We start from the raw sequence: 72,089 nt of genomic DNA on the forward strand, positions 1-72,089 counted from the left end.
CTCATTCTGTTACAGATTGAATGCCAAATGGACAGACAGCACCATTGAAAGAACTCATCAGGACGGTTTATAATACTTTAAAAACTTAAATTGGATTGTTGTGAATTATTTTCAATAAGCCTAACCTTAATATTTTTGCCAAGCATAACACTTTGTACTTAGTAACATTTATTTTTTTAATGGGGAATAATGAATCTCCACAAAGCTCAATTAAAATTGGGATAGGGAACTAATATAATTAAACTAATGGAATATATACTGTATCCAGTCATTAATAAATGCCGCAAAAGATTCTTTTGTTATTACTATTTTGAAAAATGCTTTAAAAATGTATAGGAGAATTTGTGTAAAGTCAGATTTCCATAAGTCAGGTCATCTGTAATCTGGGGAGCTCCTGTACAGTGTTTGGGAAAAGGATGCAGAGAATATCACTTGCAAAACATCAAAAGCCTTCAAAGAATGAAGGAAGGACTTACTAAACATTCACAGCAAAGGCTCTTCACTTAAAGAATTAGAAAACCTAGTTCTTGAGTGCATGGTAGCATAGTCACATAAAGGAAATTCTAGTTCCAGCTTGACATCTTTTGTTGAGGCAGTTATCAGATTCAAAATGAAATCTGCTGATGGAAAGGCAAGCTATCCATAAAAACTGTTCATAAATTTAAAGACCCCCAATCGGTCATGTCTCAGTTTTCTTGATAGAGACCTAATCTGTTCACAGAAATAAAAAAAAATCCAAATGCTGGAAATATTCAGCAGGTCAGGTAGAGTTTGTTGAAAGAGAAACAGAGTTAATGTTTCAGGTCAAAGATCCTTCATCAGGATTTGTTTTTTTCTCAGTCTATTCATTCTTTCCTGTTATCAATACTCTTGCATGCCTGGTATCATCCTTGCAAATCTTTTTTACACCCTCTCCATCGCCTCTATATCCTTTCTATAATATGGTGATGAGCTGTATGCAGTAAATCAGAGGCGCAAGAGATTCTGCAGTTGCTAGAATCTGGAGCAACACACACAAAATGCTGGAGGAACTCAGCAGGTCAGGCAGCCTCTATGGGAGAGAAATAGACAGTCGACGTTTCGGCCTCAACCCAAAATGTCGACTGTTTATTTCTCTCCATAGATGCTGCCTGACCTGCTGACTTCCTCCAGCATTTTGTGTATGTATGCAGTAAATATTACCTAACTGAGGTTCAATACAGGTTAATCATAACTTCCCTAGTTGTCAAATCTATTCCTTTCAAAATAAATCATGATGCTTGGTTTGCTTTTTTGGAAGACCTACTTGTGGCACTTTCGATGATTCGCCTACTTGTACTCCAAGATCATTTTCTTTCTCTGCTCAATCTAAACTTGCACCTTCCATGTAATAAGTGACCTTCTTACCCTTCTTAGCAAAATGTACTACCTTGTATTTACATGAGTTGAATGTCATCTGCCAATTATTTGCCCATTCTGCAGGATAATTAACTTCTTCCTGTAATTTGTACAGTCCTCCTTAGCACTGATCACACTCTCTCAACTTTGTATTATCTACAAATTTAGAAATGTTTTGATTCCGAAGTCTATATATCAATGCAAACTGTCAACAGCAGTGGTGCCTGCACTGATCCTTGTGGAACACATCTGCAAATAGCTACCCTTTACTCCCAATGCAAATGAAAATCAAAAATCTACAGATACTGCAAATCTGAAATAAAAACAAAAAGTACTGGAAAAGTTCAGCAGAAAAACAGAAACAGAGTTAACATTTCAGGTCAAAAACCTTCGAAAGAATGCTGTATTCTAACCTGAATCATTAACTGTGTTTCTCTTTCTACAGATGCTGCCTTTACTCCCACTGACTTCTTTCTGTCCTGAAGTCATCCAGCAATCCATCCTTCCACATGTCCCCTGACTCCAGTTTCTTTGATTTTATTCATTAATTTATAATGCACTACCTCATCAAAGACCTCAGAAACCCTAGATAAATTACATCTACTGCATTATCATTGTCTACTATCTCCATTGCCTTTGCAATATATTTAATAGTTTTAGTCAAACAAAATTTTTCCTTTTGAAATCCATGCTGACTATTCACTATTACTCCTTTCATCTCTAGATGTTCTTCTATTCCCTCCCTTAGCAGGGATCCCACTACTGTTTCAACCACTGATGTTAAGCTGACTGGTTAATCTTTCCCAGTTTCATTCTTTTGCTTAAGTATCTGCCTTAAATACTTCAAATGTATGAACAACATAAAGAGATTTAATTTGAGATCGCCAGCCTTCTACAGTAATTGGTAAAATCCATGAGGCGTACGGGAGATGAGAAATTGCTGCACTATTTATATTCATTGACAACAGTCAAGGAAAGGCTGGGCACACAGTTATGTCTGACCTAGAAATTGTGGAGTCTTGTAATGACAGAGTCATTGATCCAGAAATTACTCAATCGTTTTGGGAAGAAAAGGCGGTTGGATGGTGTGTATCTTTGCAGAGCTCTATGAGCTATGTGAAGAAACCGTGACATGACTTATAAAAGGTCAAGATGGAGCTCAAAGTCTCTCTGATCTATAACCTTCTCAATTTACTTGCTGATGTTTTTGGGTTAGCTTTAAATCATTTGATATGATCAAAAGTACTGCTGATTCCATTGTTTGCTCTAGCACTTTGTTTAAGTGTGTTCAGGATTTAAAAACAAATGGCTTTGCTATTAATGAGAATTCATTTATGGGACGCTATCTTTGGCTCAATGCTGACTGTACTCAGCTTCCGAAACTGTTGAAATGATGTTTACATTATGGTGACCCCTATGTCATTTATGCTTATAGATGAAGGTACTTGGGCCTAAGAGGATAAGAAATAGGAGCAAGAATAGGCCAAACGGTGCCTTAAGTTTGCTCCAGCATTTGACAAGGTCAAGGTTTATCTGATGCACCTGAAGTCTTGTGCAAGCTAGTTAGGTTGTCAGTCACCATTTCCTGCAGAACCAGTCTAGTCCTGTGAAACTCCTATTATCGAACTGGTTTGACATGAGCTTAGGATTTACACAATCTTGAAGACAGTCCTCAGATGCCTAAAACTGTTTATTATTCAATACAGAGGATTTGAAAATCTCATTGAAATATCTTCTTTCTAAATAGAAAGAAAGGTGGTTATTATGATGGCTTTGAACCTAATTTTAGTTTGCCCTAAGAATGAAAACAAAATTTCACTTGATTTAAGAAAAAATAACATCACAGTCATGATGTCAATAACTTTCCGGTTATTGCCACCCAGATTTGAACACCGGAAAATAAAAATATTGCTGGGATTGGTCATGAAAAGTCAGAACCAGTTGGAACTGTAATGATAGACAGGTTTACATAGGCTAAACCCTGGTTGGATTTGGAAGGACATTTCAGGATGGTATTCTGTAGCTATTTTATTTAACTCAGGCCAATGACACAATGATTCAGGCCAATTATGTACCATATAATGGGAGTCCTGTCTAACACTTAAGGGACATGAACTTTAATTAGATAGGCAAATAATAACACTGAACCTGAAAAGATGACTACGGTGTCTTTACATTTGCACATTGGTGGCAGCTTCATTTAAGTCTTAGAATAGATTCAGATTAACCACAGCATGATGGTCAGAAGTTCAGGGATTCAGCTTAACATTTTATAGGAAAGATCACACTTCTGATAACATTGCACTCACTCATATTAGATTTAAAATGACCAATGGGGATAAGTTTTAAGGCATCCCAATTATAGCATCTGTTACAAGATGGAAAAAGGAAGAGGGATTATATTTTGGGAACACCTCTTAGTGAAGACAGACGTCAGTGATGAAATCCACCAGTGGCACCAGTGCACAACATAGTGTTCAACCAACTGAGGAAAAACATCTTTGTAGATCAAAACCTCAAACCCAGCACAAAACCCATGGGGTAAGGGGGAGCTGTGATCCCTGCACTCCTTCAAAAAAATGCATAAGCACAGCATGCAAAACAGCATCCCCTCCTTTGACTCTGTCTACACTTCCTGCTGCCTCAGGAAAACAGCCAACATAATCAAGGATCCCTCCCACCCCAGTCATTCTCTCTTCTCCCCTGTTCAATCAGGCAGAAGGTACAAAAGCTTGAGAACACATACCACCAAGCTCAAGGTCAGTTTCTATCCCACTACTATAAGACTCTTGAAGGGACCTCTTATATGATAAAGATAAATTCTTGATCTCTCGTTCTACCTCGTCATGGCCTTTGCACATTACTTGTCTACCTGCGCTGCATGTTCTCTGTAAATGTAACACTTTTTTTTCCTTTTGTACTACCTTAATGTACTTATGTATGGAATGACCTGTCTGGATGACATACAAACAAAAGCTTTTCATTGTATCTTGGTACATGTGACAATAATAAACCAATCACCATTTACCAGGCACCTCAGTTCCTTGGAGAGGTGCCACCAATGCGACCTCCACAAAAGCCTCCAAATCTACCAGCGGGATAAGTGAGCCAAAGCCCACATTGAAGCCCAGGCCAATATCCCCAGAAGTGAGGCTCCAATTAATTCAGCCATCTCCAATAGGCAGGATGCCCAATCCAGACTCTCAGAAAAGTTATTCTGCTCTGAGTTGCATCACAGCAAGAGATTAGAAGGTGACAAGGGAAATCCTTCAATGATGTTCCCAAAGCCTTCTGGAAAAGCTGTAATGCCCACACTAACTCATGGGAATGTCTGGCCTCTTAATTCTCATAATAACGAAGAAGAATCCAGGAAGGCACACAGAACCTTGAGTCTCTTCATTGGAAATCCACTGAAGTTCAAAAAAAGTAGTAAACGCAACACTCCATCCCCTGCATTTTGTGAAGAACCTCCAGCCTCATTTGTAGCAGAGTCTATGTATCTCACATCAGCCTCATCAGGCACCTCCAAGTCTGCAAAGCAGGAGTGCAAGTAACTCATCCTTGACCCTGAGGGACTGCCTGAGAAGAAAATATTAACAGGCATTTAAACAAGGCAGAGAAATGCAGGATATAATTCACATGCAGGCAGAGGTGCAGTTTAAATTGGAGTCATGGTTGACACAGGCATTGTGGCCCAAAGGGCCTGTTTCTGTGCTGTACTGTTCTATGTTCTATGTTCCTAACTTGCACCATTGAAAGACTATTCAAACTTACCAGTATTCCACCAACCAACCCTGCAGCAGCTGGTTTTTATACAAGCTAGAGTTCTCCATGATTCATCCAAGTTCTGCAGATTCTGGACAACAAAAGACAGTTGCATAGCTATGCCAAATCACCACTCCTTCCATGATTATGGATCGATTGATATATTAGGTAATATGCTGAACACATTTATCAATAGATGTAAGCATGTCAGCACTTATACTTTTCTTACTGAAACAGATAACCAATACATTGCAATTACCAAGTGTCGCAACACAGCCACACACTACAGCCGTGGAGCCCATGGAGTAATGATCTTTGCTTCTCCTCACTTGATCCTCCCTCCCTGTACATTCACCCTTGCTACTTTTCTAAGTTTACCAGCTAGGGTATGTATAACTGTGTGATTTGCTGCAGAGATTAGTGAGTGGGTTTCAGGGTGCTGGGAGTTGTGTCTTTGCCCCCCAGTAGACCATTGGTCATACTGTCAATTTGCTTTTACTGGCAGATAGTGACAGAAAAGTAACAAATATTTAACTCCCTGCTTGCACTGGCAGGGTTGACATGGCTGGGCTGTGAATAACTCCTTGATTTTACTGGTGCAAACCAATTTTGCCCTTCAATGTACACCTACATATTTTTTCAGAGGGTGGTTATATTTTGCTTTCAATAGAAAATTTAGAAGAAAAATTCATTTGCTATCTAATTAAGAAGCAGAAATATGTTGCGTTGATTAATACTTTCTCCTCTTCTATAATATCAAGTTTCAATTCTTGTGCAATGCAATTTTAACAAAACTTGCCAAGAACAATATCATATGCTATTTATCATAGCACTGCTACTAAGGCATGCTACTATTTTAATACTGCTTCCAGGTTCTAATCCTTGTAGAGTAGAATTCTTTCTTAAGTTGCCAGCATTGCAGTATATCCCAGACAGAAGAGGCATTGTCATTGCTGGTTTACAAATGGATTAATAGCCAGCATTGAAATGATGGCTGCCAATGGGGAAGTGACATTTACTCTGGTATTCCAGATACTGATGTGAAAGTGCAGATCCTTTGTAAGCTCAATAAATAACAGATATGTGATGCTGAATGTTTTCATCCATTTCCGGTTGGTAAGAACTGTACCTACAACAAGTTAAATGATCATCTGCGCTGGTGCATTGCAAATTCTTCATTAAATTTTAGCAAATTAAATTGATTATTACCTGCTGTACCAGAGCAATGATAAAAACTTTTCTAAATGTCAAAGGCATAACCAATACCAGATGCCATTGCCTTCTTAAACATTGGTAACTGGCTGATTTTCATTATGACAACTCAGGCATATAGTGAAGCAGCTGAAGAATATGAAAAATTAATTTAATATGGTACAGCATAAATGACAAAATATATTAAATCTGTAATAACATGACTATGGGCTAGGGAAAGACTCTGGGCTCCTGTATTCGATTCTTCAGACACTATAATCGCTGCTGTGTTTTAGATTCCACTAAATGACAGAGCTGTTTGGATTTGATCAAAAATATCAGATAAAGCAAACTCATGCAAAGTAAGAGATTACAAGTGATGTAATTCATGTACCAACCATTCTTTGTGTCACTCTCAACCTCTGTTTTGAATTATCTGTCAATCTTTGTTTTCCAAATTTCTCTTGCTAATTTTTCTCTCTGTCTTCAAGTCCTCTCTCTCTTCTACCATTCCCCTCTCTTTCTGGGTAGTGGTAGAATGGATGAATGCTAAATTCAGTGAGAAGACGTTAATCATGTACAATGCTCTATCTTGAATGGTGTTAAGTTTGAGTGTTACTGAGGTTGAACTCAGGAGTGTTGTGGTGTTCCAACATAACCCTGAGTTCAGGCTTGAAATTACAAGATGTGAAGTTTAGGGGTTGAGAAGTTCACCCAAAAGGATGCTGCTTATGCCTCCCAGTCATAGTATTCACGTGGCTTCATGTCAGTGGTAACTTCTAAAGTACAGTTGATTAGAACCGGAATTTGGCACAGAATCCTCCAGATGCTGTAGATGACAGAAATCAGAAATGAAACAGAAAATGCTGCAAACACTCAGCAGATTAGACAGGAACTGTGGAATGAGATACAGAGTTAATGCTTCAGGCTGAGATCAACCTGGAACTTTAACTCCCTTTCTCTTTCCGTAGATGCTGCCTGATGAGCTGGTTATTTCAAACAATTTCTGTTTTATTTCTGCTAAGATTCTGTTCTGTATTGAGAGAGCAGATGCAGCCTAGATTCTGTTCTATGTGGAGAGGGGTGTCAACCTTGGCTCAGTGGCTGCATACCTTTCTCTGAATGAGAAGGCAGTTCAAGTCTCAATCCAGCAACAAGCACAGAATCCAAGCAAACACTTCTGCGCAGTTTACAGGGAGTGTTGCAGTACTAACTTAGTGATTTTTCAAATGTGACAGTAAATCAAAGTTTGCTCTGTCTTCTCAGAAAATGTAAGAGACCTCATGGTTCTAATTCAACAGAGAGGTGGTAAATTTTCCACAGCCTCCAGCTGGTATCTATCCCTTGACCAACATTACTGAAAAGAACTGATTGTCCAGTCATTATCACATTGCTATTTGTGTGACCTTTAGTGTACAATTTGGCTGCAGTTCTTATACTGTTACAATGACGATGAAAAAAGGACTTCATCGGCTCTAAAGAATATTGGACATCCAGGATGTGGAAAAAGTGTTTTATAAATGCAAAATGTATTTTGTTTTTCTTCCCATTCCCTTCCCTGTAACAAGAACAGCTTCTGCCTTTATGTTTTGAAGGATGTGGCCCTCTGTGGCCCTGAGTAATTGCCATCTTTTGTTACCCTGACAAGCTTGTGATAACCTATCTCTTTGAACCACTGCAGTCCATCTGCTGAATCTGCTAACTAAAACACTCTGAAGTCTATCGAGCTTTACTTCTTATTTAATAGCATTGAGTGACTTGCTAGACCACTTGCGAGAACTGTCACAAGTCACAACAAGGATAGAGAAGGCTAAAGGCTGGTTTCCTTCCCTCAATGATATTACTCAGTCACTTAGGTTTTCACAATTTCACAGCCAATTTTGTTTTTAACTTGTACCAACTACCTGATTTCAAGTTCTCAGATTCCCATGTTGGGATATGAACTAACGTGTACCAACCCTCTGAATAATTAATCCCGTAACACCCTCTAGCATCCCTACTACTGTCTTTCTGTCCTTTTCCACCCTTTCAAGACCAGTATGGAACTTTTGCCGGAGGAGAACTAAGCACTACACCTCAAACCCATGGTGGCCAAAGGTAATTGATCCCTAAGATAATGTACATTATTATTTGGATAATCCCTGGTCTCCTGTTTTGTCTTCACAGTCTCCTCAGATTTGACAGGATTATGTCAGGGTGCATGATGCTAATAGATGCTGGGACAGAGCCTAACTCAGCCATACAGACATGTTTGGTTAGGCTCGGTTTTTCACCTGGCATTGGAACAGTTATAAAGGAGTTCTTGAAATCTAATAGTACGACATTAAAAGGGCAAAATAAATACTATTGGTATTATATTAGTACAGAAAAGTATATTCATAAACCAAATATCATAATTGTAAAATACTTACTTGTATACAAAAGGAGTTTGCACTTTACCTTTTTAAATTGCTTTATGATGCTTTTATTCTGGTTTGAAATAGAGTAAATTTTCTGTTTTTGCCTTTCCAGGGTCTATTGCAAGAGATAATTCATTATGAAGGCTTGGTTTTCCATCCACGTTTATGACGCTTTGAGATGTGTTTCTGCAGTGCACTGCTCTATTCTGGGAACAGAAAGGCAGACGATCACCCCTGCTACTTAAGGAGAATATATTGAACAATGGGAAGTAATTACAAAGCACAAGACAGTAAACCAATTAAATGGTTCATAACCAACATCATTAACTGCACCAGTAACATTTGATCTGTTCATAAATGGCAACTAAATTCAAGGTTAAATTGCTGCTTTGAATTGATCCCTAGGCATCTGTTATTTTTTGATGATCCATACACTCTTCATGGGATGATTTCAGTACATTTTGTAGCAATAGCAACTGTCAGTGTAGACTAAGATGATGAAGTCATTATTGAATCTTATTGCAAAATAAAATACAGTACGTCCTTGGGAGTTCCATGTGCAGTCAGCATTATGACAGTGATAAAGACATTCCCACTCTTCCTCTATATTAACCGCTGTGGAGGGTCAGCAGATGTATTCCCAGAGGGTTCCTTTAAAAGTCCACTTGTATGGATCAGGTGGCATCAAATTATTGCACACTAGGCACAAGCATATTTTCATGGGATTCCTCTGTCTCATAGTAATTATATAGTTGATTCCCGGACTATGAGTTCCTGATGAGAGAAAGAATGTGTTGGTCAGGAGATCACAGGCTTTGAATTCATAAATAAACAGAATATAATGTACCATAAAAACTTTATTTATACAGCACGGTAACAGGCCCTTCCAGCCCAATGAGTCCATGCCGCCCATTTAAACCCATGTTAACCTACCTGTACGTCTTTGGAATGTGGGAGGAAACCGAATCACCCGGAGGAAGCCCACGCAGATACGGGGAGAACATACAAACTCCTTACAGGAATTGAACCCCAATCGCTGGTGCTGTAATAGCATCACGCTAACTGCTACGCTACCGTGCTTACCATGGAACCTCAATTTCCTGATCAGTACTCCATGCAAACATCTTTCCTTGCTGGGAACACCTGAACAGGGAATCAGGTGTAACCTGAGCCTACAACTTTACATTTGAGCCCAAGAGGCTTCTATGCACATTCATTTCCTTACTATGAGGATTAGCATCCAAAATAGGGCTTCCTTTTGAAAGGTAATAGATATGAACTAATTTCCTGTATGAGTCAAAGGTCAAAACCCAACAGAAACATTTTGTGATGGAATTTATTCAATAGCCATTTAGCTTTTTCCAACAATGCCCAAAAGGTTAGAGAAATGATGGAGCAATAACAATTTGCTGAAGGCTATCTGTGAATCTGCAAACTCAGCTCAATATTAGTAAGTCTCATAAGCAACCATGTTATTTGGATTTATAAGTGGAAGAACAGAGCTGTCCCCTGAAACTGAGTTCCATTTTTCTCGAGAACCCTGATTATTTTGTTTTGTTATTCCAAATTTGTTAGACTCATGCAAAGCAACCATTTCCATTCTGTTTTAAGTGGGCCAATCTATTTTGGTTAGAGAATACAAAATGACTGAAAGGGATAAGTGCGTATTCTGTCACAACTAAACATATTTTCTGTATGCAGGTTTTAACTAAAATATCAGTCTGTGGTCAAATGCTATTGGCTCCAGGTGCCTTATTTCTTTCTGACTGGCTGAAGTTTGTCAGAGTCATACAGAATGGAAGCAGGCCATTTAGCCCACTGCATCCACACTGATCAATGGTCACCCTTCTGTATTAATTTGCTCTTCCAGTTTTTGGCCCATATCCTTCTTTGCCTAGGCGATTCAAGTGCTTGTTCAGACACTTCTGAAATGCTGTCCATGACTCTGCTTCCACTACTCTTTCAGGCAGTACATTCCAGGTACTCACCACTTTTTAGGTGAATAAAGGCCCATCAGATCCCTTTTAAATCTTGTACCTCTTACCCTGAATCTATTTATCTACATCTGATATGGGGAAAGGTTTCCTGCAGTATACCCTCTTCCTTCCTTCCCATAACAGCCTGGGATAAATTTCATCTGGTCCTGGAGGTTTATCTACCTTTGTGGCAGTAATAAAACCCCTCTCCTTTTGTGCAGTTCTCAAGCCATTTCTGGCAAATATCAGGGAATGGGCTCAAACCATAGCAACCTCATGTCAGATCCATTTCATTGTTGTGAAGCAGCCACGATCTGCTTGTATCAATTCACCACAATGCTTGAATGGCTCCCCTCCTTTCCATGTTTTATCTCCCACACAGACTTGAACATGTGAAGCAGAGCTGAGAAAAAGGGAAGACAAAGAAAGGAGAAGAATAGAGAGACAACAAGAGGTAAAGAAATACAAATGGGAGAGATAAATGGAAAGGAGCTAATACAGAAGAGTTCGTTTGACTTTATAAGCAAACAGCATTGGTGAATTTAAACTGTCTATAGATTATTTAAAGCATTTAGTGAACTAAATTAGGGAAGGAAGAAAACATAACCACTGTATTTTTCAGGAAGTGTAGATCTTTATTTGGGTGATAAAGATCTAAATGCAAAGGCTTTGAAATTGTGATGAGAAATAATGGTAAGGGTATCAACTTTCACTTTTCCAATAGAGGAAATATGACACCAATTTCTAGAGTATGCAGTTATGCTAAGATCCTGAAGTTGCTGTCAGTTTCTGTACTCCTCTGCTGTGGGTTGTGTTTTGCAAAGTTCTTCAGCCTCATTTTCAGAAATCAGGAACTAGTAAAAACTTTAGAATTTTGGAAAGCATTCTGGCAATAAAGACATCATGCTTTGTTCAATGCAGTGTCAGTGAGGTTTAATGCCTTAACAAGCCATAACTACTGACCCTAATAACATAAGTTTACAAGTACCAATTGTAAGATAAATACTTCAAAATCCCATGGATTTTAAAATAATGAAACTTTAGTTGTTTTATTTTATTTTGAAAGTTTTTTTAATGGTTTTTCAGTTTATACTTGATCTCATTTAAATGTTTCAATCTTTAATCTGCCTTGTCTAAAATAATTTTAAACAATGCTTAAAACCTGTGAAAGGCATCTGATTCTCTGGTTGTGGAGAATTCTTCAAACTGGTTGACCAACTTGGCTATATCACAGTAGTTGACACTGAGCATTCCTTGGTTCTGGCAGCTGGCAGCAATTTGGCTCAGACAAGGTGAAATTCACACCATAGGACCATATGATTTTTGTCAGCAGTTTTCTTTGAGATCTGAATTGACCATGCCAAGAATATCATTTTCTTTTTGCACACTCTGTCTCATTCAGAATGAGTATATGATGCACTTCCTGTCCATTAATATTCAGCTGAAAATGTATTCTGTTTATCTATAGACCAAAACTTTGTGACTTAAACATATGATAGTTACCAGTAAATTGGCTTCAGTGGAGTGCCATGTGAGTGCTGTACTATTAGAGGTGTCATGTTTGGAATGAAGTGAGGCCATGTCATTTTCTTATATGGAATTCGTTATGTCATCACAAATGCATTGAGGCACAGCATATTTACTCAATGAACTATTGGGTTTATTTTTCAAGGTAGAGCACTTAAACTATTTACATGATAAGTCTTTAATTTGTTGGTGCAGACTAAATTTTCCTGATTAAGTGTGACATTGTGATATTATTGAGGACAAAGTACACCACATGATTCTCCTATCCAATCAGGATCTAAGTATGTACACACACATAGATGTACAAAAACATGACTATGCATAAAAAATATAAAGAATCTCATGGCACTATCTTGAAGAAATCTCTTTACATCAATCAACATCACAAAACAAAACTATCTGATTATTATCACATTACAGTTGATGGAACCTAGTCTACAGATTGGCTGTTGAGTTATGTTGGGTTCGACTGTTTTAAGTAGTTTTTAACATGTATAGTGTTTAATACACTTCAAGTGGCTGCACAGGGATGGCCACTTCCTAGCTTATTGGTTTGTCCTTCAGGTGATTATGTGTTTTCTCATTGGTTGGTTTTGCCACAGGTATCTAATAGGTTTTCTGATTGGACTATTGTTAGCTAAGGTGTACCTCTTATCTCAGGCATAAAAGGTGTCATATTTTGTTAATCACTTGCTTGCTCTCTCCCCGCAACCTCCCCCCCCCCCCCCCCCCCCCCCCCCCCCGCCACCTGGGCCTAGCTCATTTTTAGTTCCTTTGTCTCGGCTCATCTCCTAGTAGTAAAGCTAGTGCCATGTGCTCTGTGACTGTTTCTTTGTTTTAAACTTTTCCAATAAAACTTTGTGAAGCACCAAGTTGTTTTCAACTCATTCTTGGACCCCTGAAAGAACCTGCGGATTCAAAAATAACCAGATCTGACAGTTACTTCAATACAATAGTCATTTACACATCCAAAGTATTATATAGATTTTAATGACTCTGGTGTAACTAGAGGATGCAACAAATTACATTAGAGAAACGCACACCTTTATTTTCAATGGAAAATTCAGGGCAAACATGCTTAACCAGTGAGTGACGAACTTGTGGAAATTGTTACTGTAGTGATTAGTTGAGGAAGAAACTAAAGACCGGTTTAAGAGGAAGCTTGAACAGGTGAGAGTGAAAGAAATAGTTTATGCTGATAAGATTGGATGCAGAGAGGTAGGAGGATGAGCATATGCATTAAAACACAGTTGAGCCATACAGTCTTGTTTCTGTTCTGTACCTTCTATGTGATTTTATGAAAGATATATTCTGTTTTCTAAATTAATTAATAATAGATCCATCTCTGTAAGCAAAAGTCAGTTTTCTATTATAATAACATTATTTGCAGACCACTTCAAAATTGATTGGTGAAAAGCTTGACATTAAGCCAGAGTTTGCTTTTCAGAAATGAAGAAATGGATTTAATCCTCCAGTGAGAGGAAGTTTTAAATTAAATCCAATAAAATGCAAACCAGTTTGTTTTTTTTTGCTTACTGAGCTGACACATTCACTGAGAGACAGATGAATGGAATGATCGATCAAAATAGTTTTCTCTGCTCTGGTGCGTAGATTGTTCAAATCAATGGAGGCAGGTGAGTCAATGACTGAAGCCAAAAGATTTCCATCCACATAATATTTTGGAGATAATAGTCAATTACTTGAAGTGGAAATCTAAAATTCATCTCATTGAAGATAGAGTAGTGAAGAACAACTAACAAGTATGTGGAGTCGACACAGAATAAGGAAAAAGCCACAATGGACATGTGGGCATGAAATAATAAATGAACATTATCTCATTATTAATTTTGCTTACAGCTGCAGATTGTGCAAACAGATTAACAAACCATTTAAGATTTACTGGTTAAATGGGCTACCAGTTATTTGACAAATATTATGGTATCCTCATTCTAGGTGACTGATGACCAAATGAACAGAAGATGGGTGGAAGGAGCACAAGAGATCATGAAATTCACTGATAATCATTACAGTTAGAGATTCTTCAGCTCTGTCAAGACCATCTAAAGCCCAGCCTTAGATAAAGTCCACCCAGCTGAAAGTCAAGAACAAAGGAGAGCGAGGCAATCAATGCCCAAAGGAAGGAGCACTTCAAAGAATTTCTTCACCATGACCCTGTCCTTGATGCAAGTGTCCATGACTTCAATCCACAGTAAGCGATCTAGTCCAATCTCACCACCATCCTAGATGACGAGAAGTTGTTAAGGATCATGTGCTAGCTGTAAAATGACAAAGCCTTGGGCATGGATGGATCCCTGCCGGAGTTCTAAAACATGATGAAGAGGGGCCTCAGTCACAAATTCACAACCTCATTTTCCACATCTGGGAAGAGGAGCACGTGCCAGGGGATCCCAGAGATGCTGTATTTGTAAGCATTCTTCAAGAATGGAGACAAAGATTGATTTAAATTACATTACCCTTTTAGCAATAGACAAAATGTGCCTGTGGCTTTTCTGTCTCTGTAAACACCTCTGTGTCCACAACCCTCTGAAATCTCTCTGCTCTTCCAATTCTGGACTCCTATGCATCCTCGGTTTTATTGCTCCACTATCGGTGCCTGTGTTTTTGATTACTAATACTGCCAGTCCTGTTCCTATTCCCTAAATATCTAATGCTCTTTCCTCTATTAAGGTAGTATTTAAATCCTACTATTTTGACCAGGCTTTTGATCATCTGCTCTGATATCTCCAACATGGTTCAGTGTTAAAGTTTGTTTTATAATATTCCTCTGAAATACTTTGGCATGCTTAACTATGTTAAATAACATGTTATATTAACAAAGAAGTTAATGTTGTTGTCCTGGACGATTTACTTTTGCCTGACGGAATATTCCCCAGGCTGCTCCGCGAGGTGAGGGAGGAGATTGCTGAGCCTTTGGCTAGGATCTTTGAGTCCTCGTTGTCCATGGGAATGGTACTGGAGGATTGGAGGGTGGCAAATGTTGTCCCCTTATTCAAAAAAGGTAGTAGGGATAGTCCAGGGAATTATAGACCAGTGAGCCTTACGTCTGTGGTGGGCAAGCTGTTGGAAAGGATTCTTAGAGATAGGATCTATGGGCATTTGGAGAATCATGGTCTGATCAGGGACAGACAGCATGGCTTTATGAAGGGCAGATCATGTCTCATAAGCCTGATAGTGTTCTTTGAGGAGGTGACCAGACAGATTGATGAGGGTAGTGCAGTAGATGTGGTCTACATGGATTTTCGTAAGGCATTTGACAAGGTTCCACATGGTAAGCTTCTTCAGAAGGTCAGAGGGCATGGGATCCAGGAAAGCTTGGCCATGTGGATTCAGAATTGGCTTGCCTGTAGAAAGCAGAAGGTTGTGGTGGAGGGAGTGCATTCAGATTGGAGGGCTGTGACTAGTGGTGTCACACAAGGATCAGTTCTGGGACCTCTGCTTTTTGTGATTTTTATTAATGACTTGGATGAGGGGGTAGAAGGGTGGGTTGGCAAGTTTGCAGATGACACAAAGGTTGGTGGTGTTGTGGATAGTGTAGAGGATTGTCGAAGATTGCAGAGGGACATTGATAGGATACAGAGCTTGGCTAAAGAGTGGCAGATAGAGTTCAGTCCTGAGAAGTGTGAGGTGGTACACTTTGGAAGGACAAACTCCAAGGCAGAGTACAAAGCTAATGGCAGGGTTTTTGGTAGTGTGGAGGAGCAGAGGGATCGGGGGGTCTATATCCATAGATCGCTGAAAGTTGCCTCACAGGTGGATAGGGTAGTTAAGAAAGCTTATGGGGTGTTAGCTTTCTTAAGTTGACGGATCAAGTTTAAGAGCCGCGAGGTAATGATGCAGCTCTACAAAACTCTGGTTAGAGCACGCTTAGAGTACTGTGTCCAGTTCTGGTTGCCTCATTATAGAAAGGATGTGGAAGCACTGGAAAGGGTGCAGAGGAGATCTACCAGGATGCTGCCTGGTTTAGAGAGTATGCATTATGAGGAGAGATTAAGGGAGCTAGGGCTTTCCTCTTTGGAGAGAAGGAGGATGACAGGAGACATGATAGAGGTATACAAAATATTAAGAGGAATAGATAGAGTGGACAGCCAGCACATCTTTCCCAATGCTCAATACAAGAGGGCATGGCTTTAAAGTAATGGGTGGGAAGTTCAAGGGAGATATCAGAGGAAGATTTCTTACCCAGAGAGTGGTTGGAATGCACTGCCTGGGGTGGTGGTGGAGGCAGGTACATTGGTCACATTCAAGATATTACTAGATAGGCATATGGAGGAATTTAAAATAGAGGGATATGTGGGAGGAAGGGGTTAGATAGTCTTAGGTGAGGTTTGAAGGTTGGCACAACATGGTGGGCTGAAGGGCCTGTATCGTGCTGTACTGTGCTATACTGTTCTACGTTCTATGTTTAGATAAACACTGGTATTAGATTACTGACCACACTATTTAAATAAAAATGTATCAATTGAAGTTAAACTTGACCATGGTCTGGACAGTCGTTGGTTGTGCCTATTGTAATTTAGATTTTTAAATTTCTTTCCACTTCCTTGTTTGTTGACTCACATATAACTTAATGCTTATTGTTGCAACTTCTATTGAACTTTAAAGGCTCCAGTTGAGTATGTAACTCATGTATAAACATTAACTCAATAGTCACCTTTTTCAGGGTTTGTAATGTTATGGGTTTGAATCCCTCTCCGAAGAAGTGAGCATAAAAACAGAGGTCTCTCTATTGTGGTACTGTCAAAGATATTACCTTTAAAATTATGTATTAAAAGCAGTCCCTATCTGCACTCTCAAATATATAAAAAAGAGATACCATTTAGAAAACTAAGCAGAGAGTTTTTCAAGTCTCCTGGCCTAGCCAATCAGCACCGAACGACATATTCACTTAATAAGAATGTCATTATCACAATTCTTTTTTCAGTGACTTGTGATCAGAATGGTAGCCATATTTTGTACACTCAAAGCTACACACACTTCATTAACTTTGACATGTTTTATGAAGTCTGAAAGTCATAACAGGGCAAAATATCCTGTTGTGGTCTAGACCAATGTGGTTTTTCCTTCTTTATTAAGTATGAGTGGCAAAGACCAACCTTGTTGCCCATTGGCATTTGTGACTGGATCCCCTTAACCAAAAAGCTGTGATCAGTTGTACCCACTCCTCCGGCTTTGTTTCCTATTTTTCATGTATTTAAGCATTAACTTCTCCTTTGAAAGCCATCTTCACCCTTCTATCAAACCTTCAGCATTGTGGGAGTACAGCAGTTCAAGGAGGAGGCTCATGACTTACTTCTCAAGGGCAATTAGGGAATGGCAATAATACTGGCTTTGCAAGCAACATTCAGAACCAAACAAAATTAAAGAAGTAAATTCCTCCTCTTGTCATAATCTGGCAGAGTATTATTCACCAAAGTGATTGCTTGCCAACTCTGCACTGTCCTCAGGTAGTTATGTGTAGTTAATTTGTTCTCAATAGCTAGCCTGTCTGTGCTGCTGACTTTACACCTCTTCTCTCAATATTCACAAGCTAGATACTTCAATGTCAATCACATCTGACCAGTAGTCTGCTCAGGTAGGATCAAAACACCCTGAGGTGTGATTGGCTCCTGTATCCCCATCCCATTTGAAAATTCTTTCAAAGATATGGTCTGGAAGTCAAAGTGCTTCAATCCAATCCACTCCTAGAATTATCAGTATCTGTTCATTGACTGTGGTAAGCAGAAGACCAGCAGTTCAAGAACAGACCCAAGTCACAGACCCAAAAAGTTGACTGTATCTCTTTCTGAAGGTGCTACCCGCCTTGCTGAGTTTTTCCAGTAATTTCTGTTTTTGTTTCAAGTTTCCAGCATCTGAAGTGTGTTTTGATTTCCAACAGTTCAATTACTTTGTGACTGGGAGGGGGGCTCCCCATAGATGCATGACATACCTTACTGTGCATCAGTGGAAGGATTTCAAATAAACATTGTAGCCTACATGTAAATAACTCACAGCAGTATTTATCTGTGCATTGACCTCTGCTTATCTATTAGCATGATAGTCCTCAATGTCTTGTCCCTAATATCATTTCTAAGTGTTCAATAAATGCCATTTAACATTCCTGTTCCAACCACCTCATCTTCCAGCTCAGTTATATGAGGGGTACCCTGGCATATCTGTTTCATGGATTTACTTTCCTGCTTCTGAGTCAGAATAGAATCAGTATCTTTATTCTCCACTGACCTGTAGTCCTCAGCAATGTGCCCTACCTTATGACAATTGTAGCAAATGAGCATCTTAAATGGGCATTCTTGGTATCAATGGCATCTTTCTCTGCCATGAGATTCTCAGCCTTCCTGCCTTTCAAACTCTTGATTAGCTGGTTTCCTGCCAAACCCAATTGTGGTATCACACAAAAAGCTGGAGGAACTCAATGGGTCAGGCAGCATCTATGGAGGGTAACAGACAATCAATGTTTTAGGTTGAGACCCTTCATTAGCTCTGCACTTGTGGGATTCGTGTGGTGAGGAAGACCATGCTGGCAGTTCCATCTCTGTGTGGTTCCTCCATGCTCACACTTCATAATTGTACCATGGGTGAATTTGCCTTATATTCTCGGAAAATATCTCCATGATCCCTTGGGTCTACTGTGTTAACTAATTTTGCCTTAATTCTCTTGACAGTCAATCCAGACACTAACTTATTCCACAAACTCTAAACTAAGAATGTCTGAAAGTTTGCACCCTGTTAGCAACTTCTTTAATCTGCCTATCTACTTGACAAGTTGTCTCCAGTCTCTGGATGTATGTGACAAACCTTTCAAAGATTACAATGTAACTTTCAAAGATAGATATGTCTCCTAACTCCACCCCTTCCCCTCCCCTACCTGGCTTGATCTGCCCATCGTCCTTCAACACCACTCCTCCCCTCAGTCCATCAATCACCTCTGGCCTCTGTCTCACCACTACCTTTCTCCTCTTTATACTGGCTACTTCCCCTCTCCACTCAGTCCTGATGCAGGATTTTGACCCGAAACGTCGACAATTCCTTTCCCCCACAGATGCTGCTTGACCCATTGATTTCCACCAGCAGATAGTTTGCTTCTCTAGATTCCAGCATCTGCAGTCTCTTATGTCTCAGTTTAGGCTGAGTCTGAGGATCAGGGCATAAGTTGTTAAGGTGGTGTGGAGGAGGACCTTTTGATGCAGAGTCTACCAGCATCATCACTCCAGTACTGCCTCCTAGTGTTGACCAGTGGGGGGGTTGGAGGAAAGAGCCTGGAGAAACTGCTGCTTGTGATCAGGCGTCAGGGAGATCCACTCGGTATTTGGCAGAGATAAAGAGGAAAAAGGTAGTGGTGAGACAGAGGCCAGAGGTGAGTGATGGACTGAGGGGATATTAAGGAGACCAGCATGTTCTGCAAGGGAGATCAATGGGGCAGCAAATTTCATGATGATTGGACTGTTACTATCATGGGATCAGGAACAGCATAGTGGGTGGGAGTTATTTTAGTGCTGGTATGTGGAGTAATCCAAGAATTTGGATACTTGCATGCCTCTCCTCATCAAGTGATGGGTGCTCCAGAATAATCTGGTTTAAGAAGTTCCTCTGCAACACTGCAATGCTCCAGGTGTTGCATGGAGAATGATATCATTGCATATATTCCTGTTGACAAAGTCATATTGGTTTCTAAAGGATTACGCATGAGAAGAAGTGCCCAGTTAAGTTCATCAAACAGCGTGACACAATCCAGTTTCTAGGCAGTTGGATTTTATTGCAAAACCACCACCTTCAACATTACCCTTTGATATACATTTCTGTTAGTGAAGGCACATCATCCATCCTACACTATTTCAGTCACGTCAATGCCATAAGAAGAAAACATTGGATTTTGGTGCAATATTTGAAGATCTGAGAAAGTTTCAGTAAGAGTGCTCCTCCATTCAACATCAGGGTTATTGGCAAATTTGTAACTGAATCAAACAATAGACTTTTCCTAACAAACAACTTACTGAACCATGTTTCAGAATTATTGGAAACAACCCAGTCTGACAGCCTCATCAGCATTCCCTCAGCTGCTTTTACTTCTGCTGGGTTATTCTTTGCAGCTTAATAGGGATTGTTGCCCGGGAAATTACCATGTAAGCAATGTAAACAGAGCAGTCTGTGGAGATTAAAGAGGATGCACATACCATTGTCATTAGTTTATCTCCAAAGTTTTCAATAAGGTAGCAAAGACCAATGAATCAATGAAAGTGTTCCAAAAATACAAACCTAATTCAATATCCAATAAGACTAATGAATCTGGTATGACTTCAAAGTTATTCCACCAATATAGTTTATGATGGCATTCAGGCCATGTTTCTATTTTATCAAAAACAGGATCAAAAGATTTGTATTCTTCCCTAAAAATTAACAGTTATCAACATTATAAGAAAGCACATTTTTGAAAATGTGATTTCATTTATAGGAATGATAAATGAGTTTCTTTGTCTCGTCTTGGAGGCTTCTTGGGATTGAGGATAATTTGCCACTAGTGGGTTTGAGGTGTCCAGTGAGGCCAATGTGGAACCCACAGATTCTGCTACACATGGGGCAGGATGTGCTGGATGATGCACTCCTTCCAATATTTACTCTGGACTTCTAAGTGCTCCCCACAAAATGACTCAAAGGTTCTCAGTGCCTGAATGCTCCCTCTCCATCCTGAATTATCACAGTCCAGGAATTCCTGCAAGTCTGTGGGGAGACTTTGAGAACATCCTTGAATCATTTCCTCAGTCCTCCTGGGAATCCCTTGCCAAGACTGAGTTCAAAGCCATTTGTTTGAAGGGACTGGCGTCAGCCATACAGGTGATATGACTTGCCCATAGATTGAGTGTAATTAAAGCCTTGATATTGGGGATGTGGGCCTGGGAGATTTCCACACAAATGTGGAATCCCATTTCCTCAAAAGATAATTAGCAGTTAAACTTTAAAAAAAGATTTTACCTTTGCAGTTTGTCCTTTCAATCTCTCTTATTTGTGTCTCTCTCTGTATTTTCCAAACATTATTTCACATGTTGCTCATCAATTTATACCTCCTGCTTTATATTTCCTGGTTTAGACTGTTTGGCTTAGTGGAGTTTCTTCAATCATTGAAGGGCAATGCCCTTAAGGCATGCTACAGATGCCCTTCACTTGGCTGGCAGTTTGATGAAAGGAAGGTTCTGATCCAAAGCCAATTAAGTCTTTGTGGATCCAGTTGTGGTGGTAAATGTTGATTGCTGTCCTTCACCACTGTTTTCCAGGCTAATAAAATGATTCCAATGGGATTGATACCTTTTGAAATTTGTCAGCTTCTTTTCTGCTCCTTATCAAACATTGCAAAGCTAACTTCAGATTTCAAGGATTGAAAGTAACCCCATTAGTACATATAAAAAAATCCAACATTACTGAGTATTTCCAGCATTCGTCCTTGATCTCAGACCCAGTATCTGCTGTACTATGCTTTTGTCGTGAACAACTTCAACCTTGGTACATGGCATTCATCGACCTCACCAAAGCCTTTGACTACGTATCAAGGGAACTCCTATGGGATGTCCTATCAACCTATGGATGCCCTGAAAAGTACATTCGAGTCCTGAGACTCCTCCACGATGGCATGCTTGCCACAGTCATGGTTAGCAACAGTAACTGTGAGCCTTTTCAAGTCAAATCAGGAGTAAAACAGGGATGCCGTGATTGCCCCAACTTTGTTCACCATCTTCATTGCGACGATCATCCGCATCATCAAGGACGATCTACCCCTAGGAATCAAAATTGTCTACAGAACAGATGGCAGACTTTTCAATCTTGCCTGTCTCAAGTCCAAAAACAAGACATCCATGGGTTCCCTCCTCAAATTCCAATACGCAGATGACAATTGTCTTGCAGCTCTCTCAGAAAACCACCTACAACAGATTCTGACTGCCTTCAACTGTGCGTACACGAAACTTGGACTTACCATCAATTCCAAGAAGACTCAGATCATCTACCAACCGTCACCAACTGAGACAAATTGGATAGAACCATCAATCCAACTTGACGAAACAACCCTGGAAAATGTGGACCACTTTCCATATCTTGGAAGTCACCTCTCCTCCAATGTTGACCTTAATGACGAGATCCAACATCGTCTTAAATGGGCTGGAACAACTTTTGGACGTCTCCAAACAAGAGTCTTTCATGATCGTGACATCCGAACAGACACTAAAATGTTAGTTTACAAAGCAGTGGTGATCCCAACACTCCTGTATGCATCAGAAACTTGGACAACATACCGACGACACCTGAAGGCACTTGAAAAGTTCCATCAACGCTGTCTTTGAAATATCTTGAATGTCAGCTGGGAAGATAGAAGAATCCACGTCAGTGTGCTAAATGAAGCAAAAACAACAAGCATTGAAGCCTACGTTATCAAAAACCAACTAAGATGGAGCGGTCATGTTGTACGGATGAAATACGAATGTCTACCGAAACAAATCTTCTGCTCCCAGCTTAAAGTAGGCAAATGTAAAAGAGGCGGACAACAGAAGAGATTCAAAGTTGTCTTAAAAGCCAACATGACGAAATATAACATCAACATCAACAATTGAGAAACCAATGCCAAGGACAGGAAACTCTGGCAAACCATCATCTGAGAAGGAACAGCAACTTTTGAAGCCAACAGATGTGCAGAATTAGAGGAAAAGAGAAGAAAATGGAAAGAGAGGCAGCAGCAACCAAAGCCCAATCTGCCATCTGGAACTACCTGTCCTGAATGCGGAAGAACTTTCAGAGCCAAGATTGGACTCATAAGCCACTTGAGAGCCCATAAATAGATCAACGGAGCGAAGACCATCATCCTCGACCTCGAGGGATAGCCACGACGACGGCTTTTGTGCCAAGGATGTTGTAGTTGGTTTCTCCGCTGACAGTAATTGCCTCCCAAAGTTAAAACTTCTCTGAATGGTATGTTGCACTGAAGCAATAACAATAAAAAAAGATGAATCTCCCTCTGGTGTTTTTCAGCAGTAGAATGACAGAAGCCTTGTTTGTACACTTTCAGGATTTATGCAGCTCTTCTCACGTTATCATAGGTAGATTGATGAATCCCTTGTATGAATTTACCCATGTGGTATTTGAGATTGAATCACTTACCTGATAATGTTTTAAATTTTGGCAAGTAAATGTGCTCACATTTTGTCAAAGTGAGCTTTGCCGCTGTTGTGCCATTATAAGAAGTGTTATCTGCTGGTGAACTGCAGAGGGATTTTGACATGGCTTTCCTTGGTCTGTTGATATGGATTCCCTTTGGTGCAATGCTTAATACAACAGCCATGTGCAATGGGTGCAGGCAGAGGAACTATGCTTTTCCTCTTTTACCTCACTAACTAATGTCTTATTGCATGTCTCAATTTTTCATGTCCTACTTTTATAGATTTTTGATTTCATGTACCATTTTAACCAAAGAAGAACAGGTCAGGGCCTCAAGCAGAAGGAAAATGCAATAATTTCCTTTCCACATCTTTAAACCTTCCTCAAAGAGATATAAACTGTAAAATATGGAGTCATTAAGCAGCAACGAATGTACTTTCCTGGGGAGTACTTATTGCCAGCTCCTCATCCCTGAATTATCCTGTGGTGCCCCAACAAGTTCAATGACTTGATGAGAGCCAGCAAGATAACAAATAGTGCAGGCATATTGTTTTTCTTTCTCATACCGCACTTTAATTACCTCTTTATACCTCCCCACCATTTGCTACCTGATACACACTCCTCATCATCCTTTTGTAAGAACACAAGAAATAGAAGCAGGAGTAGGGCATTTGGCTTCTTGTGCTTGCTCCAATACCCAATAAGATCATCTCATTGCTACTTTCCCACACTAACCTTAAATCATTAATATATTGATGTCTGTTTTCAATATACTCAAATACTGACCCTCTGCACTCTTTCTGGGCAGTGAATTCCAAAGATTTACGACCACCTACATGAAAAAATTCTCTCACCTCAGTCCTGGATGGCTGATGCTTGAGATGATGACCCCCCCCCCCCCCCCCGGGTTCTAGACACCTCAATCAGTGGAAACATCCTCTCTGTATCTAACCAGCAAAGCTATTTTAGAATTTTGTATTCTTCAATGAGTTCATCCCTTATTCTTCTATATTCTAGAGAGTAGAGGCCTAGTCTGAATAATCTTTCATCAGACGATCCTCCCTACCCATCCCTCATCTCAAGAGTTCTGCACTCTCTCTATCACAAGCATATTCATCTTAGATGGGGAGATCAGACTTTACACAATAGTCCAGGTGGCGTCACATCAGGGCCCTAATAAAGGTGAACATACCATTGGCCTTCCTAATTGCTTGCTTCACCTGCATGTTAACTTTTAGTTATTTGTGTAGCAAAAAAACAAACTGCTGGAGGAACCCAGTGGGATAAGGAGTATCTGTGGAGGCAAAGGGATAATCGATGTTTCAGGTCATGACTCTGCATCAGTGTCCCTTTGCCTCCATAATGCTGCTTGACCCACTGAGTTACTCCAACAGCTTATTCCTTCTCCAGATTCCAGCATCTGTAGTCTCCAGTGTCTTCAATTATTTGTGTACATGGACACACAGGTTCTTCTGAATAGCTTTCAATCTTTCATCACTTAAAAAAAAACTCAGTAAAGTGGATAATCTCATATTTTCCAACATTATATTCCAACTGCTATGCCCTCGCTCATTTGCATGGTCAGCCCATCTCTCCCTAAAACTTTTTGCATCCTCCTCTCAACTCACACTGTCACTTAGCATTGTATCACCAGAAAATGTGGGTATTAATATAGATGGTTCCTTATCCAAACCATTCAATGAAATCTTCTTAGAGGACAAATTGATGGACATATTCACCAAAGAGACATTTTCACCTCTTTTAAGGAGAAGATGTTTTTGGATCTGCTAATCACTCAGTCTTTTCCTTCTATGACATCAATAATGTCTTTTCAATATTAAGTTAATAGTTAAGTCCTTAGCACTATAAGATACCTGTATCTTCATAATCCAAAACTGCAAAAATCAATGGCTGGAAATTCACCATTGGTCAGCAGCTCTAAATCAGCAATATTGTAATGGCCATGCATTGTACTCTGGTTCTGATATATAGTTCCATTGAGGTCAGCTGCTAAAATATTGTGTGTTTATTGCTACCAACTGGAAATCAATCTCTTATCACAAATATTTTGATTTTTTCGGTTCCATAAGCTCCTCTTCCCACTCAGATCAGGAGCTGAACCTGAAGTATCTCTTTTCTATTTACCCGAGCTGAATTAACAATGTGAACCCAGGCAACTCAAAGCAACAAAGAAAATGATTGAAAAGCCAAAACCTGTAGAAGCTGGAAATCTGGACACACAAAAGATTCTGCAGATGCTAAGATGTAGAGCAACACACGCAAAATACTGGAGAGAAGGCTTCTGCCCTCTTCCTTTCCAGTCCTGATGAAGGGTCTCGACCCAGAACGTCGACTGTTTATTTCTCTCCATGGATGCCGCCTGACCTGCTGAGTTCCTCCAGCATTTTGTGTGTGAAGCTTGAAATCTGAACTGTAAACAGAAAATGTTGGAAACACTCAACAGGTCGGGCAACAGCTGAAGAGAAAGAAACAGATAAAATTTCAATGACCCTTCATCGAGACTTGGAAAAGATAGAAATCAAATGTTTTAAATGGCAGAGAAGGAGAAGGGATGGTTAGAACAAAAGTAATGCCTCGGTATGACACAAATGTTGACAGTGCCAGCTGAAATAGGGTTCTGAAGGGTTGTTAATCACAAGTTTATCTCTCTGAAGGAGACATAAATAAGACATAAAAAAGAAGATGAATAAGAAAAGAGGAGAGAGAGAAGATAACAATGCTGGCCTCTGAGATGCAGAACACTGCAGTTGCTGCAAATCTGAAATAATAGAGCATGCTGGAAATACAGAAGGTTGGCAGCAGTGAGGCAGACAGAAAGAGATAGAGAGAGGGAGGGAGTGAGAGTGAGTGACAGAAAGAGAGAGGTGGAGAGGAAGAGATAGAGAAAACTGAGTACAGATGACAGGTTGATGACATAGCATCAGGCAATGCTGAAAATATTGAAAAAACTCAGCAGGTCAGACAACATCTGTCGAAAGGAAACAAATTAATATTTAAGGACTGTGACCTTTCACCAGAACTGGGAAAGAGAGAAAAAAATTAGCCTAGATAGCTGAGAAGATGGAGAAGCATGAAAGGCGGAACAAGGGGAATTTCTCTGATAGGCTGAAATAGTGGGAGTAGTTAAAATAAGATTAAGCTTCTTCGCCTGTGTAATGCATCGCTAAGATTGTATAACCCAGTTCAACCCAGATAAGTGTGAAATGGTTCATTTTTGTAGGTCAACTATGATGGCAGAATATAGTATTAATGGTAAGACTCTTGGCAGTGTGGAGGATCAGAGGGATCTTGGGGTCTGAGTCCATAGGATGCTCAAAGCAGCTGCACAGGTTGACTCTGTGGTGAAGAAGGCAGACGGTGTATTGTGCTTCATAAATCATGGACTTGAATTTAGGAGCCGAGAGGTAATGTTGCAGCAATATAGGACCCTGGTCAGACTCCACTTGGAGTACTGTGCTCATTTCTGGTCACCTCACTACAGGAAGGATATGGAAGCCATAGAAAGTGTGCAGAAGAGATTTACAAGGATGTTGCCTGGATTAGGGAGCATGCCTTATGAAATCAGGTTGAGTGAACTTGGCCTTTTCTCCTTGGAGCGACGGAGGATGAGGGGTGACCTAATAGAGGTGTATAAGATGATGAGAGGCATTGATCGTGTGGATAGTCAGAGTCTTTTCCCCAGGGCTGAAATGGTTGCCACTAGAGGACACAGGTTTAAGGTGCTGGGGAGTAGGTACAGAGGAGATGTCAGGGGTAAGTTTTTTACTCAGGGAGTGGTGAGTGCGTGGAATGGGCTGCCGGCAACGGTGGTGGAGGCGGATACGATAAGGTCTTTTAAGAGACTTTTGGATAGGTATGTGGAGCTGAGAAAAATAGAGGGCTATGGGTAAGCCTAGTAATTTCTAAGGTAGGGACATGTTCAGCACAACTTTGTGGGCCAAAGGGCCTCTATTGTGCTGTAGGTTTTCTATGCTTCTATGTTTCTAACCTGTGTAATGTTGTATAGTCTGAATATACAGAAAAATCTTTTAATCTTCTAAATTCTGGAGAGTATAAATTGAAATGAAGAGATCTGGAATGAAAACGTTAGTTGTTTCTCTTTCCACAGATACTGCCTGACCAGTTGAGTTTTTCCAGCATTTTCTGTTTTTACTTCAGATTTCCAGCATTTGAAATTAATTTTGATTTTCAAATTCTGATACAAACTGGAAAGTTGGCTTACGTGAGATTGTTGAATTCAATGTTGAATTCTAAAACTGTAATGGGTCAAGTCCGAAGATGAGAAGCGATTCCTCAGGCTTACATTGGGCTTTATTGGAACAAAACAAGAACAAAGTCAGTGAGTAAATGGGATGGATAATTAAAACACGGCCCCCATTATGGACTGAATGGAGATGTTCTGCGATGCAGTCACCCAATCTGCATATGATTTCTTTCAAGGTCTAATGTAATTAAAGTGCTCCTACTAAAGACATTCCTTAAACTGGTTCCCTACTGCTGCTTCAGGGTCTAACAGAAACATCGACAACAGCAATGACAAACATAATTTCTATCTGTATAACACCATAGGAGCTTTATGAAATACAAATTTACCACTCAGCCACATAAAGAGATGATAGTGAAGAAAGTAAAAGCTTGATCAAATGGGCAGGTTTCTGCAACAAGGAAGAGATAGAGATTTATACAGTAAAATCCAAAGCTTAAGTCACTGGCATCTGATAACATCAGGTTGGATCATGCATGATCCAATTCAGGTCTTGTTCTTCCCTCTCATGGCATGCCTATGATTGCACTTATCTTATGTGGCCAAGTGGTCCCAAGACCTTTGAGGCCTCGTTGCTGTGGCTGGTCTGTGAAGTGGGGCTATCCACAAGTGGTGAGGAGGTCTCACAGAGTGGAACCTGCCCTGGATCACCCTGAGGGCCTTCTGACAGCCTGCGCTGGCAAAATCCTTTTCCACTGTTTCTAAATCTCTGATGATCAGAATCATTTATGCACAATTGAAGTCCATTCAAATGTTTTACTTAAGATACTAAAATAAAGAATGCTGATGGGCAACTTATGAACTGCTTATGAATTGCTTCTGGAGAAGTATTCCTGGGCATAAGGAACATGCCAACACATGCACTATAGCAAGTGATGGTTCTCTAAAAGATCACTGGATAGCCATCAGCACCATCAGACTGTTCATTTCTTATAGGTACCCATTGGCAATGGTGGTGTCAATAGAAGGTGGTGAAATCAGGTCGTTTGTGAGGCTTCACTTCTCTGTTTATTGAAACAGCTAAGTGGCATTCCTTCCCCGAACATCTCTTACTCCACATGTGGCTCCTCCTTTAACCTGCTCCTCAAATGCTTTCTCTTTGATAAAGTTGTTTGGACAAATGTTTTTTTATTTCACTGACAGCATATCTGATTTGGGAACTTTATGTAAACCAAATGTTCTTTTTCCCTCATCTTTTCCCAAGATTGTGGCGTGGATGGTGGTGAATGGCTTAATTTATCACCATTTCTTCCACCGATGATGTTCACATTTTTTGCCTTCAGTGAAAGTGTTATTTATCATGCTAGTGCCATCTGTTTCTGAAGCATGGGCTTTGCCGACTTCAAGCAAAATGCAATACTGCCTAAACTCATTAACACTGGCTGCTTGTAACAGAGGAACACCATCAGACAAATATTCCAGGCATGCGCAAGATAGAAAGTATAACACATGAACATTTCCCTCTCTACTTATGGTATGAATAATAGGTTGTCTTGCTCCCCTTTATGACTGAATACTGCACAGATCAACCTCCGTGACCCTGAAAATAATGAGAACAGCTCATTGCGGGTGCACTCCTGTCATCATTTTGTTTCCAATCCTGTGAACACTGTCTGTTTCCTGAAGAAAGATGGGAGATTATGATTTAACCCTTTCGGCTTTTAAATGAAGCACAGCGCTTGTCCACACTGCCTGAAGAAAGGCAGGGCATCTGGGCCCGTCATCTGCTTGCAAAGGCAAAGATGTTAAAATAGATGGCATCATGGGTTACTGTTGGTTAACTTTCAGTGACTTGTCACTAAACAGCATTAACGCAAGACTGGGAGCCAGTCCAGTGCATCTCAGCTGGTGGATTAACCATGATGCAAATGGAAGAGCTTCATAAGCAAATAAAGGTCAGAAAGAGCTTTATGAATTAAAACAATTCACTTGAATTATCTCCCTACAAGACTAAATCAGAGGCCAGGGATTCTATGGTGAGTGATTCCTGTCATGACATCCGAAAAGCTTTCCAACATCTACAAGCCACAAGTCAAAAATGTGATGGAATACAATTAACTTGCCTGGCTTAACACTATTCAAGAAAATAGGGACCATTTAGTTGGCACCCCATACATCCCCCTGAAATTACACAACCAGAGGCACATTGTGAATACAATGTACACTAATTACTAACTATACCTACCAGCCTCTAGAACCTAGAAGGACAGGAGAACTAGGTGCCTGGGAACACCACTGCCTACCACTGAGAAGATGATGATGAGGTTCCTTGATTTGCTGCAAGCTCTGTGATGAAAATACTTCACAAATGCTATGATAAAAACACTTCCAAGATTTGGATTCCCCCACTGTCCCCAGGATTTATTAATTTCAGTCTTGAGCTTACTCTGAACGACTGATAGGGAAAGGCTTGAGGTCCTACAGGAAGAGTTTTAAGAATTAAACAAAATAAAGAATATATCCTCAAAGATGGTAATCTCCAGGTGATCCTGGGTGACTGCCAGTGCCACATGTTGGTGGACACAGAAGTAAGGCGATTGTGGAGGTAAATCTGAGAGTTGAAATGGTGCAAGAGGGAGTTCTCTAGATTCCCTGAGCATTGGTATCAAACCAAAAACAGACGGGGTCAGGTGGTTACAACCAGGCAGGTTTGGGACCAGTCTCCTCTTGGGGAATTGTAACCAGGAGGAAGACCCAAGGCATTGTGCGTCTTGGAATAGGCTTCTCCCATGACTTCCTGTCAGTGTGGAGAGTTGAGATGACAGAGGAAGCAAGTGTGATAGAAGATTGCATTGGGAATTCATATCAGGCAAGTGATGGGTGGGGATGTGCTAAAAATGTGTGATAGTTGATAGGTCATGACAGACAGGTAAAAGAAACATATGTCAGCAGGACTGTAGACACCTTGGAGTCTTTGGTGGCAGCAGAGGGTCTCAACTGTTGCACTGTACCCCCCTCGCTGTCACTGTGGAAGCCTAGTGATCTCTCTGTATTTGCATGTCATATGCACCGAAGTGCTTGCGACAGTGTTAATCTCTGGCCTTATTCTCCAAGCTTTACTCTTTGTTCATAGTCACAACTGGACTTTACATATCCATCTGAAAGGATGCTGCATTCGTGGTACTTAAAACATAGTTTGACTTTATTTTTAACCTGCTAATTCCTTTACAGCAACCTTGACTTCAGAGAGCTTATGGTCTATTATTTAATGCAAAACAACCTTAGCTGTCTTTATCTTCAGAATAAAAATCAAGTATATTATCACTGATTTATATGTCATGAAACTTGTCAGTCTTAAAGCTAGCTACACTAAATTAAAAAAAAATTAGCTTTGCTTGGGTATGTTACAGCTGGCCTGGTTTTCTGCAAATAGAACAGAATTAAGCACACTGTAAAGGTCCAGCAGTCAATAAACATTTGATTAAATACCATCCATTTGTGCTATTTTTCATGTTGTCTAATGTTGTGATAAGTTAAAATACATTTCATTGTAGATTTTAAAGGAATTAGTCAAGGACATGATACCCATTCTAAACTGTTTTCGTGCTGTTCTTAGGTTCTGAATCAGTGGTGACACAGGCACGCATCTGAAATTAAGCCATCTAAATAAGCTCTCAGACAAGGAATGTTGTGTGGTATGAGAGACCTAAAGAGGCAAACAAAGGGGATACATTAAAAATTACAATGAAGGGACCATTATTCCATGAAAGGTTAGTGTCTAATTCAGTATACAGTAATATTCTGTTGATCTAGCACATTTAGGATGCTGATGGTGCTGGATTAACAGATATTCTAGACTATCCAGTGTCATTCCTATTAATGCTCCAACACATTAATGGTCACTTTTTTAGACCTTACACAGTAGAATAATACATTTTCTAGTAAACCCAGCAAATTTAGAGGGAGCACAGGAAACAGAAGCAGATGAGCTTAAAGGGAATGCAGGAATTGCAGCCCTGGTGAGTGAAAGCATGCATGAAAACTGAGGATCCAGTACGTGAAATGGAGTACAGGAATCAGCATCTGATGAACCAGATGCCGAATCATCTGGATTTTTGAATAGTCAGTTAACAGATTATTGGAATTTTACTGTACGTATAAATCTTGACAGGGATATTAGATCCAGTCATCTGTCAAATGTTTAATGGAATGGAAATTAAAATCTAAACTTGTTCTCTTTTATTATTCTGAGACAATTTTAACACCTGTTTTCTTGAGTGTTTCAGGTGGCGTTCTGACTCGAGTAAAAGCCCTGGAAGTACAAATGAATTGATTTCATTTGGATCTTGCTGCAATTTTAATGAGCCCGAGCGCTGACTATAAACTCTCAGCTCAGTCAAACTGTGCAGTGAGCACTGTACATTTGAGGGCCTGCTCACTGCACAGAGTGTGGATAGAACTAGTGCTCCTTGAAGGGATTAGTGGAAGCAGTGATGAAAAGATCAAATATAACATTTTAACTTTTGTTTGACATCAGGATGTTCTTTCAGACTTCTTTACAAATACTCCCAAATGTCAAATCTGATATACAGATAGGGAAATCAGAGTAATACGATATAAAATAATGTTAATAATCAGAGGTTTAAAATTTCACTGACTGTTGAGTTGATTATTTCATATCCATTTTTATGGTGAATATATATACCAAAAATACCAGTAATACCCTAAAATCATGGTTACAATTGTTATTTTGCTGAACTATTAATCTGAAGGCCTGGCTTAATAATCTAAAGACATGTCCAAATCTCACCGTAACAGCAATTAAGTTCAGTGAATTAAATAAACATTGAGTAAAAAAAAGTGAACAGTGACCATAAAACCACAAGATTGATGTAAAAACACAACTGATTCACTGAGGTCTATTTGAGAAAGAATTCTTTCATTATCACATGGCCTGGCCTATTTACAATTTCATACACACTGCAGTGAGATTGACTCTAAACTACCCTTTGAAACAGCCTAACCTGCCATTCATTTGTCATTGCTGCTCTCTGGGATAGGAAACGAATGTTGGCCTCGGCAACAATAGTCACATCCTGCACAAAAGTTAAAAAATGATCAAAATGAGGAACCTTGGATTTGTTATTATTATTATTATTCAGAAAAATACAGAATTTAGCATTGACAGATATCCAAGATATGATGGACTCATACAATCATAGAAATTTATATCGTGGTTTATTCAGTCCAATGTTCAAGAAAGAGCTATTCAAATTAACCTTACTCCCTAGAACTCAGTCTGTAGCTTTGTAGGACATCCAGTTGATATTTTATGTGTTGAATTCCAGACCTCTGACATATTCTGACTGAAAAAGATTCTGATTTCCCCTTCTACTAATTCCTTTAATTCTGTGTCTCCTAGTTGTTGACCTTTCCGCTAAGAGAACCAAGTCCTTCCTCTTCAGGTGATGTTCTCCAGAAATATGTGTTGAGGCCTCAGCTTTTCATCATTTGTATCAATGACTTTGTTGAAGACACAGTGAGTTGCAACAACCAGTCTGCAGATGATAATATTATAAGGCATTGTAAGCAGTGTTGATGGAAGCAGATAATTGCAAAGTGATTGAGCCAGACTGAGTGAATTAGAAAAACTATGGCAAATGCATGATGGTTGATATATGTTGATGAATGATAGTATCCACTTTGGATCCTAGAAATCTGAATATGAGGAACTATGCAAAACTAAAATTATATAAAATATATATGAATATAGTGCAGAGACAAATAATAGCTACAAATACCAGATAGAATATAGAAAAAAAATTCTGTATGGTGATCACTTGACAATACAGAGTTAAATTATGAGATCAGGATACATAAGCATAGTTTGCACTTCTTTCACAGATATTATCAGGTATTCACATGGTTTATCTAATTGAGATGTTGAAGTGATAAAGGGATCATTACATAGCTGTTATTTCCTCTGCTTGGGGAATCCAGAGCGTGAGGTTTAATTGTCCAGATTTTGTGGTAGAGATGACAGTAAAACAATCAGCATTCAGCATCATTACTTTATGAAGCTGACAGCTACTTTGAAATTTCTTCACAGAAATCCCCAAGTTGCTGTCAGTGATTCAGTGCTCCTCCCTGGCTCAATGTTTGCAGCTTTTTGGCAATGGAAATTCATGAATTCACTTGAACTGACATGAATTTAAGCTATTTATAAACTAGTCCCACTGTAAAATACCCAAAAAATCTTACTTTTCATTTTGAGGTCTATGAGTTTGTAATGGCATGCTACTTCATAATTACTGATGAACAAACCATCTACTCTAAGAAAAGCAAATTTATATATTTGCATAATAAATCTTTCAAATAAATATTTCAATATATAACAGATTTTTCTTTTAACTTCTTAATATTATTTATTTGTGAAACGAGGAGTAAGATTAAGCTGAAATATTTAGAATATTTATGCGTGCACCTTCTTTGTTCAATATCCCATATAATGTTTAAAGGGTGAATGGAACATTAATCTTTCTCTTTCTTGGTGTGCTACCTGTGTGAATTCTTTTAATGTAATTGGCTGTTCAGCCAGTTTGATGACATCACAACTGCTGGACACAACGTTTCCCTTTGAACAGATGGCTGCCAGCAACATGGATTGTAAAGGGGAATTCTTGCCTCAGGTTTCCAGTTCTTTGAAGGAAGCTTGCTTTGTAGTCTGCGGTGGGTACCATTGTTTTGTTGTTAACTGCAGAAATCCCACACCAATGTTAAAACTAGAAATAGGCCATTTAAGAGTAAGCTGATTCACAATTCTTCATACAAACCCCAGTGGAAATCAAGAATTCCCTCAAAAGACTGTGCTTGTAGGGTCAATTGCCAATTTTAAGACACTTTTATTGAGTAAGAATATCAAAGGTTACAGAAAAAAGACAGATAAATGTACCTGCTATAATTGAATTGAAGAACAGCTCAGGGGGTAGTTTCTTATTTACCTATGGTCCAATGTAATTTTTGAAAAAAGCAATAAAACTGAAGAAAAATGTTTCCTACATCATATGATGCAGAGATATTCTGCTTTGCTTTCCTTCCCAAGAAATAAAATGTTTAATTTAATTTTCTAGATGGAAATAATTCCTGTACCTGTTGGAAAGCCTTTTTCACTCTAAGTACAACTGATGATTAGTGACATTTAGGAACAGCTGAATATGATTTACATAATTTAAAATTATATAATGCTAATCAAATATTTAAACAATAACACATCATAAATTCATTTAGAACCACCTTCAACATATATATATATCAATTGAAAATATTAATATTGATTAAAATGAAGTTAAAAAAACTTCACTTAATGAAGGTTGGTTATCTCATTCAAAATCAGAATCAGAATCAGATTTATCATCATTGACATTTGACATGAAATTTGTTGTTTTGCAGCAGCATGGAGTGCAAAGACATAAAAATCTATAAACTACAAAAATAAATAAATAATGCAAAATAAAGGGGATAATGAGGTGGTGTTCACAGGTTCATGGATCGTTCAGAAATCTGATGGTGGATAGGAAAAAGCTGTTCCAGAATCATTAAGTTTGGGTCTTCGGGCTCCTGTATCTCCTCCCTGATGGTAGTAGCGAGAAGGGACCATGTCCCGGATGGTGAGGGTCCTTAATGATAGAGGCACCGCCTCTTGAAGATATCCTCGACGGTGGGGAGGAATGTGCCCATGATGGAGCTGGCTGAGTCTATAGGCCTCTGCAACCTCTTGTGATTGTGTGCGTTAGAGACTCCATACCAGTAACAGTGTCATGCTAGATAGATGACGTAAAGCTCAGAGACGAAATATGAAGGGTATCTCCCCCTTAATTCAGTACATTATGGAACCAACTCTGGTCTCTGCACTAGGTCCAATGACAGAGCAGGAGGTGAAATGTGCCACTCTCGGACATCCAGTGCATTTCAGTATTTTGTGGAACCACTGGCTGGCTGTTAACATGGTTTGGCGTGTTAAATTGGAAAAGACAAAATGGAATTTTCTTGCTATCTAGTCATACCATAACTGTATGTTATGAACTGCAGTATATTCTTTCCTACAAGCTTCTGTACAGATAATGGGAAGTGATTTTTTTTTTAATTACCATTATAGGTTCAATGCACAAATATAAGTTTGCAGTGATCTGGTATCAATATGCTGTTCATTGAGAATTGTAATAACCCAGTTGGCAGTAAATTCACCATCAGTTCGTCATCAGCTTAGAAATGTCCTTTTCAGTAATGCAGTGAAGCTGTCAGGAGTGCTTGAACAGTGGACACACAGATGAGAATAACCCCTATAAGCTCTTTCTTTCTGCCAAAAGGGATTTAATAAATATGTGATGAGATTAGTCATGAAAGGCCACCCCAGCTTTTGCTCCAAAGATAATTAACCAGGTGACAATACATGATGTACCGACAGCAGTGGCATTAATATCATTTTCTGACTTAATGACAATTTTAAGCAGCTTATCAGATTTTCATTCTGAAATTCATTCTAGCACCAGGCTTACATCCTGCCTTTTTTTATTGAGGTCCACATGGGAATCTGAACTTTCTAATTTCCTATACACTCTCAGATACAGCCTGTTTTAAATCAATTAGAGTTGCTGGTGGCCTTGTCCTGTGTGCTAAGGAGATTAGTGGTCTACTTGCTTAGCTGAAGCCAGTTTGAATGCACTTGTAATACTCCATGGAGAATTAGGTTTTTGCAACTGTGTATTGGAGTTGGGATAGATTTAACATCACAGATGGTAGATAATGATGGTAATTTTCTTTGGCTTTATCCATGACATATTAATGAGAAATGGGTTGCTTTCACAATAACTGATACATGGCCATTACATTCAAAATCTTTACCTTGTCTTTCTTCTTATACTGTTAGCCCAGATTTACAATTTATATCCTGTTACATAAGTAATGAGAAGTCTTTTAGTCACATTTGCTAATTGGCAGGAGCTCATTATTTATTGGAGACCAGCTCATTTTTAAAATCTATTTACTCCATGACAGTAATTGTTCATTGCTCGTACTGATTTAAGTTTGCTGAATAAAATGACAAACATACCATATTTTTGGACTTACAGTAAGGTGGCTGAAATTTCATGGGTTTGGTCAACTGCTGTTAGTTGGCAATTTTAACTTATGACATTGTTGCTTTCTTTCCTCTTCTGACACAAAGACTTGATTTTCAAATAACATTGAAACCATCAATCCATTATGCTTTGAAAAATCTGGTTTGAATTGTAAAGACCAACCACTGCAGCTTTATTGTGGCCTTAACGCTAACAGTAAAATGATAAAGACCTTTACTATCCTTCAGTGCTTTGTAAGGTTATGGAAAAGCTTTGTAAAATAACTTTTGGCAATCAATTTTATTCAATACATTAATCTAGGCAATGATACATAAAAATACTATCATTAATATGAAGAAATAAAATAAAAAATATATCATCAAATCACATTTTTCAGAAGTATGCTTTTGGGGCAAAGTATAACCAGCTAAAATGTCAGTTTTCCTGTTTCCCAGCATTAACATCCTTTATGTTAACTTGTACAAACTCACACAATCTTCAACATACTCAAAAGAACCATAACCAATTTTTTAAAATCAAGGTATGCACATTCTTCATGGCAATTGTTTTATCAATAACATCTGGTGAATGTTTTTATATATAATCAATTCTATGCAACACTAGAAATTGCTGATCTGTTCAACCAACAGTGTTGCATCTCCAACACAGTGAGAGGAGTGGTGATGGGACTGAAATTTTTTTTGATAATAGTGTTCAAAGACTTCAAGCTGTGCAGTCTTCATTTATCTAATTCTTCACAAATAGAGCTGTTTAAAAATCCCATCTCCTAGCATATTCACACACTGTTGGAGACTGTGTCGATATAAAAAATAGCTTGAAGTTAAAACAGAAGAATATATGAAATAGAAGCAGGAGGAATTAATCCCTCATTCCTCCACTGCCATTCAATAACATTATGGTTGATCTTCTACCTCAGTGTCACTTTCCTACATAGTTTTGATGAGATTACCTCTCATTCTTCTAAATTCTAGAGAATATAGGCCCATTCTGATTAATGTTTCCTCATGGGAGATTCCACTCATCCCAGGAGTCAATCTGGCCAACCATCATTTCACTGATCTATCACAAGAATATCATTCCTAAGATAGGGAGACCAGATCTTTACACAATATTCAAGGTGTAGTCTCACTAGGGCCCAATTTAATTGCAAAATCTTTCCAAAATCACCTCATTATTTTATCAGAAGAGAAAGCACTGACTTTTTAAGCAACAATTTAATGAAGTTGAAGTTTTACTGAGGTGAAAAGTTCCTTTGTGTTATTCTGATCTTGAAGTTTGTTAAATGTAAAACATTACCATTTCAGGAAATAGAACAAATCCCAGGAAGAGTAGCAATTTCTTTGGGTCCAGTATAAAAGTTTTCTTCTTAACGTATTCTGCACTGGAAAATATCAACAAAAATAAGAACACAATGTATGGAAAGACCAATTTTTCTCCAATGTACTGCAGATAAACATTATACTGTGAGAGGGAACAAAGTACACTTGATGGGCAGATAAGATATTGGTCACCACCCAGTGTTAGTGGAATCTTACATTCTTCACACAAATGAAGAATATAGTCAAAAAGGAATTAAATTTAAAGGCGAGTGGCAACATAAGGAGGTTAATTTATGAAGCAGGCAGTACTTTTGTGCTGAGTAACTTATAGTCTGAAAGGCAATTCTTTTACCAGGTTCTATATGAAGACATAGCTGCATGCACAACTTCAAATTGGTGCAACTGATGGAATACTTGTATCGGAGCTGGAATTTTGGACATTGAAGATGTGTGAGTTATGCTGATACTCCAGCATAACATGAATATTTTTAAAAATATGACACTAATGAAACTATTAAACTGAGATGCCATCTGGTTGAAATAGGACATAGTAAAGATGTTTTAAAATCATTTGAAGAAAAGAAAAATGTTATTGAACCAAATTACACCACTTCAAAGCACTTTATTAACTGTGAATAGTTTGGAAAGTTTCTGAATGACATGATGAAGAATTTTTAAAAAAATATGTATGTTATGTTGTCTCAGTATTCATGGAAATCAATGTTAATTGACAAGGTTCATGCAGTAGAATTGTGAATCTAACTTTAGTCATTAATATGATTTCTAGAATCTATTATTCAAGCAGCTTATTCCTACATATTTAGAGAATGGAAGGCATTGCAGGTTATATAAATAAGGGGATGTAAATTTGTGAAGTATAATGACACGTACATTCAATCAATCCCATCATGATCCTGAATAATCTTTCAATTCAAAAAAATATGATTGGTTTCTCAGTGATCCTGTTGTACCGAGGAATCTGGCAGTGGCCACATTACAGCAGAAAGCTCCTCTCGATTCATTATTGCCAGTGGTAACAAATACCTACAGTACAAATTTATGTTACATTTGTCCAAGACCTCCAAAATGATTCTCTATAAGTTTCTCATAATTGATTTTTAATTTTTAGTGGGGAATGAAGAAGGAAACCCTTCTGTTTCTTTTTTGCTGTATTTCCTGATATTTGAGTATTCTCAAAGCACTGGTTAACATAACTGATCTCAATTAGTAACAACTGTTTATGTGTATCTACAATTTAGCAAATATTATGGAATAGAGGAAAAGATAAAACACTCCTCATTATTAAAGTCCTTTCATCATCTTTGCTTGATTTAAGACACACTACCTCTGATAGCTGATTTCTATTGTAACAAAGGAAAATTTTGAAAGTATTCAGCAAGTCAGGCAGCCTTTGTGGATAGAGAAACAGAGTTAACATTGTCAGAATCAGGGTAATATAGAAAGCAGACACATTTTAACTTGCAGAATGACAGAGAGAACAAAAAAAACATACATGACAGGGTGGAGATAATAAAAACACAGATGACAAGGATTGGTGTTGATGAGGAGAGGCTGCTGATGGATTGTTAATGGCAGCTCAACTTTCTAGAGAGGTATAAATAGAGGGAGAACAGAGAAGAGAGTAAAATCCTGCTGAAACTGTGAGATACAGCACAGCAATTGCTTGAAATCCAAAATAATGAAACACTGGGGAAGTCCTGCAAGTCAGGCAGCATTCTGTGCTGCATGACTCTGTGGTTCTACCTGTGGAGAGAGTAAAGCTGGCCGGAGATTGACTGGAGATGCTGTAAATCTGAAACCAAAGTAGAAAATGCACAGATGCTGCCTGGCTTGCACACTCGACCAATCGATCCTAATTTCAACCATCTTCTGTTCATCCCCACCTTTACACAGACCTTCCCTTTGTTCTCTCTACTCCAGCCCTTTCACTGCATATTTAAACATGAATATTTTCTAACTTTTTCCCAGTTCTGAACAAAGGTCATTGACCTGAAACGTTAACTCTGTTTCTCTCTCTGCACATATTACCCGGCCTGCTGAGTATTTCTAGCATTTGCTGTTTTCATTTTAAATTTACTGCACCTGCAGTTGATTTGGTTTTCCATAGTTGTGGCATCTCTGTTACCTCTGAACTGCTCAGTTAGCTTCACATTACACAATGTAGAGACAAGAGGGAGACATTAATTATGTTTCGATTTTCACATTGATGTAAACAATTGAATATTTGTGCAAGAGAGGGTTACCTTCTCCTTAAGACAAGCACATCAATAAGTATCATCTGCAGCACACACTCTAAGTGTATAGCTATTTTCTTAATGACCTACTGCTTTTGCTGAACATACCATAGGGGTTTGTTGCTCAACTTAACAGTCTGTTAACAAGTGATGTAATAACTTTCCACAGGGAAAATACATGTTTAAATTTGTCCAGAAGTAATGTAACTGATTAATATTTAATATAGCAATACGGCAGTTTCTGTGCACTGGGATCAGGTACTTGCGACCACTCTGTGCTGATGATGTTAAGACTTACAACTGATTTTCTTTTTAGAAAATGCTAGTAAAAAATCTAAGGATTAGTTTCTAAAGTGGTCTGGTCTTTTGTAATCCTTAAGTAATGCAAGAAATGGAGAATGATGCGTAAGTTCCTGTTTATCTTAAATCTAATATTAGTTTGGTATTTTGCTCTTTTGAAATAATCTATTTCCCTTTAACAACAAATTTGCATGATATTTAAGGCACTGTAGAGGAAATATAAATTTTTATACATTATACTGTGATATGTGGGTTACTTTGAGCCCATTTTTATTTATTGCTTAATTTTAAATATGAATCAGAACTATATTTTCATTTTTGGGGTCACTTACAACCTGTGTGTGCTTCAATGTACATTATTAAAAAGGGCAAGTTAACCAAACATATCACTTGTATTAGCTCTTTATAATACGAATTGAAATTACACTGGATAGCCTTAATCTCAGTCTTAATAGTTAAAAGTCCAAATCTCAATGTTATTTCTATATGGTGCAGTGAATGGATATTTGTCACAAAGTTTGCTTTGCTGGTTGTAACATTTTGAATAAGGAACAGTCAGTGGTCTCGCTCCTAAATGCTATCTTTATCTCCAATGGAAATGAACATGTATAATGAAAAGAAGAATAAAGTTATCTTAGCTTCAATGCTACCTAAGTAAGACACTGTCATTGTCCACACATGATATAGTGTTAGGACTGTTTTAAAATATGTTTTCTTCTTATGCACATACAACTTGTACATTTATAATGTAATTGAAATTAATTAAATGTGTAAAAGTTATATATTTCAAGGATACTTTGGAATGTCATGTGTCAGGGTACAATTTAGTCAACATTATTTATTACAAGATATATAATTCATGTATTTTTGATGGCTACATTGTGAAATTGGTAATCAAAGTCTCAAAATAAGAATTGGAACTATGGAAGATGAAAAATAAATTGGCATCTGCTGGTTTGAAGAAAATGCATCATTTTTGGATGTTCAGAACAACATTTGTTTGGGCATAATGAACTAATAATGCTGGCATTGGTATTGCTAATAAAAGCACATGAAGCTGTCCTTTAACAAGTACTAGAGAGAGCAAGATTTAGAAGTAATGATGAAGGTTATATATTAACCTGGGGAAAAGAACACTGTAATATTATTGATTTCTCAGTATGTTTGCCGCTGAAAGACATTGGGACAGAAATTCATCTTTAGTGACCTGCACTAAAGTGTTTGAAGAGTATCTCACTTGCGACTATAATGGGATTAAAATTCAGAAACTGAATACAACATACAGCCACTTCTCTGTTTGCACTCTGACAGCAACTTTTTTTTCACCACACTGTGTGCACCTGGACAGTTGCGTGGACTTTGAATACCCACTGAGGATCTGTCACTGTGCCAACAATCACAGCTTTAGAAAACTACATAAACCATAAAAGAATGATAAGAGGACAATATCAGAAAATACCTGGGCTGATAGATTAGAAGGAAAACAAGAAAGTTTTGCAACCTACATGTTGGATAAGGAGTAACTAATAAAATGACAATAGTAGTGGGGTGGGTTCAACAGATTGGAAAAGTATAGAGAAAGTAAAAAGGAGGGAGAGTGCAGGAAAGGTTACTGAAGTCTCAAGAATAAAAAATAAGGCAGAAAGTTTAGGAAGGGATAAGGGTTTAACTTCAGGCAACATGGAGACAAATTTGAGAAGAAGGTGGTGAATACAGGACAGAAAGGTGTTAAATTTGGATGCATGCAGTATACAAAATAAGGTAGATGAGCTTACAGTGCAGTTGGAAATTAGCAGATATGATGTTGTGGGCATCACAGAGTCGTGGTTGAAAGAAGGTCACAGCTGGGAGCTAAATGTCCAAGGATACACATCCTATCGAAAAGACGGGCAGGTGGGCAGAGGGGGTGGGGTGGCTCTGTTGGTAAAAAATGAAATCAAATCTTTAGCAAGAAGTGACATAGGATCAGAAGATGTAGAATCCTTGTAGGTAGAGTTAAGAAACTGCAAGGGTAAAAAGACCCTGATGGGAATTATATATGAGGCCTCTGAATAGAGGCCAGGACGTGGGGTACAAATTACAACGGGAGATATAAAAGGCATGTAAGAAGGGAAATGTTCCGGTGGTCATTGGGGGATTTCAATTGCAGGTAGATTGGGAAAATCAAGTTGGTACTGGATTCCAGGAGAAGGAATTTGTAGAATGCCTATGGGATGGCTGTTTAGGGTAGCTTGTGGTTGAACCCACTGGGGAAAAAGCAATTCTGGATTTGGTGTTGTGCAATGAACCAGATTTGATTAGGGAGCTTAAGGTAAAGGAACCCTGAGAAGGCAGTGATCATAATATGATAGAATTCACCCTGCAGTTTGAGAGGGAGAAGCTAAAATTGGATGTATCAGTATTACAGTTGAGTAAAGGTAACTACAGAGGCATGAGAGGGGAGGTGGCCAAAGTTGATTGGAAGGGGACCCTAGCTGGGATGATGGTAGAGCAGCAATGGCAGGAGTTTCTGGGAGTAATTCGGATGACGTGGGGTTATTTCATCCCAGAGAAGAAGAAGCATTCTAAAGGGAGGATGAGGCAACCGTGGCTGACAAGGGAAGTCAAAGGCAGCATAAAAGCAAAAGAGAAGGCATACAATATTGCAAAAATTAGTGGAAAGCTAGAGGATTGGGAAGCTTTTAAAAACCAACAGAAGGCAACTGAAAATGCAATAAGGGGAGAAAAGATGAAATATGAAGGTAAACTAGCCGATAATATAAAAGAGGACACCAAAGGTTTTTTCAGATATATAAAGAGTAAAAGAGAGGTAAGAATGGACATCGGACTGCTGGAAAATGACGCTGGAGGGATATTAATGGGGAACAAACAAATGGCGGATGAACTGAATAGGTACAGTATTTTGCATCGGTCTTCACTGTGGAAGACACCAGCAATATGCCAGAAATTCGAGACAGTCAGGGGGCAGAAGTGAGTGTAGTCGCTATTACCAAGGAGAAAGTGCTTGAGAAACTGAAAGGTCTGAAGGCAGATAAGTCACCTGGACTGGATAGACTATATCTCAGGGTTCTGAAAGAGGTAACGGAAGAGATTGTGGAGGCATTAGTTGTGATCTTTCAAGAATCACTAGATTCAGGAACGGTTCTGGAGGACTGGAAAATTGCAAATGTCAGGCCACTCTTTAGGAAAGGAGGGAGGCAAAAGACAGGAAATTATAGGCCAGGTAGCCTGATTTCAGTGGTTGGTAAGATATTAGAGTCCATTATTAAGGATGAGGTTTCGGGGTACTTGGAAGCTCATGATAAAATAGGCCAAAGTCAGCATGGTTTCCTTAAGAGGAGAGCTTGCCTGACAAATCTGTTGGAATTCTTTGAGGAAGTAACAGGCAGGATAGACAAAAGAGAGTCAGTGGATGTTGTTTACTTGGATTTTCAGAAGGCCTCTGATAAGGTGCCACACAAAAAGCTGTTGAACAAGATAGGAGCCCATGGTATTACAAGAAAGGTACTAGCATGGACAGAAGATTGGCTGACTGGCAGAAGGCAAAGAGTGGGAATAAAGGGGGCCTTTTCTGGTTGGCTGCCGGTGACTAGTGGTGTTCCACAGAGGTCAGTGTTGGGTCTGCTACTTTTCACATTATATGTAAATGATCTGGATGACAAAATTGAGGACTTTGTGGCCAAGTTTGCAGATGATACAAAGATAGGTTGAGGGGCAGGTAGTGTTGAGGAAGCAGGGAGTCTGCAGAAGGACTTGGACAGGTTGGGAGAATGGGCAAAGAAGTGGCAGATGGAATGCAGCGTAGGGAAGTATACGGTCATGCACTTTGGTAGAAGGAATAAAGGCGTAGACTATTTTTTAAATGAGGAGTGAATTCAGAAATCAGAGGTGCAAAGGAGCTTGGGAGTCCTTGTGCAGGATTTCCTAAAGGTTAACTTGCAGGTTGAGTCGGAAGGCAAGTGCAATGTTAGCATTCATTTCAAGAGGACTAGAATGTAACAGCAAGGACGTAATGCTGAGGCTATATAAGGCATTAGTCAGATCACATTTGGAGAATTGTGAACAGTTTTGGACCCCATATCTAAGGAAGGATGTGCTGGCAATGGAGAAGGTCCAGAGGAGGTTTACAAGAATGATCCCGAGAATGAAAGGGTTAATGTATGAGGAGTGTTTGATGGTTTTGGGCCTGTACTTGCTGGAGTTTAGAAGGATGAGGGGGATCTCATTGAAACCTACCGAGTATTGAAAGGCCTGGATAGAGTGGACATGGAGAGGATGTTTCCAGTAGTGGGAGAGTCTAGGACCAGAGGGCACAGCCTCAGAGTAGAAGGACGTCCCTTTAGAATAGAGATGAGGTGGAATTTCTTTAGCCAGAGGGTGGTGAACCTGTGGAATTGATTGCCATAGACGGCTGTGGAGGCCAAGTCATTGGATATACTTAAAGCGAAATTTGATAGGTTCTTTATTAGTAAGGGCATTAAAGGTTATGGGGAGAAGGCAGGAGAATGGGGTTGAGACAGAAAAATAAATCAGCCATGATCGAATGATGGAGCAGACTCGAAGGGCCAAATCTCCTAATTCTGCTCCTACGTCTTACGGTCTTATGGACAATAAACTCCTTAATCTATTAAATATTGATTTGTTCCAAATATTGAAGGAATATTGTCAATGAATTCCCCTTTGGACGAAGGACTTTCGTGTAGAAAATTTATAACAAAATGTCTTGAAGGGTTTTGGCCTCAATCTTAAACCGCATATGTTTTCAGATTTTTCAAAAAAGTTTGTCTACTGTTCACAAATTCACAGAATTACATAGAAATTACAGCACAGAAGTAAATGCTTTTCACCAGTCAGTCCCTTTGGCTTTTGTCCTCCAGGATCAACTGACAAGGATGAATATTTAAGCAATATTCTTTCAGAAGCTGTGTAAAAGCAAAGATCTGCTTGTTCTCTTGGGCAAATACAAACCATTCCTATGACATTACTTGAGAGAAGAACGGGCAAGTTTTTCTCATATTTTATGTATTCTTATAACAGAGATGGAGGCTATTCAGCCCATTGAGTATATGCTGGCTCTCAGAGCAATCCCATCAGCCCCATTCCCCCACAATAACCTATTCTCTATCCTATGCCCATAAATGTGTTCCTTCCCCACTAATTCTTCTGCCACCTATCCACATTAGGGAAAATTTAAAATAGCATGTTTGGGATGTGGGTAGAAAGCAGAGGACCCGAGGGAAACCTATGGAGTCATGGGGAGAATGTATAAAATCCATACAGTTAGAACCTAAGGTGAGGATCTAACCAAGGTGACAGGACCTGTACAGTACCAGCACTAATTGCTGCAACACTCTGCCGTTGGTCTCTTGTTCAATATAAACATAGCTGGCCAAATTCATATTCTTTGTCTGTACAGATTAACTGCTGTGATTCCTTGATTGTAACATGACTGTACTTCAAAGGGTCTTAAAACATACAGAAGTCATGAAAGCTCTGTATAAATGCTTCTAAACTATATAAAGTTGCATTTATAATAAATAATCCTGATAGAATTATTTACTATGCCTGCTGCTTTGGTATCATCTAAAAGTTTGGACACCATTCCTCCAGGAATATATCAAATCATTGGTACCTACATCAAACAGAAATAGTCCCAGAACAGAATCCTGTGGGATACCTCTACCTTACTTCAACCACTTAAAAACTACCCTTAACTCTTAGTCTCCACACATTTCTTTTTAACAGTTTTTAATCCAAGTTTTATGCCCTCACAAATCATAGTAATAATAATCCTTGAATCTTCTTCAAGTGTCTCCTGTGCAATATCTTGGCTCTTTTTCTATCTTTTTCATTCAAGTCATATGTGCCAAACATGATATCCATCATGACCTTATATTACTGGAATAGAAGAGAAATTCCTCTTTGGTCATTTGCATTAAAAATGTGATATAGTACCAGCTACCTTCTCTGCTCATCTTCCAAAATTCAGTTCCATTGGAGTTGTTTTGAGAAGGGGAGTAAAACACATAGCTGTTGCTGTTAACTGGAATTTTCACTAAAAGTTGAGGAAGAATTTCTATCATGAAAATCAAAATCAAAGTCAAATTTATTGTCACATGCACAAGTTCATGTATACACAGGTGCAATGAAACACATGTAGTAGCATCACAGGCACATGGTATAATATAAGCAGCATTCACAAGGAAAACATAAATTAAACATAAATTATACACAATTTTTACAAGAACAAAACACAATTAGAACAAAAAAAAGTCAATTTTAGTGCAAAATGGTCTTAAACACTAAAGATAGTGTTGCTAAACTATCGTGGTGATTAGGGTTTTGCCGGTTGGTTCAAGAACCAAATGGTTGAAGGGAAGTAGCTGTGCTTGAGCCTAGTGGTGTGGGACTTCAGGCTTTTGTACCTCCTGCCCGATGGCAGCTGTGAAAAGATGGGAGATTTATCAAGCAAGTTTTCCTTTCCTAAATCATTGTTTGTTAATGACATTTTCTTCATTTAGCAATTTTATAATTTCATCTTTAATTAAATATTTCAAAACATTGCATAACATGGATGTTGAACTGTATTTATCCAGGATGGTTCCTTATTGAAAATAGGTATTTCATTGACTATGTGCAGACTCCCGTCATGAAATACATTCATCAGAACCTCATCTTGTTCTTTCCTTTCGATACCTCTCCTTTTATTCGTGTCTGCGTGTACCTTTTAATTCTGACCGAAAGGACAAGTTTGTCACATATTGTTTGTCTATGACAATGGGAATCTCTAGATGTAGTTCAGTCTTTTGCACTTTCTTTTTTACCTTGACAAACTATTCAAATACTTATAATATCCTTCATCTCAGTTTGAAATGCTTCAGAATTTACTTTATTCTTCTTTCTGCTTCTTCTTTAAAAAACTGAAGCAAAGTATTTGAGAAACAAGGATGCTGGAATCTAGATGAAAAACACGATGATGCTGAAGGAACTCAGCAGGCCAGGCTGCATCCAGAACTGAAGAAGGGTCCTGACCTGAAACGTTGACCACCTGCTTTTCTCCACAGATGCTGCCTGGCCTGCTGAGTTCCTCCAGCATCATTGTGTTTTTCATTGACGCAAAGTACTTGTACAGCATGCCTATAAATGTCCACTCTTTCTCTACTAAATCACTGTGCTGCCTTTGTCCTCTGAGGCCCATCTCCTATTAAGCAATCAGATGACATTGAAGAATATTTTGTTTTCTCTTTCAAAAATTGAAATGCTCTTTTCATTCTTGCTTTCCTTATAACTACATTTTAAATGGAATAAATTATATCATACATTAGAAGCTAAACATTTTTTTAATGAAGACTATTTGATAGAGATAAGAATTTTCTGAGTGCTCCAGTTACCTATGGATTTACAGGTAGCAATACCATATTAGTTGTATTTGTAACTTGCTCCGTTAGCTGAGGAGTTTCCAGATCAACTGTAGTGAATATTAGGAAAATCTTAATAGAGTTAATAATGGTAACTAGCATAGGAATTACATCTAAATCTAAATTAACTACAAATGTAACAGATGTCCTTAAATATTTAATATTGCTGCAATATTTTCTGGAGAGGTTGCTTTATTTTTTTATTGCAATCTTAGAACAATAATTCACTGATTTGTTGCGCTGTCAGGAAAGTCATATTAAGATAATGGAGTGCCACCAGCAAAGCGTTTTATTACTTCAGACTATGTTGTTGAAATGTGGGGAGTTTATGACATTATTGACATGTACTGATTCTTGTCAGTAAATTTAAAATCATTAAAAGTGCTTTTTTTCCATTTTGTGTGTTATGTTAGCAACTAACTTGCACTGACAGATTTCATAAAGGTAATTGTGACTGTCATGCTAGGTAACTAATAGGAAATAATTCATTTCTTTCCCCTAAAATTTTCTCCTTTTCTCTCCTGAAGCTATTGACTTATAGCAGGTATGGATCCCATAGTATCTCATCAAATTGACTCTTCCTTATGTGCTGTCAGCTATCACATATTGGCAAATTATTCAGCCACTGGGGGTCATGCCTGAGGTTCATCTTGCAGCAATCCAATATACTCCTGCATATATTTTCAAGCAGAGGCTTCAGAAATTGGGAACTAAAGATCCTGAGTAATGTTTTCACTCATTATCCCAGGGAGATTGAGGCTAATTGTCATTTCTCAGTTAAGATTGGGGACCTCATATAATGGTCAAGTTCAAACCAGGAACATCCCTGGCCTGTTTAGCTCAGTAAATAGTGTAAAATATGAATAATTATAATCAACTGATGAATTTTGGGATTTTGTTTTTATTTGTAACAAGGAAGCAACAAGAACAAAAATGTTGGTGCCATAGGTAGGGTGCACAGTTTTAAGCTCAAGGGAAAGTAAAATTCAAAAGTCAAAGTCAAATTTATTGTCATATGCACAAGTACATGTATGCACAGGTGAAATGAAACACTTACTTGCAGCTGTATCACAGGCACATAGCATCATATAAGCAGCATTCACAAGAAGAACGAATTATACACATTTTTTACAAGAAAGGACATAATTAGAACAAAAAAAACAAAGTCTATTTTAGTGCAAAGTGATCAAAATTGCAAAATTGTTGCTAAACTGTAGTAATTCAGATTGTACTGGTTGGTTCAAGAACCGAACGGTTGAAGGGAAGTAGCTGTTCTTGAACCTGGTGGTGTGGGACTTGAGGCTTCTGTACCTCCTACCCAATGGTAGCTGCGAGAAGAAGGCATGGCCTGGATGGTGGGGATTGATGATGGATGTTGCCTTCTTGAGCCAGCAATCCTGTAGATACTACCGATGGTGGGGAGGGATGTGCTGAGTCCACTGTATTGGGCTGAGTCCACTACTTTCTGCAGCTTCTTATGTTCCTGTGCATTCAAATTGCCGTACCAGACCATAATGCAACCAGTTAGGGTATTTTCAACAGTACATCTGCAGAAGTTTGTTAGAATGTTCGATGACAAACCAAATCTCCTTAACCTCCTAAAGAAAAGAAAAGATGCTGGCAGGTCATGATTCCATCTATGTGCTAGGCCTAGCACAGATCATCCAATATGTTAATGCCCAGGAATTTAAAATTGCTGACTCTCTCCACTGCCAATTCCCCAATGTAGACTGGTGCATGTTTGCCCTCCTTCCCTGAAGTCGATAATTGGCTCTTTAGTTCTACTGCTGTTGCGAGAGACGTTGTTGTTGCAGCACTACTCGACTACGTGTCCCATTTCGCTCCTGTACACTGATTCATCACCATCTGTGGTTCGTCCAACAACAGTGGTGTCATTGGTCAATTTATATATGGCTTTGGAACTGTGCTTAGCCACATAGTATAGAGAGTAGAGCAGGGGGCCAAGCACAGAGCCTTGAGGTGCACCCATGTTGATGATCAGCGAGGAGGAGCTGTTGTTACCATTCCTCACTGACTGAGGTCTGCCAATGAGGAAGTCAAGTATTCAGTTGCAGAGGGAGGTAAAGAGACCAAGGTCTTGAAGCTTGATGAGGAGATTAGATGGGATGATTGTGCTAGGAATTTTTTTTGGGTGATATTTTCTCAGTTTAAAGAGCACTGCCTTTTAAGTGCTTAATTCCCTAAGTGACAGCTACATGCAAAAGTAAGCATTCGGAAGGGATAATGTCACTCATTATAGATTCTGGGACCTACAGTTTCCCATCTGGCCTTTAGAGGTGAAACTATTTTTTTCAAAAACAAGGTGCATTTTGTTTCATTCATCAATATGAAAGTATTTTGTGAAAAATTCACTTTTCAAACACAGCTCAACTAAATAGTGTGTGAGTGACTTTGTCCAGATCTAGGGATTTACTTCAGGTTTTGTGGAAAAGATGGTCAACATAAAAGTATAGAAGTACAATGCATAAGGCAAATGATCTGAAGGCACTAATAAATATGATATTATGGAAATGTGGGATAATGAGGGGTAGGGCTACAGAAGAGCTAAAAAGGGGAATTAAAAAAAGCAAGGGGCTCATAACATTTGTAATATTGAGGACAGTTGTTAGAAGGATCATCAATATGCTTTGTGACTAGGTCTAGACATCAAAAAAAGGGTCAATCACACTGTTGGCAGTGTATAAGAGATCACCAAGCAGTCTGAGAGAAACTAATAGGCAATTTTCAGGCAAATTACTGACATATGTAAAAAGACCAGAATGGTATTAGATGGGAATTTTTGTTATGCAATTTTTAACTGGGATGCAGTTAGTGTGAAGGGTACAGAGCGCACAGAATTCCAAAACTGCATTCAGGACAATTTGTTTAGCTAGTACGAGGGATAGGAGACAATTTCAAATGTAGTCTTAGGGAATGTGAAAAAGTAGATGGGATAAGCATTATGAAAGAGGAAGTATTAAAGGTTTAGCATCTTTGCAAGTAGAAGAACTTTGGACTGTACATCCATGGATCTCTCGAAGTAACAGTTCGGGTGAATGTTTTCTTTTCTTAGCCAAGGCACAAAATACATTACCGCTAGAACTAGATACAATGCTTGTTGAGCCATAGCTTGAGTATTGCATGCAATTCTGAGATGTGATTTCACTGGAAAGGGTGCAGAGAAAATTAGCAAATATGTTACTAGGACTGGAAAATTTTGGGTACGAGAGAAGATTTGTTAGGTTGGGGATTATTTTCTTTGGAACAAAGGGATGCTGAGGGGAAAATTAATTGATGTGTATGAAATTATGAGGGGACCTTGATATATTAAATAGGAAGGATCCATTTCCCTTAGCTGAGGGAATAGGGGATAGAGAATCCAGGTAATTGGTGGAAGGATTAGAGATTAGAGGAGAAATGAAAATTTTTCTCTCAATCATAGAAGTCTGGAACTCATTGCCTGAAAGGATAGTAAAGGTAGAAACTCTTGACGTATTTAAGAAGTGCTTGCATATGTATATGAAGAACAGTGATCTGCAGGATAAAAGGACACAAAAAGTTGTACTTATTTGAGTCTGGTAATTTCTTTTTCAACTCAACTTCTTCATTCTCCCCTAAACCTACCTCCACCTACCATCACCAATTGACCAAGTAATGACAGCTGCCAGAGCCTTAGGCATTCTGGGAAAAATATTGTTGTTTGATGCATTTCCTGACCTTAAACACGTTACACTGCATATGTAAGCATGCACAGTGTCAAACAGAATTTGAGACAAAATCCAAAGGGAACAAACCACCATGAATCAGACTTTCAGCCCAAGTTGTGACATTGCCTGAACCTTTACTTCCTCCTCAGCCCAACCCGTCTTCTGACCCCCATCACACTACTCCTCCAGTTCCATTCATTCCCACACTGTCTCCCAACCCTGGCACAAACTCCCATAACTTATCCTGGTCTCAGAATTTGAGAATTTCAGTGTCTGTCCCTTTAAAATTCAACTCCTTTGCTTAACAGAGACCCAAGCCAAAAGCTTTGCCAAGGTTATCAAGGGATCATGCCGAGTGAAACTGCCTCAGTGCCATGTTAATACTGGTGGACATTCTGAATACTTCTTCAAATATTAACTTCAGCACATCAAATTGTGCCAGCATTCTTTCAGTTGCCAGTTTGTGCACTAAACCATGCCATGATATTCTCCTTCTATAGCTTAAAGCTCTGAACAAATTATAGTGCTTCAGTTGCTCAAGATCAATTAATTCAGCATAGACTAGATATTCTCTCCATGACAAAATGCAATGCCACTTTTACCCACACTCCTCATTAATACATTAGCTTATGCCCAGAGATTGACCAATTTCAACAAATGATTGAATAGTTGGGCTGTAAATAGTTAATGGTTCAGAACAATGAAATCAATGAGAGAGAATGAATTATTGAAAAATTCTTCTGAGGTATTGCAGAATATGATTAAATCTACACTCAGTGATTTTAATATGCCTGTATACTATCTTTTCTGTGGATATTACAGATAGTACAGTGAGTTCCTCAAACTTAATTCAGGTTTGATGTCTGTAGCTCATGCCAATGGAACTACCAGACCTGTCTTCAGTTATAGAACCAAACACAAAGATTTAAATAGGATTATTTAATCATCGGTGCAGAGACAATTTGGCATTAAATTTTTTTTCAGGCAGAAAGAGGGCTTTGAATGCCCCGATCCTAGCATTCATTTAGACAGTGAAGTGCTTTACAGGTCAGTACCCGGGTGACTGCGAACAAATAACATGAAGAGAGATGTGAGGAGAGGACAGGATTATTTCATCGAAATTAGGAACTTGTACCTGATATATCTCAAATGAAGCCAAAACAAAATTTCAGTTTTGAAGCAGCCAGCAAAAGCTTTGATACTGTCTGACAGGTCCTAACACCTTAGATCTTTTCCATTAGCAGTGTCCTCAGCTCCTTTGTTATGAAGTTCCAATGGGACAGTGACATCATGCTGCACTATATGATAACATTTGATTTCCACTGACCTCCTCATTATAAGCACAAGGACCAAAATCAGTCATCTTTTCCGGTTACTTTGATCCAATTACTTTGGTATTCTGTTGTGGTATTTGATCTGCAAGCCTTAAACATATGGGCATTGAACCTATACATGGAGTACGAGTCATTCCATTGCTGGTTTGTATCTCCTCTCATCTTGTGCCCTTTCAAAGGATAGTTTAGTGGGTTTAAATTAATTGTAGTGTTAGCTGATCTCTTCCAGGCATCAATAAGGGTGTCCTGGCAAAGAACAGGGAAATCACCTCAGTATCCTGCCAATATAGTGACCTTCGCAGGAAATTGTATTAGTTTGGATGTTAGAGGAGGATAGGATCAAGATTGACAATAATGACTCCAAGGATGAACACCTGCCAGTACTAGGTAGGCTCACACATAAAGAGCAACTACAAGAAGAAAGGTTTTCCTACTCATGGGCTTTGAGCATCTTTATGAATCAATGGAGACACAAGATGAAGGGTCTCAGCCCAAAACATCGACTGTTCATTTCCCTCCATTGATGCTGCCTGACCTGCTGAGTTTCTTCAGCAATTTGTGTTTGTTGCTTTATGAATTGATGCCGTGTTACAGAGGGTAACAGCATTAGCACTCCAATGTGCTTCTTTGAAACATGAACGAAAACTGAAGAAAAAAACTTCAAAATCAGAAGTCTCTTTTTAAGTTATTGTTTCTAGAAAAGGAGAATCCTGCTGGGAGTTCCCTTCTTACACAGAGATCCTCTGAAAACTGGGAGAATTCATTGTTTCAATTCCATTCCTACAAATTCATGGAATAAGAGAAAATCTGTCAAAATGAAGACTTATTTTATACACCTAATATACTAATAGCATAGCAAAGAATTAAAAATACACTTGTTAATAAACAAAACAAGCATCTCTCCATTCTTTAATTTAACGTTAAATTATGCAAAAGGCATGAGCTACCATTTCTCCTTGACAGACGCCATTACATGAGAAGTGCATTTCAGGAACAACAGCAGGCATGCCGAAAAACAAGGAGCAATCGAGAGAAGCTACAACAAAGGGTAAATGCATGATTATAGACAAAAACTAAGAAATCCGACAACCAAAAGATCAAATCAAAACTCCTCAAAGCATCTACCTCTCATTGTGAATGGTGGTTAACAATTAAAAAGCTAACGAGAAGAGGGTCATTCACAATCATGTTCAGCCAGACATGCCCAATGACTGATCCATCTTGGCTTCTTCCTAAGTCTTTCCTCAGCACTAAAGTCAATTTTCAAGCCCCTTCTCCCCAACTCTCAGTGGGGACCATTCTCTCCGTGTCTTCCAGGCTCACTCATCCCTTCCCACCATCCTTCCTGTTCCCTGGTATTTCTCCTGAAACAGTAGGAGATTTAACACCGCTCCCTTCACCCCCTCCCTCACTACCACCCTAAACAGCCCTTTCAGGTGAGGCAGAGCTTCACCTGCACTTCTTCCAACCTGGTCTACTGTATTTGATGTTCATGAGGCACCAAGGATAAACGAGGTGACCATTTTGCAGATCACCTGTGCTCTGTCCACAACAGCCATCTTGAGCATCCTGTTCCATGTCATTTCAACTCTCCTTCACGCTCCCACAGTGATCTCGGTCTCAGTCTTTTCCATTGCTATGGTCAGTCCAAATACAAGTTGGAAGAACATCTCATATTCCTTTTAGGTGGGTTACAACCCCATGGAATGAACACTGAATTTTCCAATTTCAAGTAACTCACATCCATGGCATGCTTCTCCCAGACACACTTACCAATCCACCTAGACAAACAATTCTGCAGATGCTGGAATATAGAGCAATACACAACAAGTGCTGGAGGAACTCAGCAGGTCAGGCAGCATCCATGGAGGCAAATAAACAGTCGACGTTTCGGGTCCACCCACCTAGGTTTCTTCTCCCTCTCTTCACTGCTCCAATCTCGTCACCCCTCTTCCTCCCCCACCTGGTTCCATCAGCTCCCCTCAGTTAGTTCTGCCTATCACCTACCAGCCTCTATCCCACCCCCTACCACTGGAGCTGCTATATACTGGCAATCTTTCCTCTTCCCTCTGTCCTGATCCAAGGTCTCAACCCAAAACCTTGACATGCATCTTTTGCCTCCATAGATGCTGTTTGACCCACTGAGTTCTTCCAGTGTTCTGCTTCTCTGTTCCACTTTTTGGCCAATCCGATACACTTCAAATGATATAAAAGGAACAGCCAAGAGCACTGGATACAGCAAAGGTTATAGAACCAGACAACATCCCAGCTGTAGTACTTAAGACTGCATTTTAGAGCTAGCAGTGCCTCTAACCAAGCTGTTCCTATATGGTTACTAGGTTGGCATCTACTCAATGAGATGGAAAGTTGCCCAGAAAAAGTTGTGTTCCTGAAAAAAAGCGTAAATTACAATCTAGTCAATGAACGTGTTCTCAATCATCAACAAATTAATAGAATGTGTTGTTGACAGTGCTATTATGCGGCACTTGGTCTCCATTATCCTATTCACCAGTGCAGTTAGGATTCCATCAGGACCACTTCTCATCTGACCTCATCACAGCCTTGATACGAGTCAGTCGTGTGATGGAATATTACTCTGTTTGACTGGATGAAACTTTGCAGAGAGGTGATTGTGATGCTGGGAACTACATTTTCAGGGGTACTTGCATTTCAGAATGATAAGCATGAAGGAGAAGGTGGTAAGAGTGCTCTGTTAATAAACAATGTTATTAGTGCAGTGGTGATAAACGATATTGGCTCAGAAGCTCAAGGTGTGAAATCAGGAAGAAATAGTAAGAGTAAAAAGACATTGGCAGGATTACTAGATAGGTTCCCTAATAGTAGCTATACTGTAGGACAGGGTATAAATGAAGAAATGTTGATATGTAAACCTAGAAAAGAGGACTTGTAAGAAAGGTACTGTAATAATTATGGGCAATTTTAATTATCATATAGATCAGCAAAGGTGACCTTAAGGAATAGTTCATAGGCTGCATTTAGGATGCTTTCCTGGACCAATGCATTGAGGAAATAACCAGGGAACAGGTTATATTAGATCTGATATTCTGTAATGAAAAATAATTAATGATCTCATAGTAAAGAATTCCCTATGAAAAAGTAATCATACCATAGCAGAATTTCAAATTTGGTTTTACAGTAAGAAATTTGGATCTGAAACTAGTATTCTAAACTTAAATAAAGGTAATTACAATGCTGTGAGGACAGTTGTCTGTAGTGAACTCGAAAAATAGATTAAAGTGGAAGATGGTAGATTAGCAGCTGCAAATATTTAAGGAAATATTTCATAAATCTCAGGAAAGGTATATTTTAGAGAGAAAGAAAGTTGCTGCAAAAAAGGATGCACCACCTGTGGCAGACTAAGGTAGTTAACAATGGTATCAAATTGGCAAATGTTGTGAATCTTAGAAGTTGGTTAGAGGATTGCAAATTTTGAAAATAACAAAGGATGACTAAATGTTACAAAGGGGAGAAGATAGAGGACAAGACCAAATTAGCAAATGTAAAAAACAATAAAAACTTCAATAAGTATACAAAAAGGAAAGGAATAGCTTCAGGAAACAGATTGGTGTAGGGAATTCATGGGAAATAAAGATATGGCAGACATTCTAAACAACAATTTCGATCTGTCTTTATGGCAGAAGACACAGAAAACATTCCAATAATAATAGATAATCAAGAGCCTATGGAAGGGAGGAATTTAAAACAACCTCCAGGAAAAAAGTACAAGGAAAACTGGTGCATCTAAAGGCTGACAAGCCCTGACCTGCATCCTAGGATCTCAATGGAAGTGGCTGTGAAGATCGTGGATGCTTTGTTTATAATCAACCAAAATTCCCAAGACTCTGAATAGGTCCCAGAGGATTGGAAAAAACAAAAATATAATGCCGCTATTTAAGAAAGGCAGAAGATAGAAGGCAAGAAACAAAAGACCATTTAGCCTAATATCCGACATTGCGAAAATGCTGGAATCCATTATTAAGGAAGTAATAGCAGAATATTTAGAAAACCATAAGACAAGCAGACAGAGTCAATATGGTTTTATGAAAGGGAAACCATGTTTGACAACCTTTCTACAGTTCCTTGAGTATGTAACAAAGAGGGTGGATAAAGGGGATCAGGTAGATGCAGTGTATTTGGTTTTTCAGAAACCATTTGATAAGATACCACATAAAAATATTACAAGATAAAAACAGGCAGGTTAATGTACTGGCATTGATAGGGAGTTGCTAACTAGTAGAAAACAGACTCAGGAACAGTTGCTCATTTTCAGATTGGCAGTCAGGAGCTAGTGAAGCGTCATAGGCGCTGGTCCTTGGACTTCAACTATTTAAAATCTATATTAATGACTAGGATGAAGGGACTAAATGTACAAATAAATATAGGTTAGGCAGTTCTGAGAGGCTTACAAAGAGATAAATAGGTTAAGTGACTGGGGAAATATTCACTGATAGAGTATGATGTGGGAACTTATGAAGTTATCCAATTTGGAAGGAAGAATGAAATAGCATGAAATAGATGGAGTGAAACTGTTAAATTTTGTGGTACTAAAGGATCTGTGGATCCTTGCAATGAATAAAAACCAGATGTAGGCACAGCAAATAGTTAGAAAGACTAATGAAATGTTCATCTTTGTTGCAAAGAGTATGGAGCATAAACGTCAGGGAGTTCTGATACAACTTTACATGGTTATCCCGTACCTGGAGTACTGCAGATAGTTTTGATTTCCATACTTAAGGAATGATATACCCCCACAGGAGGCAGGTCAGAGAAGGTTCACTTGGTTGACACCCGTCATGAAGGAGTTAACATATGGGAGGTTGAGCAAGTTAGGCTTATACTGATTGGAGTTTAGAAGAATGGGAGAAGATCTTATTGAAACACGAGATTGAGGAGGTTTGGCAGCATGGATGCTGGGATGATTTTTCTCTTGGTGGGAGCATCTAGGACTAGAGTGAGTAGTTTTAGAATTAGATGTCATTCATTTAAGGCAGAGCTGAAGAGAAATTTCTACTCTGAGGTTCATGACTCTTTGGAATTCTTAACTCCAGTGAACTGTGTCATTGAATAAATTCAAAGACAGTGATTGACAGACATTTGAACTAAAAGGGAATAAATGGATATGGGCTGAGAGTGAAAAAGTGGCACTGAGGCCAAGATTGGATCAGCTATGATCTTAATGAATGATGAAGCATACTTAAGGGAATGATTAACCTATTGCTGTTTCTTATATTATTTTTTTAATTACTTCCAAATTCAAAAAGGTCAACAAGATCCAGGACATAGCACTTGATTCTTACCCAATCAACTGCCCTGAACATTCATCCTCTTCACTAATGAAGTGTGCAGTGTATACCATCTGCAAAGTACTTTATAGTTACTCACCTGAACTTCTCTGACATCACTACCCAAACCCACAACCTCAACTGCTGAGAAATACTTGGGTTTCAGGCACATGAACACCAATATGCTTACTACATGTTCCCTTCAAAGTAGCATGGAAATACATTGCCATTCTGCAGTGTAGGGTCAAAACTCCCTCCTTAAGAGCATTGAGAATTTCTTCAGTAACAGTTCAAGAAGTTAGTCATCTATCATCTTCACAAGGACAAATGGGGATATGCATCGAATACTGCCCTTGTAAGAGATAATCAACTACCAAAAATGAATAAATAATAAAAAGACAAATATTGGGCACTGTTTTTCTTTAGAATTTTACATTTGAGGGCTGATCATAGAGCTCTGGGCAGGCTATTTGGCCCACAATGTTGTGTCGATCTTGATGCTGATTTATATTAAATGCCCACTTTCTGTTAATCATCCATATCCCTTAATTCTGTTCATATTCATGTGTCTATCCAAAAGCCTCAAACTCCACCAAACTTCCTGCTTCAGCTACTACCCCTGGTAACCCATTCCAAGTACCTACCACTAAAAAAACTTATGCCTCGTGTAGTCTTTAAACTAGCCCCCCCCCCCCCCCCCCCAACCTTAAAAGCATGTCCTCTGGCATTCGATATTTCTACCTTGGGGAACAGATTTTGACTGCCTACCCTATCTATGCCTCTCAATTTAAAACTCCTCTATCAGGTCTCCCCTCAGCATCTGACACTCGAAGGAGAACAACCCAAGTTTGTCCAACCTTTCCTTATAGCTCATACCCTCGAATCTAGGCAATATCCTCTTCTACATCCTCTCCACATCCATCCTGGAATGGGGAAGCCAGAACTGCACACAATCCTCCAAGTGCGCCCTCACTAAAGTTTTATATAGCTGCAGCATGACTTCCTTACTCTTATATTCAACACCCCTACCAATGAAGGCAAGCATGCCATATGCCACCTTTACCACCTCATCCACTTGTGTAGCCAGTGAACTATGGACAGGGACCCCAAAATCCCTCTGTACCTCAATGCTATTAAGGGGCCTACCATTAACTGTATACTTTCTCCTTTCATTTGACCTCCCAAATGCAACACCTGATGCTTGCCCAGATTAAACTCCATCTGCCACTTCTCTGCCCACATCTGTAACTGATCTATATCCCACTCTATTCATTGGTAGTCCTTTACATTGTCCACAACCCCACTAATCTAGGTGTCATCCACAAACTTGCTAATCCATCCATCTATATTTTCATCCAGATCATTGAAATATATCAGAGGTCCCAGCGCTGATCCTTGCGGAACACCACTGGTCATGGACCTCCAGCCAGAATAACCCAACCTTCCACCCTGACTGTCTAAGGGAAAGCCAGTGCTGAATCCAAACTTGCAATATACCCTGGATCCCATGCATCTTTATTTTCTGAATCAACCTACCTTGAGGGACCTCAAATGTCTTACCAAAGTCCATGTAGATGATATCCACTGCCTTACCCTCATCAAGCACTTTTGTCTCCTCCTCACCCCAGCACAAAGCCATGCTGACTGTCCTTAAGCAGGCCATGTCTTTCCAAATATGCACAAATCCTATCCCTCAGTATCCTCTCTAACAGCTTTCTTACCACTGACATGAGGCTCACTGTCCTATGATTACCTGGATTATCCCTATTTCCCTTCTTGAACAAAGGCACAACATTTGCTACTCTCTAGTCCTCTGGGACCTCAGTTGTTGCCAGTGAGGACACAAAGATCTTTGTCAAAGCCCCAGCAATCTTCTCACTTGCTTCTTTCAATAGCTGTAAGGCCCTAGGCACTTATCCATCTTGATGCTTTTCAGAAGACCCAACACTACCTCTGCCTTAATCTCAAAATGTCCCAGCACATTAGCATGCCCCACTTTGTTTTCACTACCCTCCGATTCCTTCTCCTCAGTAAATACCAACGCAAAGTATTCATTTAGTACCTCAACCACTTGCTCTGACTCCAAGCACAAATTCCCTCCTTTGTCCTTGAGTGGACCTACCCTCTTTCTTAATACAATTATAAAATGCCTTGGGATTATCCTTGACCCTGCTCACCAAGGATACTTAAGGGCCTCCCTAATCACCTGATTGAGCACTTCCCTGCTATCTCTATATTCAACATGGGCCCAGTCTGATTTTAGCTTCCTAAACCTCATGCATGCTTTATTTTTCTTTGACTAAATTTAGGGCCTCTTGGGTCATCCAAGGTTCCCTTGCCATCCTTGTCCTTACTCCTTACCAGAACATGCTGATCCTGAACTCTGATCAGCTGGTCTTTCAACAACTCCCACATGTTAGATGTGGACTTGTTTGACAGCAGCTGCTCCCAATCAATGCCCCTTAACTCCTGTATTATCCCATCATAATTTGCCCTCCCCCCAATTTAGTACCTTCCTGCAAGATCCAATTTTATCCTTACTCATAACTATCTTAAAACATAATAAGTTGTGGTCACTATTTCCAAAATGTTCACCCATTAACAGGTCTATCATCTGGCCTGGCTCATTTCCCAAAACTAGGTCCACCCAGTATGTTTTCTTCTCTAGTTGGACTCTCCACATACTGTTTCAAGAGTCCCTCTTAGGTGTATTAAAGAAATCATGCCCAATCTAATCTTCTTGTATTAAGGAAGTTCCAGTCAATACTGGGGAAGTTAAAGTCCCCCACTATGATAACCCTGTTGTGTCTGTACCTTTCCATAATCTGTCTAAATATCTGTTCCTCCACTTCTCACTGGCTATTGGGAAGCCTATGGTATAATCCGATCAAGCACCTATTTCTGAGCTCCACCCAAATGGCTTCTGTGGATAAGCTTTCCGGTATGTCTTGAGTACTGCTGTGATATTCTCCCTTATGAGTAGTGCAACCCCTCCACCTCTTTTAACCTCCTCTCTATCACGTATATAAAACAAAAATCAGGAACGTTGAGCAGCCAGTCCTGTCCTTCACACATCCAGGTCTCTAATGGCAACAACATAGTCATTTCATGTACTAATCCAGGCTCTAAGTTCATTCTCTTTACCTATAATACTCCTAACATTGAAATAAATACATTTTAACCCATCAGACCCACCACATTTATTAGCCTGTCCCTTGCTGGCCTTCCTTTCAATCTTACTTGTCATACCATCTTTCTTGCACTCAATCTGTTGCCCTGCTGCTGTGGTTCCCATCCCCCACCTAAATCCGCCCAATTGGCACTAGCAAACCTCCCGGCGAGGATATTGGTTCCCCTCCAGTACAGATGCAAACCATCTTGTTTGTACAGGTCTCACCTGCCCTGGAAGAGAGCCCAATGATCCATAAATCTGAATCCCTCCTTCCTGCACCAGCTGTTTAGCCACATATTGAACTGCACTATATATTTACTTCTCACCTCACCAGCACATTGCACAGGTCTTAATCCTGAGATTACAACCCTGGAAGTCCTGTTATAACCTTCTACCACATCCCTAAAATCACTGTGCAGGACCTCATCCCTGCTCCTGCCTATGTCATCAGTACCTAGTTGGACCACAACCTTTGGCTGCTCACCCTCCCCTCTCAGAATGTCCTGTACCAACTGCAAGATATCCTTGATCCGGGCACCAGGGAGGCAACACACCATCCTGGAGTCTCAATTGCAGCCACAGAGGCACCTGTCTGCACCCCTTACTATCAAGTCCACTATCACTATTGCTCTGCCTTCCCTTCTTTGCCTCAGAGCCAGGCACAGTGCCACTGGCCTGGCTACTGGTGCTGGCTTCTAAAAGGTCACCCCCCCCCCCCCCACCTCCCAACAGTATCCAAAGGGGTATATCTGTTAGTCTGTTAGTCTGTTAGTCTGGGGAAACCTGCTCTGTCTGCTTACTCCCCTTACTTCCCCTGGTGGTCACCCACCAGGGAAGCTATCTGTAGCCTGCACTAAAACTCTCATCTATGATATCCTCAGAATCCCAGATGATCCAGAGTACCTCCGACTACAGTTCCTTGACCCAGTCTGTCAGGAGCTGCAGCTGTGAGGTTCCCTGACTTCCCAAGTCTTGCAGGAGGAGCATTCCACTGCCCTGACTGCCATTTTATCTACACTGCCAAAGGTCACAGAAAAACAAGCCCAAAGTCCAAAGCCCAAAGCCCTCCACTCTCACAATGGCCACTCCAAAATGGCTGCTCTGCTTGACCTTACCTACTTAAAAAGGGAGAATTCAATGTTCATACCGTTAGGCTGAAAGGTTCCAAAATGGAAAATGAGGTGCTGTTCCTCTAGTTTGTGCTTGGAATTCTCCTGGCAGTGGAGGAGGCCGAGGACTGAAACATCTGTGATAGTGTGGGAGGGGGAGTTGAAGCGATTGGCAATGGGGAGATGCAGATTGTGGTTATGGACAGAAGGCAGGTGTTCTGCGAAACAGTCACCTAGCGTGTATTTGGTCTCACCAATGTAGAGGAGGCCACACTTGGAGCACCGAATGCAGTAGATATATTAAGGGAGGTGCAAGTGAATCTCTGTCTCACCTGAAAGGACTGTTTGGGTCCCTGGATGGAGGTGATGGAGATTGTGTAGGGGCAGGTGTTGCACCTATGGCGGGGGCAGTGGCAAGTTCCCGGGGTGGGAGTGGGCTGGGTCGGGGGTTAGGAGTGAACTAGGGAGTCACAGAGAGAGCGGTCCCTGTGAAAGACAGAAAGGGGTGGGGAGGGGAAGATATGCTTTGTAGTGGGGTCCCGTTGGAGATGGTGGAAGCAGCGGAGAATGATGTGTTGGATACGTAGGCTGGTAGGATGAAATATGAGGACAAAGGGGACCCTATCCCTGTTGGGTCTGGGAGGGGTGGAGGTTAGAGCAGAGATGCGGGAAATGGTAAAAATATGGGTGCGAGTTGTCTCGACTAAAGTCAAGGGGGAAGCCACGGTTAGCAAATAGAGGAAAAGCAAATTGTGCGGAGGATGCGGAGAGTCTGCAGAGAGATATAGATAGGTTAAGTGAATGGGCAAGGGTCTGGCAGATGAAGTACAACATTGGTAAATGTGAGGTCATCGACTTTGGAAGGAAAAATAGAAGATCGGATTATTATGGTGAAAGGTTGCAGCATGTTGTTGTGCAGAGGGACTTGGGAGTTCTTGTGCATGAATTGCAAAAGGTTGGTTTGCAGATGTAACAGGTTATCAAGAAAACAAATGGAATGTTGGCCTTCATTGCTGGAGGTACTGAATTTAAGAGCAGGGATGTTATGCTGCAACTGTACAGGGTACTGGTGATGATGCACCCGGAGTACTGCGTGCAGTTCTGGTCTCCTTACTTCCTTACTTGAGGAAAGATATACTGGTTTTGAAGGTGGTGCAGAAGGTTCACCAGGTTGATCCTGGAGATGAGTGGGTTAGCCTATGAGGAGAGATTGAGTCACCTGGGACTATACATGCTGGAATTCAGAAGAATGAGAGGGGATCTTATAGAAACATATGAAATTATGAAAGGGATAGATAAGATAGAGGCAGGAAAATTGTTTCCACTGGTAGGTGAGACCAGAACCAGGGGATATAGGCTCAAGATATGGGGAAATAGATTTGGGAAGGAGGTGAGGAGAAATTGCTTTTCCCAGAGGAGTGAATCTGTGGAATTCTCTGCCCAGGGAAGCAGTAGAGGCAACCTCATTAAATATATTTAAGACACAGTTGGATAGATTTTTGCATAGTAGGGGAATTAAGGGTTATGGGGAAAAGGCAGGTCGGTGGATCTGAGTCCACGGCCATGATCTTATTGAATGGCAGAGCAGGCTCGACAGGCCAGATGGACTACTCCTGCTCTTATTTCTTTTGTTCTTATTAGGCAGTTTGTGCCCAGACTTCAACCACCCCCAGGTGAAAAAAAAATACTTCCTCAGATTAAGAAAAGTTTCTTAATGCTATCCGGAGGCCATGCTTCAAGACACCATCCTTAGCACCCTGACATTTTCACTTCTTTCTAGGTGTAATTTTCACGTTATGTACAACTATAACACTGGGTGTTGTTAGGCCATAATGCACAGTGACTACATTCACTTTCCTCTGAACCCAATGGAAAGGAAATTGAGATTGGGTGTATAATGGAAGAATAAACCAGAACCAGTTTTTACCTGCAGCAAAAGTAAAAAGTAACCCTTTGGTACTTTAAGACTCTTCTTAAACCTATCTCCTTGCTCAAGTTTACTTTCCATCCCTCCTGGTATCTTCCACTGTTGTGAAGTGCAACAGAGTATATTTCTGCAGTAAAGGTTATGCATAAAGAAAGGTTGTCACTATAGTTCTTTGTATTCTTTTTCTCTGCACTGATACTGCTGACTTGATAATCTTTTATAGTTTTTTTTATTTTGGAAGCCAATGGCAAAAAGAGTTGAGGGAGACATATCATGGACTACCAATATGCTATCACTGTTTTTACGTAATTATATAAAGACCATACCTACCCTGGATATTTTGATTTCTATGAATGGTAATGTACAGTGTAAGCTTGAGCATTCTTGTCAACTTAGATCTTGTAATTGCAGTCTCAAGTTTCCTGTTAAACTGAGATTTATTTAGTTCCTTTACAAAGAAAATACTTAAAAATGGCACTACTCAATCAGTAAAATTTCCATCCATATCTGTGCTGTCGAATCACTCTGGGACATCACTGCTGTCCATTCTTTCTGTGTTCTTTTGACCCTAGATATTGGTATTGGTGTTGGTATTGGTTTATTATTGTCACTTGTACCGAGGTGCAGCGAAAAACTTGTCTTACAAACCGATCATACAGGTCAATTCATTACACAGTGCAGTTACATTGAGTTACTACAGAGCGCATTGATGTAGTACAGGTAAAAACAATAACAGTACGGAGTAAGGTGTCACAGCTACAAAGAAAGTGCAGTGCAATAAGGTGTGAGGTCACAACAAGGTAGATCGTGAGGTCATAGACCATCTCATTGTATAAGGGAACTGTTCAATAGTGGGGTATCACAGTGGGGTAGAAGCTGTCCTTAAGTCTGGTGGTACTTGCCTTCAGGCTCCTGTATCTTCTACCCAATGGAAGAGGAGAGAAGAGAGAATGTCCCAGTGGGTGGGGTCTTTGATTATGCTGGCTGCTTCACCAAGACAGCGAGAGGTATAGACAGAGTCCAAGGAGGGGAGGCTGGTATCTGTAATGCGCTGGGCTGTGTCCACAACTCTCTGCAGCTTCTTGCGGTCCTGGGCAGAGCAGTTGCCGTACCAAGCCGTGATACATCCAGATAGGATGCTTTCTATGGTGCATCTGTAAAAGTTGGTGAGAGTCAAAGGGGACAAACCAAATTTCTTTAGCCTGCTGAGGAAGTAGAGGCACTGGTGAGCTTTCTTGGCCATGGCATCTACGTGATTTGACCAGGACAGGCTGTTGGTGATGTTCACTCCCAGGAACTTGAAGCTGTCAACCCTCTCAACCTCAGCACCATTGATGTAGACAGGTGCATGTACACCGCCCCCTTTCCTGAAGTCAATTACCTTAATCTTAGAAGTGCCTCAAGCTGTCCCGTTACTACTCAATTTAAATTCCTTTTGGCTACCTGTCTGCAGTCCTTATGTGAAATTCAAATGACAACTCACAATTACTTTTGCACTGTAAATCTCAGCCTCTGTTCAATTGATTCTGTTTTCCTGGTGCTACATTTGCACCCCTTTCACATTCTTGAATCTTGTGAACCATCACTCATACTGCTTCATTTCCACCAAATTTTGGTCTGGCTTATCTTTGGATTTACAGTACTGTACAGAAAGGCTGCTTTAACAAACTCACACTTTGTCTCAGTTTGGTAAAATTTCCTCAGGTAGTCACAAAACTAAATATCTTTACTGCAGTTAAAAGAATCATGTGCACACGTATTTAATATGTTTTGTATATCAATTACAACACTTTTTAAACCCTTAACTAACTTAGCTAAGCTCCCCGTCATGTCTTACAATTATGATTTTACAAATATAAATAAAAGATTAAGAAGGGCTTGTTTGATACTTCACAGCAATTAGCATTGATCAATGTACTTCCACAATCTTTGGATTAGCTATTCATCTATGATTTGTTACTGTAAGAAACTTTCATTCTTGGTAGCTGTTCAAATGTGTATTTGTGCTATTGATCAATCATCAAATTGACTTTTATGATCAAAGGCTGGATGGGTCTTCCTGTGTCATTGTATCCCAGCTCAATGGGATTCCTGTGGATCTCTGGGAGGTATTGAAGATCTCAGTGTTGCATCCACAGCATGGATATTCATCCAGGACTACTATTAGGAGTCAGGCAAACGGCCCTCATATTTCGCTATTTTTGTAACTGAGGCGTGAATTTCAGTTAAGAATTCTGGAAAAGTGATGCAAGCTGTTAAATTGTCTTGAACAAGGCTATTATTTTTAATAAATGTATTTGCCATTCACATTTCAGCAGTAGCTTTTCACCTGTATCTGAGACCAAGAAAATCATCAGAATGGTGTAGTCATATCCAGTATTATCAAACACAGTGACATGATTTTCTTTATGAGTCATGAGGAATGTTACAGAGCTACATATAATGCGTAAAATCATGCATTAGGTTGCAGGGAATAAGGGCATGTTTTATTATGCTAAGTGTGTGCTTACTATCTGAGAAAAGCTGAAAATACAACAATTATTTTGTCATTTTTTTTATTTGTTACCAGCTTTATCACTGAAAATACATGTTTTGCATATTAACACACAACTTTTCATTTTGTAATTTCACAATCAAATACGATTTGTTTTTCACTGAATTTATTAATTTCAAAGCCACAATTGCAACTCATCTACCTGCCTTCAATAGTTCACCATCTGTTAACATCATTTTGAATCTTATTAGGAGTATAAACTCAATCCCTTCAACTGGGGGTTGAACTTATAATGTTGAAATGTAACAAAAGAACTATCAAGTGAGCCAGGTGGCATTGCTCTCCAGTGAATAGCTCTCTTATCATATTCAGATAAAGTTGACTCCATAACTCCATTATACATATCTACAGAAGGAAATGAAAATTTAAATTAAAAAACCCTAAAGCCATTGCATGATTTACGTCATTAATCCCCTGTTCAATTCTTTGGATCAAGTTGAAAGAAAATTAAATAAAAATGTTGCCCCAGATTTAATGCAATCACCCAATAGGGAATTATTATTTCTAATTTTCCTGGAGGGGTAACGGCAATTGGCGAATAACAAGTTGCTCCCAATGACTTGCTCACTTGCCAGTGAGCAACTCAGGCTTGTCAGTCAGGAAGATGCTTGATCTGATTCCCACGTCCACACAGTTAGCTAATTTTGAGCCAGGTAGTAATAGGACATTACAATTGACCTCTTCACCCCAAGAAGAATAATCACAGGACTCCTACTCCAGTAGGTGGATGCCAGAGACCGTTCTCCCAATATGTGAACAAGTACTGAGGACAGAATGATACCGATGGAAATTCAGCATTAAATGAGACCTGAATGTGAAAAGTAGCCACTTGGATGAGGTGCAATGTAAATAGAGTCATGCACCATGAAATTAAAATGTGTGTATAAGGGAGCACAAATGAGGAAAAAATATAATTGAAGAAAGTTGGTGTGAGAATTCAATGAAAAGCAAGCAGCTAGGAAAACATATAGTCAGACATAAAAATTTAAATACAAATAACAGCAAATGATTGAGAAAGAACGGAATAACTTCTTTTGAACAATGTGATGCAAATGGATGTCTTAATTGACTTTAGTTATGTGTGCAGCTTCATTTTTGTGTAACCATGGAGCATTGTATTGTAATAGAACAAAACAATAAAATAGTTCATTGTGAATTGCAGAGCTGTTTCCTCAAGCAAAATGATATCAGTTTGATTTGTCAGATTAGACGTGTGCAATTATAATACATATTCAAAAATACTCTGGCAGTTTCAGCTCAATTAACCATTTTATATCTATGCAAAGCAAAATCATTTAATAAAATAAGTTGAAAAGTTAAGCAACAGGACATGCAGCCAACTAATTGTTGTTCTGATCATTGAGGGATGTTGAGTCCAACCTTTACTAAAGATTATCTAACCTGTGAAACAAATAATTGAAAATGTATCTTAAGCTGCCTGTATGAAAAAGAATTGAAAGGTGAGGGCCACTGGTGGTAGGGTCACTATGTCCTCTGAAGCCACTTTGGAATATCGAAAAAAATAAGTCAACTCACCCACTATGCAGGAACATATCTACTGTGCTAGCTATAACCACATTAGATATAGAAATAAGTGATCTAAAAATCCTCTGTTCCAAAACACTACTGGGTTTTAGATCTTAGGTCCTGGTCTTGTGCTGATATATCTGGAATCTTTGTCCACCCTTCCCATGATGTTGACACAACTTGTGCTAGTGCCAAAGGTAGGGACTTTGAATATCGGAGTTTCTACACCAATGATCTTACTGGAAATCCAGAACATGTTCCTGACATGCTGTCAGAGCCATTGGGAGAAAGGTAGAACATTCCAGTCTTCAGGTAAAAAGCTGCCTTGTACATGTCTTGTGCATGGATCCTCATGATCTGAGTATCTGCAGGAGAGTTCCTTTCGAAATGTTGCTTCTATTTGGGTCAGTCACATTTTACTCAGCAGTTTGGTTGCTCTGTAGGAATCTAGCCCAATCCAGTTAAAATGATGTCAAGGCTAGCTTTTATTTCTGAAGTACCCACCTTTATCCAGTAGGTGTCTTTTGTACACATTTCAGTTGGCCAGTTAAAACTGTGATTTTATTTAAGATATATTAACTATTTACCCATCAGTTCCTGCCTGAATGATCTGATTAAATCAGAGCACTGGATTATAGTGTACAGCGTTCAAAGGCATTCCGTGGTAGTTGCTATACAGTTGCCTGTTGTCAGGCTACTGAAGGTAATCAGTTCCAGGCTTGCAGGTTACACTCGTTAAAGTTAAGCTGATCATTTCTTTTGTGCATCACTATCTATGCTATTTTGATCTCCTCCAATTTAAGGCACATCGAATAGCTTTGGTAAAAAGTTGTGGAAATGAAGTTCCTGCATTTAAGAGGAAAATTTTAAGTTCTCACAAACTCTGAGGTGAATAGCAATGATTGATAAACTGCAAGGTGATCAATAGGTTATCGGCAGATCTAGATCTAAACAACAAAACAAAGCACAGAAATCAATATGTTGAGGCCCAGGACCAAATCAATGATGAAAGTCTTAGCAATACATTCAGCAGATGTTTTACTCACTTTGACAGAAATAGTGAGATTTCAACTATTGTATTCTTTTTTATTGAGTATTGTAGGGGATAGGATTGGTATGCCAAATGAATGCTAATAAACTTTGTTTCATTTAAATTAATACAAAATGACCTTGAAAGTTATGAAAATGGAAGTGTGTTATATATTTGTGCTCATGAAGATTTTGCCATTTAGTTTTAGACAAGAGATTTCAAATAAGCTGCCTAGAAATGTCTGAAATATAAGCCAGATACCAATGGTTTTGATTTTAACATAGGGAAATTTTATACTCAATATTATTACTTATAATGTGAATTTATTATATAGTCAGATTTCTGATTAGGCAATAAAGTAAAAGTCAAAACTGAAGTTGTGAACAAGTAGTTCAATAAGCCAAATTCCATTTTTATTAAATGAGTTGCTGAAATGTTTACTGGTATTTTGCCAATTGCATTCCATAATTCTGGCTGTTTATAATTAGATAATTAAAGGTTAAATCCATTGTGTATTCTGTGACATTTTTGCCATCATTTTCTGGATCAGATCTTACAAATCTTACAATTCCATATAATTGCACTTCAAAATCTGGTTTTAAATCCACCCTGATCCTCTCCCAACAATCCATCTTTACTACAAACCCCTGGACCCCCACCCCATCCCTCTCCCTCCACAACACCAGAAGAATTTTGGAATCATTAAGAATAGGAGGCAGCTGTGCACAAGGCAGACTGAACAAATACATGACTTGACAAATTGCAAAGCGAAAAGTACTCAGGGGCATATCAAAGATTTATAACCAAACATCTTGACTAATCATGAAGTTGAGGGAAATTTCCCAGAGCCTGTCATTTCTGAAAGCCACTTTATCAGTAAAAGATTCTGAGCATCAGCCCACAGATACCCAATATCAGTGCAAGGAGAGTCAACATCAGCGTACAGAGACCCAGTATAAGCTAGTATAGAGTCAATATTAGGTCGCAGCCAACCAACATTAGCTAAAAAAGACCCAAAATCAACTCAGACTCAGTACCAAATCACAGAAACTCAACATTGGTCTGCAGTCAATATCAACTCCCAGAGACACAATATTACCTAGCAGAACCATTAGCTCACAAAACCCCAGCATCAATCAAAGCTCTATCATCTCTCCACACAATCCAAACATCAACCCACAAAGACACAATATCAACTCACAATGCCCCAACATCAGCGAAGTTGGCCTCAATATTAATCCAAAGAGCCCAAACATCAGGCCAAAGACACGCAACATTAACTCATAATTCCTGAACATCAACCTAGTGTCCCAACATCAGGCACAGAGCCGCTAACACCAGCCAGAGCACAGAACCTCAACATCTGTCACAGACCTCCTACATCAGGTGCAGCGGTCCTACATGAGCCCATGAAAAGTCAACGTTATTGCACAGAAAAAACATCAGTCCATAGTGCTCCGCCATCAGCCAAGGCCCAGTATTGACCAGAGAACCATAATATAGTTCATACCCTGAGCAAATTACGGAGTTCTGAAGATAGTCCAAGGGGCTCCTACATCATCCCAGTGAATCACAGAATGGTGACAGCATGGAAGGAGATTATTCAGTCCATTAAGTCCATACTAGCACTATGTAAATGTAATATAGCTCATCCCAGTCCTCTGCCCTTTTCCAGAGCCCTGCAAATGCTTTCCTTTCAGATATTTACCCAGATTTATTTTGACCACAACAATCAAACCTCTGTCCACCACAATTTCTGGCAGTACATTCTAGTCATTGGAATAATACTGGACCCTAATCATTTAATGTACAAATGTTTTTTTCCTTATTTTTCTTTTGCCAATCACCTATGTCCTCAAATTCTTGATCCTTTCATCAGTGAGGATTTTCTCTCTTCACAATATCCTAAAACTCTGACATTAGCCCAAAACTCTGACAGACATTCAGCAAGATCCAAAATGAACCTACAGAGACCTAATATCAGCTCAAGATCCAATTATGGTTCTGAGACCCAACATCAGCAAACTGCTTCAGTCTCAACAGAATGAACCTCAATGTTAGCGCAAAATGATATTGTGACTTCTTGAATATGTCTTTTGGGAACTGCCATTTACTGGTGAAGTGTTGAGTGTTCTTCACTTTAGACATTTATTTTTTGTGATCTATTACTGAGATTTGCCAAAAAATTATTTTTGGTAGATAATGGTTAATATCTTTTTATGGGATATAACCACATAAGAAGATAAATTGTGATACTTTGCTGTATGTGGGGAAGCAAAGTTGAAGGGTGAAACTTCAATGTGACGTAGTATCTCTCTGAATTAGCTCCAAAAATGTTAAACCAATATCGCAGCATTTACTTTGACAATACTCCTGCCTGGGCATG

Source organism: Pristis pectinata, chromosome 10 (genome assembly GCF_009764475.1).
Source record: "Pristis pectinata isolate sPriPec2 chromosome 10, sPriPec2.1.pri, whole genome shotgun sequence".
Taxonomy (NCBI): domain Eukaryota; kingdom Metazoa; phylum Chordata; class Chondrichthyes; order Rhinopristiformes; family Pristidae; genus Pristis; species Pristis pectinata.